This window comes from Pinus tabuliformis, chromosome 6, assembly GCF_031772625.1.
Source record: "Pinus tabuliformis cultivar Carrire ecotype Pingquan chromosome 6, CPIR1, whole genome shotgun sequence".
NCBI lineage: Eukaryota > Viridiplantae > Streptophyta > Pinopsida > Pinales > Pinaceae > Pinus > Pinus tabuliformis.
In genome coordinates, this window is record NC_142292.1 from 1553644176 (window position 1) to 1553716264 (window position 72089).

A 72089-nucleotide genomic window follows, 5' to 3' on the forward strand; every position below is an offset into this window, starting at 1 on the left:
TTTGTAACACCTCCACCAGATACCTTCGTTGATCGAATTCCTCATTTATTTCTTGCAACTCCTCTTGAGCACTGAAAACACAAATCATAGATGGTATCAAAGTCCTCCTTTGATATATCCCCTTTTCCAACTATATTCAACAATTCCTAAGAGTCTTCTTGGAAGGCCTGGAGGAGGATAATTTTCAAAATGTCTTTATCCAGATCGGAGTGACCTAGCCTCTGCAATGTGTATCTAAAGCATTCCACATAGTCTTCCATTGTTTCGTCCTCTTTCTGCATAACTTTAAAAAGCTCTTCTTTAATATCCCCTGATTTACAGTAGTCTTGGTATTTCTCCAAGAAAGCAATTCTCATTGCTTACCACATGGTGATAGGCCTTCCTGCAAGACCCATAAACCACTGCAGGGCTATTCCTTTTAGCGTAGCAAGGAAAACTTTTAATTTTTGAGCATCTGTTATGTAATCATACCCTCGACACATAATGTCAAATTCAAAGGAAAACGTGTCAGGGTATTTAGAAGTAAGCCCATGGAAACTGGGTAAAGTTGTTAAAGGGATGGTCTCTGTTGGTGCACCAGTCCCAAATCCCCAATTGGGAAGTCAATAGTAGAGGTTGTAGGTGCCATGAATATCATCCAATACTCACTAGGTATTTCAGTTGGCTCTGCAAGAAGGGCTTTTATCACAGGGGTTCGAGTTTCCTTATTAATGCTTCCTCTATCCTTTGGTGATAGAAATGTCTCTAAAATATCTTCCCCCCTATCACCATGGCTGGACCCCTCAGATCTCCTCTCTGCAATTTATTCTTCCGCACTTGGATGGAGAGTTCCTCTGGATGCTTTACTTGTAACTTCCTATTCTTCGGTTGCAAGCAACAAGATTCCTTTAGCAAGCGTACTCTTGCTTGTCTCTTGGCTGCTGGGAGGGTCTGTTGTATTGAACCGGCAGTGGGTGCTGTGAACAACACTGGTTGATCTACAGATTGTCCCTCTAATTTTGTTCGTGCACTTGGCCTCACGGCTTCATGGGAAGATGCCTGCGACTCAGATTTTGCAATGATTTGTTGGATGTAGGTGTTCCTTCCCAAATCTTGTCTTCCTTTCTTTGGGGCTCTCCCTCTGCCCCTTTTGTTTGGCTCTTTATTCATACAAGTTGGTGTGGTGGCATAAATCATACCACTATGCTCAAGGCCTGGAGTAGGGTGTCAAAAGACCATTCCCTCCTGAGGACGAGAGATTTCTTTCAAGAGAGGGATGTTGACAATAGAAATAAATAAAAGAATACAGGGACCTAGGTTTCAGGATCTGGAGCAGGGCATGAAAAGACTCCTCCCTCCCCAGAATGAAGACCTTAATCAAGAAATAGCACACACGCAAGAGAACCTTAGTACTTCAAGACCTGAAGTAGGGCATAGAAAACCCTTCCCTCCTTAGGGCGAGAGATTAGATTTCTTGAAATCAAAACAAAAATGCTAGAAAAATATAAGCTCAAAGCCTGGAGCAGGGGGTCAAAAGATTCCTCCCTCCCTAGGGAAAGAGGTCAGCCCTACTAAAACGAAAAACAATAAAAGTTCAAAATAAATGAAATACCTATGTTCGGGACCTAGAGCAGAGTGAGAAAGCTCATTCTCTCACCAGGACGCGAGATTGACCCTTTGGTTAACACAGATCATGTCTTGCACCTCGTTAGCCTCCCCAGCAATGGCGCCAAAATGTTGGTGTCTAGATATGAATAATTTATCCACTCCTTTCCTACATTAATGTATCAATTTGGGTGCGTATTCTTTACAAGGCAACACGCAAGGTATCTGTAGGGGCAAGGTTATGATCTGCCCTCAACCAAGGGTTCGTGATTGACAATCAAAACATTGTTGAGACAAAAGTAAAACTCAACTGCATAATGTAAAAAGGTATTCATAGTTATCTAAGAGATCTACAGCAGCAACAAGAAATAAACCCAGTGAACAAAATATACACACAACACAAGGAAACACACAACACCGATCAGAAAAGGAGGCCCAACTCTCTAATCAGGGTTGCGTTTCTCACAGCGAATGATAGATCAACAAAATGGTTATATCTTGTTAATCTGAATAATTTTGTTACAATATCATATCAGGGTCCCCTTGATACAGGAATGGCCCATCTTTTATACAATACAAAGGAGAATAATTCTCCTTTAAACCTAGCAACTCTATGCCCAAAGATATACATCAGTTGTATTGCAGGACTAGAGTCAAGAGAACCAAGAACAGGAATGGTCAAAAATGGGTTGAGAGCAGCTGCAATTAGTTATGTTGTTTTGTCGTGGTTGATCAACTACTGTGAATCGCAGAATTGCTGCGATATGCTCCGCAGTCAACACCTGTGCTCCATAATCTACAATCATCACAAGTTTTAGTGGTTTGTGTAGGTAGAAACCTTCATAACTCTACTTCATTAATTAAATATCCCATGAGACGATAAAGGGGAATTACCTCATAATGTTACATAGTAAATATATGCGAATGAATGGAAAGAGGGTGAAAAGAGGAGTGTAAATGTAGGGGAAAGGTAGGCCAATTTGGTGCCCAACAGGAGTCTCATGTGGGGGTTTTATTGCTCAAGACACTCCACATGAATAGTCTAGCTCACGGGGGTGTTTTCAGCTTCCAAATCTGTCGCCACCATTCTTTTGTAATCTTTGGTTTGCGATCCGAGAGAAGGGAGATATAACCAAGTTTTGGGGTATATTTACCATGCTCAGCTGGTGTCCATACAAGTTCATCTGGGCCATCTTTTATACGCACATGAGCCTCAGTCAAAGCATTTAGGTATCCTTCCCAGATTTGTTGCCACTATATAGGAATACCCACATCTTGAGCAGACCTCCATTTCTGGTTGAAGACAGTACTGTGTTCGCGATCATCAATTTGTGCGATCACTTTGATGTTCCTTTGTTGTAAAATTGAGTCAGATCAGGTGGAATCGGGTAACTATTTCTTGACGCAGAAAAAAACCCGCGATACCCACAATATGCATATAAAATGCATAATCTTATCAATCACATGAATTTCTATGACCGACTATATGATATATTTTAAATTATTTTATTAATGCTATCTACTTTTATATTCTTGAACAAGTCCATAGTTAAGCCACTGTCCTAGCACTACTGGTCTTTTTGGTCATGGTGACTTGTACTCATGATATGTTTTATTATAAATAGTTAAACACCCAAATTCCATTTAGGGTTGCTATGTTTGGTGGCATTTAATCATATTATATATATATATATATATATATATATATATATATATATATATATATACACACACACACACACACACACACACGAGTTATGCTTATGGTTAGTTGTATTATTATGTCCCTCCTTGACATATTAATGGAACATCAATTTTTATTGTCATTGTTTAAACATTGTGATAAGGGCTTATACTAAATGACGATTTTGTTTGCATGGAGTAGACATAGTTTTGTGGGGTTGATATCATTTTTATTATAGAATTGTCTAGATATTTTGCTTGGTACATTGACCTCTCTAGTTTTCAATCCATGTACTCAGAACTTACAACATGTCCCTTGATTGAAGACTCTTAGATATTAGGGTCATCAATCAATGGCCAAGAGCATCCCGAGTAGTTTTGGGTAACTACGTCATCTCCTCTACAATAGCTGACCCTCATTCTGCCTCTCGTCACTAAAGGTTTGGTGCTCTGTGTCTCTAGGGTTTCAATCATCAATTCTGACTCTTAACACCACTTGAATTCAATCTTGGACAACTTGTTCTACTCGATTTATTTTGTGTGAGGACTGGAATCCACAATGCAGGCTTCCTTATAGCAATTTGTGTATTTGTCCTGAAATAAAATTTATTAGTAAATTCACACATTTCCTTTCATGTTTGCACTCGGTCAATTTCTTTTGCCTTTCTAACATTCTCATTTAAGGATGGATTGTGCTTCTTTTAAATTTCACTCCTCTTTATCAATAATGGTAATTTGCAGGGTTAATCTTTGGCGGAATACTTCTTCTCCTTCAGAAACTTCGAAGGAATGAACCAAATTTTTATTTTGTGTTTTGGCCTTGCTAAGGGTTTACATGTTCTAGAGATAATGCTCTATTTATTTATTTCGCATGACACTGTGTTTTCTGTTAACCACAACTAAGGAAACCGTATGTTTCCTTTGTCATAATTCCAGTGAGAAATTAAGGATTCAAACAATGACATTTTATAGGAAAATTTATTGATGGCGATTCAAATTTTGTTTTTCTTTTTCCTTTCTTCACCTCTTATTATTAACCTTAAAACCCTTACTCAGGTACATTATTTTCCCAATTTAGGTGCATATGGTTGGTATCCGTTCACCCTACAAACTAGCCATGGGAGAATGACATTTGATTGTTTATCTAAAAGTTCTCTCACTGCTAGTGTTTGTCGCTTCAAGGTTTTTCTCCTCAACCTTAAGGATATATTCGTACCTAAATAAGAATGATGAATTCAATTTGGTCGTGCCACACTCTTAATAACGATACATTATTTAGAAAAGAGCGGCTAAGACTTGACTCTATTTTTCTTTTTGTATAGATAAAGGTCTCTAAAAAAATGACATATTTATTTATTGCTAGGTTTACCATTATATATATATTATTGGAAGAGGTATCTTGGTTAAGAATTATTGGGGATTACTATTGTGTTTTATGAATACTAGATTATTTTGTGTTTATCAAAAATGTAACCTTATACTTATTATTTCTTTTGACAACCTTGTTGTTTTTAAAATACCATGAATTTTGTTGGCATAAATGTATATTTAGATACACTTATTTTCTGGAAATTTCTCTTACTACGTTGGTCTTCTAAAACCAAAATACTAATTAACAACCTACTAGAGCGGAGTATAAACAACAAGATACTATCCAATACGTTTTTGGTAGATTACACATAAAATATTTCTTTGCCATGATTTAGCTGCATATGATTGATTGAGAGTTTTGTTTTCAACACATTAAGGCATTTCATTTTCTCTTGAACTTCAATGCATATATGTGAATATACAGTTCTGTCACCTAGCTTACATTAAGTAGTGTCAAGTAGCAATACTATCCTATAAAAATTTTATGCACGTTGTATATTACTCTTCTTTCTTTGAGGATAGAGGGCATTGGGAGGAACTTATCCCATGTTCTACGCTAAGCCTCCAGTATCCAATGTAGTATATTTTCTTAAGGTTCCGAGACTAACATCAACACAGCATATTCCCCATGGTGTCTATAAAATGGAGTCTATTATGACCATGAAACAATGTGTAACACCCCACCCCACATTTAGCCAATTTTATGTGCTTACCACTGTGAATATGAGTTGAGATTTACTACGCATGACAAAAATTCCAACATGCATTTATAGAAATGGGGTCTAACTTGTCACACCTAGGGACACATGACCATACTTTTATAAGATTATTTTCCATGGTGACCATTTCCCTTGAGTTTGAGCCAATCCTATGCGTAGCTCACTGTTGAGTTGCATTGTTACACCGGACAATCCATCTTGTGGATGAGAGCAATCTCCATAGATCTTAAATGGAAACTAGAAACAATCATGACAAATGAACTGAGTCTTTCCCTAAGTTGAGCTTAATCAAATTACAAGGAGTCGAACTGATAGATAAACCTCTTACCGGTTTCACGAAATGCCTCATGAAGATCCCTGGTTGTGACTTGATGCAACTCTTCAATGCTTAGTAGAACTTGCAAACATAAACCATAAAAAGGATCAAAATCACATGTGATATAGTAATTTAAAACACTTAGCTTAATGATCAAGGAAATTAGGGATTGAACTTGCCTTGATGAACATAATAACCAATTGCAAACTATTCATCATTCATAAAAGACAAAAATAAATGGGAGAAAGTTGGAGATGCATCTTGTGAGGTTTATAGTTTGAATAGTCATCACCTGGAAGCCTTCAGTTTGGAAATATTTAGCCAACTAGGTTTCTAGAATGTACCTTTTATTTTTACTTTCTAGAATTTACCTATATGGGTTTATAGTTAAAGACACAATTTAGATCTGTGTTATTCTTAGAGTAAATTTCAGTCTATGCACCAAAAACACTAGGGAAATTGGCACATGTGGAACTTAACAAGGTGTGCTAGCTATTTGAACCAAATTTATCATGCACTTTAACATATTTTGAGTTGTTGGACTTCTGAGGGAGATTGTTTCAACATGTTAATGGATGGTAATAATATCCATAAACGAATCAAGTGTCATGGAGACAAATTGACGTGCAACAGACTGCCCCCTAAAGTGCAAAGTCCGAAAAATAAGTTTAAAAGATTGAAGCCCTTTATCATTCAAAGGATCAGATCACAGGCAATGGTTGGAAACCTGGAAGGAACATTCAAGGGAATATAATGCAAAATATATATCGAAAATCATCTTTGAGATAGGAATTATCATACTTAGAGTAAATTGAATTCAATGAGCAAGCATGGAAAAAATAAGATCATATAGATGGTAGACACAGCATGGACACAGTCATCTATCTACATAATCATGAATATAAAATTTCCTCACAACCTGGATTGATGAAACTAAATCTAGGGTCTTGATATCCAGCTCTCGATCCACAAAATGATTATAAACATGCGAGTGAATGTCTCGAAGTTGAACATGGTAAAAACCACTTGATTATCGATCAATGATGTGAACCATTAACAAGCACAAGAGAAACCACCAATAATGACAATGGTTCTCAAGGTACTCCTAGTACAATCTATGAAGTGTGAATATGTGATCTGAAGTTTAACACTCATAGAATCATTCGATCGAAGGCCATTGATGAGAAGCTATCGTCAAAATAAAAAAACATGCCATTAAGGCATACATGCTTACAGGTACAGAAGGTTTCTAAATCAGCATCCTAGATGATGAGTTGAAGTCTATAGGAAGTGATTCATCATAGGAAAGCCTACGACACGAAACATGATATCAATTTTGAAAATAATTACAAAGATTGACTCAAGAATGACCGATGTGAATGAAGGCAAATATTTTGCAAAAGGATTTGAACCAAGTTTGAACTTCTCTTGAACAAATAATGACACTTTAATGATTTGGTACAACTTGACTCAATGATAATACATGGACAAATGGATTTCACAAGCCAAACATGAATGTGACAGAGTGTCGTGTTCAAGAGTAACATGCTACCTTTTAACTAGCGACATAAAATGGACACCATCCCCAATTTTTGCCCCGCCATTATTGGCAAGTACCTCTTTATTTTTAACAAGCTTTAATGAGGATAACATATGCTTGGATTGTAAGTCCATCGAAGTATTTTTAATGAACCCTAAGAAGGAATGGTTCAGTGTCGTTATGCTTAATGTCTCCTATACTGTTTAATTTTAATGAGTCCAGTAAAGGTACAAATTGATGTCATTTTATTTTAAGATATTTGAAAAATATACGAAAAGAAAACTCATTTAGCTATTTAATTGTAAAATGTTAATGAGCCTGAAGAAAGTAAATCTCGACGTTTTTCATTTTTAGAGAGTCAGCAGAAAAACATAAGTAGAATCCATTAGGTTATTTTTCATTAGTTTAGTCTCTTAGGTCCGAAAAAGGATAAAATAATACAAGAGGGAACTCTATTCACCATGTTCGATCAACGTATACATTTTTCGTAAATAGTCCTTACACGGTCCATAAAAGGGGTAAACTTATACTGAGTGGATGGTTGTTCAGTTACTTTTACGAGTCTAAACAAGCAAGTACTCGACAATCTTTTCGATTTTTAAAAGGTCTGAAAAGGGTTTGAAACAAGGATTCACGATTTTATGATTTTTGTCATTTTTAAAGAGCATAAAAAGTGATAAAAGTTTGCTGAAATGTCAAAAATGATTTATCTTGACTCCATAAATGATCATGCACATTCAAATTCAATAACCAGTTATAACTGCTCAAACAGATGTTTTCCCTCTTAAAAGATTCAAAATATAAAAAATAATACTTTTAAAGCTCCAAAACTTATAAAAGTGGGGAAAGGTAATTTATTTTCACCATTTTCATTTTCACTAGTTCAGAGCAAAGAGAGGGATTTCTACCGTAAAACTTCTAGGACCGATCCCAAGCTAACAAGTGGACGAAATAATGCGTTGTTTCCTCCAGGTAGAAGATCTTTCCCTAACATAGCTTTTCATCCCTTTATTTTTTCACTTTAATCTTGCATTTGGCTTTTTGGGACAATTTCTTGTCAAAAAATGTGCCCTTGGCCCTAAGCGGATTTTTCTCAATCAGGCCCACGCATGTCGATAAAAGTTTCCATATTGAAATCCTCGGTCTGCTCGGAATTCTACTAAAAATTTTCGCACAGCTGCACCTTGTCCATAAAAGGGCAGCCTCATAGGTTCCATGAGCTATTTTAAAAACAAAATTTGGGCCCCAAAAACATGCAATGAATTTCAATAAATACTCTAATTGCTTTAAAATGGTCATTTCAGGTCATTTTGCTTGCTCAAAAATCGAATGCAGAGAGAGAGAGAGAGAGAGAGAGAGAGAGCACGAAGCTAATGAAGTGGCTGCTTTGGTGGATCTCGCCACTTTGTAGGCTCTCAGGAATTGCGGCCTCCTGAAATATTGGCTAATCCTTGGGATGAAAGCCCAGGTAGATCTGGTGACATGGTTGGTGACGACCTAGAATGTCCAGGAACAATGCTTTATGATTGCTGATTATTGCCTCACCATTGATGTCGATGACATATATTTTGTGACTAGGTTATCTCATTAGGGAGTCAATACTTCACTTTTTGGATCGAGAGTAATGGGAGACAATACTAATGTATACAAGTGCGACGCATTTGTAGGGGTGCACTGCCAAAAGATGGATGGATTGGAATTTTGTTCCATCAAACTTTTAACCTTGAGGACTATTGCTTTCACTGTTAGAAAACTGTGTGGCAGTGCTGCCCTCCATCTAGCCACCTGGACACAGATGTAGATGGTTGTGGAATGGTTGGATTCCATGGTATACAACTAGTGCAAGGCAGTAGTGGTAAATATGAAGGGGAAAATAACTAGGTTCGAGAATGGTAAACTGAAAATTTTTAGTTATGGTTCCATTCCAGTTGCTTTTTCCCTAGAAAGGGTTTGTATTCTTCGGCCACAACAGATTCGGGTAGACGAGGGGGGTTGGAGGGATCCATGTTTTATGAGGTGGGTTTCACTGAGGGCACACCACGGTGGTGACGGTCCCGCAGTGAGGTATATGACAAAGTGTTTTGATTGGCTAAGTGAGTAGATTTCTCCGATTGAGGACTTCCCATATGCTGGGATAGATTACAGAGGTGACCCTAATATCCCACATCTACCTGGGACTCAATGGGGTGATCTAGGTAAGATTTTCTCATTTCTGGCATATTTTCAAAGTTTTTTAATTTTTAAGTGTTTTTTGTCTTTAGAGACTAATTGTTCAAAATGTATGTGTAGATGTGGGTCGAACCTAAGTAGCCTGGATGAGACGGTACGATAGACGAGAAGAGCATCCTATATTTGCTACGAGGGCAAACCTAGATGTGGATGACATCCTAAAAGAGTTGGAGCACAACCTTGAGAGGTTGATTGCAAGCATCCCAGAGACTGGGGTTGATGACATTCCACGTGCCTATTAGAGGCATGTATTTGGGGTTCCTAGGATGCTTAGACAATTTCTACATCAAGTTGCTTGTGCTATCGTGTGTTATCATGAGCATCACCATGCCTAGTTGTTCTAGTTTACATGACCATTTTTTACCTTTTGGCTTTAGTACTATTAGGAAAATAAAAGGCCACAAGGGCTTATGTCCTCAGATTACATATTTTGTAGACACACCCAAACTCAATTTTAATGAAAAATATGCTACTTCTATCTATGTTTATCTTGATCAATGAATGAATGAATATTGATTTTAATTTACAAATGTTGCAAATGTCTATTTAACACATGATTATTCAATGCATCTATTAATGTGTTTAGATATCTCAAAATGTGTTAATATTCAATATAATAAAAACATATTTCAAAGAGTCGAACTCGTAAAAACATCCTTGACATGGTTGGACTCCTAACCAAATAGACACCATTTAAATATAATACTATGAGTTGTGAATCTAACCTAACGATCAAATGTCGGATACCAAATGTAATGGCATTAGAAAATAGCTCAATGACTATGCTATATTTTGTTATATTATTCATTGTTTGACTGAGACATATCCTATGAATAGAAACTAGCTTGTTAATGGGTGAATAGATAACCCAGGCCACAGAAGATAACTTTTGAGTACTACGACTAGCGCCATCAGCAAAGCCAATATAAGTCAGAGAAAATTTCGACATCTGCAGATCAAGTGTAAAAATGAGATAAGCAGAAGAAGAAGTAAAAAAACACTAATCTACCACGCATACGTGAAAATGGTAAATAATGTACAAATCTTGACCAAAAAAAATATGCAAAATATTTCTTTAGGTAAAGACCATTTCTGGGATTTCCCAAAGGGACACTATCGTAATCAATCAATTCATAGGAACCTTTATCTAATACATGTTTTATGATCTAAGGGCCATTCCACATGGGCTCGAATTTTCCTGCAGCTAGCTTTTCATGAGCTTGATAATATACCAAGACTAGGTCACCTTTAGAATATGTATGAGGATTAATGTTCTGATCGTATTTGGCTTTGACATGTTTCTTGTGAGCTTTGCTAGCCAATATGGCATTATGGTGATTTTCATCTAGATCAGCTAAGTGTACAAAGTGTTCTTCTTTTTCAGAGGTAGCATGTAATAATTCAATAACTAATTTGAGAGATGGAATTTCACATTCAATAGGTAATATGACTTCCAAACAATAAACAAGTTGAAATAGGGTAAAATCAGTCGATGTTTTTATAGTAGTGCAGTAAGCCCATAGTGCTGAAAAGAGCATAGAGTGCGAGTTTCCTTTATGGATGCCAAATATCCATTTAATCATATTCCTTAGAACTTTATTGACAGCTTCGACCTAACCATTATCTTGTGGATAGTATAGAGTAGAGCTATGATGGCAGAGGCCAAGTTGTACGAAAAATTCGACCATCATAAAGTTGCAAAAATGACTACCATGGTCTGTGACAATAACTTGTGGGACACCAAACTGAGCAATCACATGGTTGAAAATGAAAGTAGTTGTAGTTTCACCATCGTCTCTATATGTGGGCATCACCTTGGCCCATTTTGTAAAGTAATCGACTGCAAGAATGATATATCAATGCCTCTCGACCGAGTCAAGGTTACAAGTGATGAAGTCAATACCCCATTTAGCAAAAGGATCAACAACTACAATTTAGTTAAGGGAAGCGAGAGGTGCTCGCATTTTTCGATCATAAATTTGGAAATTATGGCATTTTCAGACTGTAGTGATGCAGTATTTAAACATTGACAACCAAAAATAGGTAGCACGTAATATCTTTTGGGTAGTAGCATACCCAGACATGTGACCACCACATGCTCTAGAGTGGCAGTCACTTAAGGTTTTTTCAACTTCTTCAAGAGCTAAAAAAAGGTTGGAATATAGAATCAGCACCATGATGATAAAGAGTGTCACTAATAATGTTTTGTTGTTGGGACTAATATTGAATTCACCGACGATCACTTTTGGATAAGTCAGACCTAAAAGTTTATGTTTGCAGATATATAATGATGTCTCCATACCATGTATCAGACACACTAATAAGAAAGAGATGTTCATCAACAAAATAATCTTCTGCTACAGTTTCTATACCAGTGTGGGGGAAGTCACACAATAAATCAGTGAAAACCAAGGATTTCTTTGATTCATATTTTTCAAATTCTAGGTCAAACTCTTGTAAATGAGTATCCACTTCGAGTATTTTCCCCTAGTAGTTTCTTCGTGAGAATATTCATCATAGGGTTGCAATAGGAAATGCCAATCATTTTTCAAAGAAGTATATAGTGACGAAAACGTTGAACATCTTGCACAGCTGCCAAGTCTAGCTTCTCCACATGTGTGTATCTAATATCACTTTCAATGAGACTTCTACTGAGTAAGTAAATCACATGTTCGATGTCAGAATCATCTTCCTGGACTAACACCATGCCAATGATGGATTCAAATGTAGCTAAGTAAAAAAAGTAGCTACGATGAAAATAGGGTGGATGTAGTAAAGGAACATTAGTCAATGCATGCTTTAATGCATCAAAATATTTATCATCAAGCCCACCCCCAAAAAATGGAATACCCTTTTTCAAAGGTCGAGTAAAACCCTGTCTTAGTTTAGCATAATTGTGGAAGAATCTACGCAAAAATTTTTCTTTCGCTTGCAAACTTTGGAGTTGAGTCAAGCTAGAAGGAGCAATAAAATTCAAAATTTCCTCTACCTTGAGAGGATTGACATGAATGCCTTCGTTTGAGATAATGAATCCTAGAAGGCAACCAAATTGCACAAAAAAAACACATTTGTGCAGATTCAAGCCAATATTGTAATGCCTACACCTAATGAAAATTGCTTTTAAGTGCATTGGGTGATCCTGCCATTTCATGGAATGAGCTAGGAGGTCGTCTAAATAAGGTTTAATAATATGCTTGATATCATGGTATCCGTAAGACATTGCTTGTTGAAAAATTGTGCCAACTTTTTTTAGGCCAAATGGGAGGTTGCGATAAGAAAAAGTCCCCCATGGGCATATAAATATGGTTTTATATTGACTGGATGGGAGTATGTTTATCTAATTATACTTAGAAAATCCATCCATAAAGAAAAAAATTCATTTCCGGCATAGTCGTCGACAATTTGGTCGATGTACGAAGATGGATAATTATCCTTAGAAAAATATTTATTGATATATTGGTAATCAACACACACTCAAATGATTCCTTTATTTTTATTAACAGTCACAATATTTGATACCCAATCGGTTAAAGGGAAAGGGTAAATGAATCCTTCTTTCAGTAATTTCTCAACCTTAGTTTTGATAGCAACATCTTTTCACGGACGTATACGACGTAATCATTGTCTAGCTCGCTTAGCATCCAAATAGGTTTTATTTCATGTACACCAATGCTAGGGTCGATTCCTGGAATCTCTTTGTAGGACCAGGAAAAATGTCACAAAATTCCTGAAATAGAGCTTTGTAAGTTGAAATATCTTCTAATGAACAACAAGATCCTATGTGAATATTTTCAATTATTCTAGGTTTTACTAAGATATTGATATGTACTGTTGTTGATATGTTCCCTAAATTCTATTAAGATCTAGAAGAAAGGGTAGATATTGGATTTTTAGGATCGCTAAGGGTCTCAGATGAAAATAATAATGAAAATTTATTCTCAATTTTATCAAAAGATGGTAATAGATTTGAATGATGATGAGTATCATCTCATGGCATTTCATCCAAGGTCATAACCTCCATAATCCCTTCATTAGTTAAAAAAATATTTGTTAAAAGGATCAAGCATAGAGATTGGTTCCAAGCGTGACAAATCAAAATATTCATCAATGATCATATTCCTTGATCATCATCACACGTCGATGGGTTCGAAAAAGATTGAATGGAATCATAGGCTATTTTGAAAGGACTACGAGGCATTTCATCACCATATAAGATCATTTCTGATTCTGACAGTAACTTCCATAGATCTCCCATCTCGAAAGTACTTGATGTAATCATATTGATCTTTGCCTCATTCTGAAGAAGAACGGGTGGAGGAAATGTGAAAGTTCCCATCCAAAATGAGTCTTTGAGGAGGCCAACACCAACTTCTTCATATGGAGTGGTCGATTTTCCAACAAATTGGATACTACCGATAGAATTAGGATCAAAGGTATAGTAGGATAATTTATCTACTTTCACAATTATTCCTTTGTGAAGAAACATAATCATCCTAAAATATGACGAGACTACTGCCTCCATGGCATAAGTATAGCTCTAGCCAAGCAAAAGGTTGTAATCAAGGTGAGTACCAACAAACTCAATGTCTATTGCAACTGTTTTTCCTTCTAACGCGATTGGAAAATCATTTAAAAGTCGATACAGACGAAAACCTCTACCATCGAAGGCTTTCAAAGTTGTGGATGATTAATTGATTGTTGGAGAACCTAAAGCTTTCCAACAGGAAATGGGCATAATGCATGTCGATGCTCCTTCATTAATCAGTGTTCGAAAACTCATTGAGTTTTGAAGTGAACTGGTATCTGAAAATCTACTTGGTGTCGGAGACGTGGGACATGATTCTCGAGATAAAAAAAAAATGAAATGGAAGTCTTGAGGATCTACAACTGCTATCGTTGATAATAATAATTTCCTTTCCGTTGGACAAGTTTGCAACACTTCAAGGGTAGACATGGCTGAAGGTGACATAGCCAGATCTTTGACGATGATATAATCTTGGGTAACGCTCATATGAGGATTAAAGGCCGACTTATGAAGCATACCCTTAGGACGCGAATGAATTACCATATCAGGATTTGGTTTTTCAATGTGTAAACATTTATAAGGAGTAGTAGACGCGAAAGTTTTACCAGATGAACTGGAGTCATCTCCACTTTCAACAGGACTCTTTGATGTGTAATCTTTGGATCTCATTGCTAACATAACTCTGGAAGAAAACCCTTTTTTGTTCCCAAGCCTTTAGTAAAAAAATTGTAATTTTAATGTATAATCAGGCTCACAATTTTTTTTTTCCATATAGGTATATAATAGCTATTGTATTTGCTACAATTTGAGCACAAGTTTGCATATAAATACCAAATTCTCATATGATTCAAATAAATAAAACTTAAACTAAATTTGAGGTTTATTTTAAATTATTATTACAAATTTGAATCATATATTTAAAAATATATGAGTTGAAAATATATAATTAAAAAAAAAACATGTAATAACTACTTTTAAGAAAAATCTCAACCTTTTGTCACTACTAGAAAGTTATAGAATATGCTTGGAGTTTAAATCCCAACCATTTACCTAATAACTAGTGCATTCATCTAAACTAAATAATTAGTAGATATCCATAGGTATTCAAAAACTTATCTAGTTCCAAAATTTAATATAAAATAAAAACTTATAATTTTATTTAAATTTATATTATTACATCAATATATATATATATATATATTTCTTTCATTTCATTCTTACTCCATTTAGTATTTCAAAATTTATTAAATTTAATAGAATCTTAAATTTTAGGAATATTTCAGGATTTGATTTAAAAAATAAAGTCAACTATTAAAATATACTTCAATTCTATTATAAAATATCACACTTTTTAGGAGACTCCAATTTAGGATTATGAAATAGATGTATTTTATTTTGTAGGGGAAAGCATTTTTTTTAATATCATCCCTATCTGGAAGGACTAGATTTTAGTACTATGAAACTGATATATTCCATTTTGTTTGTTAGATTTTTTTTAAGTGAAAAAAATGACCTCAAATAAAAAATGATTAGAGTCATTGTTTCCCGAACATTTCAAATATATATATATATATATATATTTTCCATATGGACAATTTTATATTTCAAAATGTGTGAGACAATTTTATATTTCAAAATTAATTTACTTAAAATATTTTGAATTTCTCACCACTCAAGGTAGTAGTTATTCATATTTTATCAATCTGCATGGTACACCCCGTTGTTTATCCTCGCGGCACATGGTTGTGGGGTCCTCATATGGTTTCCTGCGTGACGTCAGCGATGATGGTGGTTTCCGTTTACCAATGACAGAAAGAAACAAAATTTTGATTAAGGTCGCCCTTCATTTTTCACGCCATTCTCTTCTTTAATCTCATCTTCACTTAAGAAACAGAATTAAGTACCAGAATTTTGATTAAGGTCGCCCTCCATTCTTTCACGCCATTTTCTTCTTTAATCTCATCTTTACCTCGGTGACGCCAACAATGATGTGGTTTCGTAACTCTCCTTGTCATTCACACAAACGAAGAAAAGCAACTATTTGATGTTAATAGTATCTCGTTTCGTGCTTCTGTTTGTTGTTCAAAGAAACAAAACAATTATTTGATTTTAGTATAATGAAATTGCTATATTTCATTTAGTATAGATAACTGTTTTTTTAATATCATTTTTATTATTAATTTTAAATTTTAAAAATATTTTAAAATTTGACGTTAAAAATAAAAATATTTATTAAGGGAATTGTTTTTAGTGTAATTTTTTTATTTTTCCAGAACCTTGGGAAAAATTTGATGTTAAATCTTGATATGTGTTATTGTGGTTTTTTAACTGTGTATTTGTGTATTTGTATTCAGCACCCTCAGAAACCACTAGGAGGCTTTGATTGTGCAGGGATTACCCATCAAGCTTGTGATTTCAATAAATTGCATTTTAGAGAAAATTGACCTAAAAACTTGATTGTGCCGGGATTACCCATCAAGCTTGTGATTTCAATAAATCGCTTTTTAGAGAAAGTTGACGTAACAATGACATTAGATTCTATTTTGGTAATAAAAAATAGTTTTATTTTATACATAACTCTTTTCTTTTACATAACTCTTTTCTTTTACATCATTGATATTATTTCAATATTATTAAATGTATTAGGATTTTAAATTTTAGGAATATTTCAAAATTTGAGTTTAAAATAAATATGTTTATTAAAATCTATGTCAATTATGTTATGAAAATGCTGAATTTTGTTTTATATGACAATCATTTTCTTTAATATCATCTTATCTAACTAGAGAAGGTTTTAGTAATATAAGTTGGATGTATTTCATTTTGTTTAGGACACTACACTAGATTCCATTTTTGTGTAAAAAAATTCCCTCATTTTTTACTAATGGATAGTATTTGGCAAAAAATTATTACATGTTTTTTTAGTGAATATTAGTCCACATTGTATATGTATGATTATTGAAAATAGAATAGTTGCTTCTAATGGAGTCACATAAATGAAAATAATAATACAATATATTTATCCATGTGGTCAAATTTTGGGAGTGACCAATTGAAACTTATGAGAAATATACCACTTCATACCCTATTTTTTCCTAGAATAAAAAACATACATAGGAGAACAAAATGTATAATCCCTTGGCTACCACCACAATTGATATATCTTAGATATATCTTAGACCTTAAACACATATTGAAATTTAAGTAACTCTTATTTCAATATGATCAAATAAATTAAAGGACAAATAGACAAGAGGTTACCAGTAGACTCCTCTAAGATGGAAACTAACCCAAAATTTAATAGCAAAACTTCCTTGGTTAACATATCCCTTCTACATATCTACTCGACACATATTGTTCCACAGGAGAAGAGCCCTTGTACTTTCTCAATTCGACAATTGTATTTCCTAAGTCCCTTGTCAATTCTTTTGAAAGTAGTATCATTATGCAAAAATGGAGCTTTACTCAAACAAGGACTATAGATTGGATATCACTATCAGTGTTAAAAAGTGGGCTCGATCAATCCCAATATAACCTTTGGGCCCTCATGAGGTAAGGCCCAATTGGAAAGATCACATACATCACATCCTTCTTCTTGAAAACGAAGGTAAAATAACATTTTCTGAAAAATCTAAAGTGAGAGAGCCCTTGATCATGGGTTTCCTATTTTATTCAACACACACTCTCATAGAATGTAGGGAGTGAGAGCTCCCAATGAATTGGCCCATCAAGCTGGTTCAAGGAGTTGGAGGTCTAGTGGTCTTAATTGTGGTACCGAAACCTCAACCTTTGGAATTTCATATAACTTCTTTAGAGAGTGTATTGCAACCCATTTGTGAGAAATCAATTAAACTTAGTGATATCTAGATCATGGGGTGTTAAGGAAGGTGGAGACCTAGGGTAGCTAGCCATCTAACTAGAGATGAAACATTGTATGCACTTATCAATTTTTAACTTGGAGTAGGAAATAATTTCTTAAACAATACTTCAATGTGGGTTATAAATAAAATATTTAGATATAAACATTCAGTAAATTATACTATATTAATTAGAGCAATATAAAATACATACAAATCGATACTTCTCAATATAAGGGAGACATATATTTAAAAATATATTAATGAAAAAATATTTAAATGTGAAAAATGTGGAGCATAAATAAAATATTTCAATATCGATTAAGCGAGATAAATTAAATTGATGGTATAAATAAAGTAAATGGATGGTATACACCAATAGGGTTCAATACATGATAAGCATCAAATGACTTATCCCATCATGCACCTCAAATTGTTCAAATATTTTTTGGAAAAGTAAAAAGGATAAAATAAAATAATAAATATAGTGAATATAATTTTTTTAAGTTATTATTGTTATTAATCATAAAAAAAATTAACATATATATATATATATATATATATATATATATATATATATATATATATATATATATATATATATATATATATCTATATATATATATATATATATAGATATATATATATGTAGATATATATATATATATATATATATATATATATATATATATATATATATATATATATATATATATATATAACTTAGCGACCGAAAACTTTTGCTTTCAAAAATGTCTGCTTTGGAATTTCTCGCATCTCAGATTCAAGGACAACCCCACATAAATCTACAAACCCTAATGGTATTATAGTTAAAAAAATTTCATGTTTAATTACTTTGATGATAAGAATTAATTTAATACATGATTTATATACACATATATAGAAAGAACTAGCATAAATCCATTAGAATCCTAGATCTATAAAATAAAAATAAGGTTTTTCCCTCTCAGAGAGGTATGTAACTCAAGATATTTGATCTTGTTGACACTATCATTGAATTAGGGATAAGATGAATACACAAAAAAATGTTATAGAAAGTCACTTTGCATAATCAAATGATTTTAAAATACATGGAATGAGGTGGATAATACCTTAGGCTCCAAAAAACCTATTATTCTTTTTAAATTAACAAAATATCTCATACTAAATATGATATGAGATATGTATGTAAGCATAAAACTTAAACCAAGTGACTTTGTAACAAGTGAAAGAGGTGGCCAACTAAATTTATAATAAGTGAAAAACATGGAGAATAATATGTGCCATCTAAAGAAATTCATCATAATTTTTAAATTCAAAAGCATGTGATACTATGGGTTGTCACTCCATGGGACAACCTCTAGGTTGATGGGAGACCAGTGCCTACGGAATCTTAATTAATGTTCTCATATTTACCTTAAAGACTTACAATGCCATAGTTTGTCACAATTAATTCAAATGGGATTGATTCAAAACCATCCATAAAGATATAATGTATGAAGCAGCTTACACGTAAGAATACATAGGAAATAATCCTCAACTAGTGGTGGCCAAATCAGATTAAGAATTTGCAACAAATTAGTTGTTAAAACAGATGCAATGGTAGGAGATAGTAGAGGAGAAATCTATCATACAAAAGCTTAAATGTTAAGAATTATGTATATCTAGATTTAGAGAGAAGCGAGAGTAAGGAAATTCTTATGGAATGTTGAGATACATGGAGCGCTTTTTAAAGACTTTGTTTCCACATCAATACAAACATTATCCATCAATAGCTTGATCTAAATGAATATGCATTTAATGAGAAATATATCTAGTTTCTACGTGACATGAAATCTAAAAAGAATATTTAACATATGTGAGAATATAGAGGGAGATGAACATAATTCAATCCAAGAAGTTGTAACCAATAAAAATTTTGTTGTAATCTTCTGAGAAAAGAGTGTACATCATGATTCATACATCCTTCATGAAACCAGGAAAAGGTACTGTTAGGACTCCATATTGTCTACTTTTGACCTTGTATTTTGTCATTATATTACCCTCTTTAGCCTATAAGTTGAAAGCCTTGATAACATTTTGACCTAATTATTCCAAAGGTATGAAGTAACTATCTTCATTGCTATATGTTTAATTATTCAACACATATTCATGATATCTTTATAATTAATCTTTGGAAGTTGACTAAGTCGCTGACAATTGATGAAATTGTTTAAAGTATGCAGAATTATAATTCACAGTTGCTAGAACACCAGAAACAACAACTGACTAAAGTGGGTAAAACCTCATTTTGCAATGGCTGAAACATCTGGAACGACAATTGCCTAGTAGGTGCAGTAACCGTCTGAAGTTGCCAGAGCTATATGTTGCAGATGCTGACATAGCATGATCAGCCATTGTCCAAAATTGGCAAAACATAGTCGCAGATATTGGAACACCAGGAGCAGCACGAGAACTTCACGGGAATAGTTGAGATTTACCAAATCAGCAACAATGGTGGAACAACCAAGGACAGTACGGGGATCTCAAAGAGACGATCGAGGTCTACCAGCTTTGCAACAGCAGAATGATCTGATTAACAAAGATGATAAAATTACACACTGTTATAACAACATGCTGTAATAGGAATTGATTTCCTATTTTTGTACAAAAGGGTCAACTAAATGGGTAATGACAATCTATTGTAATAGATGTCTCCTCTATAAAGATGAGACATCTACATTATGGGGGAACAAGTGGTAACAGGGGGTATTGTAGTACAGAACAAGTCTGAATCCTTATTGTAAGTTGACATTTTGGCAGATAAATAAAGCACTGTACTGATCATTTTTACTTAGCATCTGTGTCCTAGGGAATCTTGCGAGCGGGACAGGGCCCACCTTCTTCACAAGATTGACACATTTCTTTTCTGTTGAGTGTGTGTGTGACTTCTGTGTAGCGTTGCTTCTGATATTTCCCTTTGCTGATACTCTGTTTTCTTAATCAATTGGCACTGTAAAAGACTGTGTCACTGGTGATTAGGAATTGCAGTGTGCATTGGCAAATTGGTCACAGGGGCAGGTGTTGAACATCCTTACCTTGAGGATAGGGTCCTGATCGTCTGTTACAAGATAGCCATCATTTCTTTTTGTAGATTTGTTACCTTTAGTTAATTGTTTTCATTTCATTTCTGCAATAGATCATAACTGATGTAACAGAGAGTAAGGTTTTGATAGAAAGTAGATTTGTTTATACTAAAACCTTTTAATACTTTTAGAATTAATTGCATACAGTACGAGGTCACCTTTGAAACAAAAGGAATTTCCCGGGTTGACAATTTAATGTGGTACTCGACTGTTTAATTAATAAACCATTCGAGCAGCCAACATTTTGGTGTCGTTGCCGGGAAAGGCGACTGAAAATTTTAAAAGTATTAACATGTTTTTCTTTCTTTTAGAGAGGTAGGATGCATGAGAGGACGCAAGAAGGTTAATCATTCAGGCGGCAAAGGCAAAGGAGGAGGAAGAAAAACTTTTATTGATGATATTATTTCAAAAGCTGAGATATCCCAGAGGCTAAGCTCTCGGAGGCCACAGATCCAACACTCTTCTCAGACAGATTTTCAGACAGAGGGAGTAGTGGGGCCAGAGAGGGTTCTAGAACCATCAGAATACACTGAGGAACTGGTGGAAGAAGACGAACGACCAATAGAAGAACCAATAGATGAAGTTAAGGTGGAGGAACTAGTGCAGGACATCGAAATCCCAACAGAAAACTCCGAAGACCGGGAAAGCGCATCAGGGAAACAACCAATGGAGGATAACAATGAAGGACTTTTCGGTGGAGGACGCAAAATAAAGGGAAGGGGAGAAAACTCTCTCTCCACCCTGGAATTCCCCATTGGAGATCTCCCCAGAGGAGCAACTCCTATGAAGAATATCCCTCTTTCAGCATTACCCAACTTCCATGGGTTATCCACAGAGGATCCTGATGAATTTATTTTTGAATTTGATATACTATGTAGAAGCTATGACTATATTAATTCTGCTCAGAAATTAAAATTGTTTCCAGCTACATTAAAAGTGAATGCATTAAGATGGTTCATGAGCCTGGGAGCTCATGTGATTACAACATGGGATTAGATGAAGGATAAATTTTTGGCTAAATAGCAAGATTATTGTCGAACAAGGGAAAGAAAGGAGGAATTATTCAAGATGACTCAGAAAGAGGATGAAAGTCTAGAAGACTTCATGGAAAGATTACAATATAACTTACTGATCATCCTGAGATGAGTAAGGATATTCTCAAGTCAATACTGCTAAGAGGGGTACGAGATGACTGTTTAGATACGTTAAACATGCTTGGAAAAGGAGACATATCTAAGGAATCCTATGATGAGATTATCGATCTCTGTAAAAGATGTTCAAGAGGAGCAGCAAGCAGACCAAGGAGCAAAGACAGTACGTACTCAAGAGTCCAGAAATCAGCAAGTGGAGGAGCAACACGGGCCGAAATAGGTAACTTACTTGAAGAATTTAAAAATGAAATGTTAAGCTCTTTTGCTTCACAAATTGATACCTTGAAGGTTAAAAAGAAGCAGGCAGAAGCAGAAGCCGCTCTGGCTATTTTCTGCTCTAGATGCAGGGAAAAACACCCACTAAGGGAATGTCCCCTGGACAAGGTACCAATTTGCACTATCTGTGAAAAGGACCATGAGACCCTACAATGCCCTTCTCTGCCAGGAATAAAAGCAGTACTGCAGCCAACTGAAGAGGAAGCTGAAGCAGTGTACCTCCTCACACAAAGAAGACAATGGCAACCACGAGGACAAGATATGCCAACATGGCATTTAATCATTGGAATAATCATCCTCCTTTTCAAGCAAATTACCCAACCTTCAATCAAATGCAGTACCCACCCTTTAATCAAATGAATTTCCCACCCATGCAGCAACCAAATCCTCCTTTTGTTGATCCTACAATGTGGAATCACTGGGCTTTACAGCAACCCTATCAATGGAATCCAAATTGGACAGCTCCACAGATCCCATTTCCAAACCAATTACCTCAGTATCAGCAATCTCTCTACTTACCATCAAATTCCCCACCTAATAATCAGACAATAAGACCTCAGCTGCCTGTACAACCTAACCCCAACCTAAATAATAATAAAGCTCTGCAAGTAATTGATGTTCGAAACCAACTAGTTTCCCCTCTGTAATGCAATGACATTCATTTATGCTCAGGAAGAATACTTGAACCCATTATGGATGACATCACTTCTTATTCTGATAAAGAAGAAATCGGAAAAGAAAAATCATCTAATGCTGAAACAGTTGGATCATCCTCTAATAATAATGTTGAAACAGTTGAAACATCCTCTAAAAAGACTGCTGAAGCAACAAAGCCACCATTCCCTGAACATTTGGCTCTTACCAAAACACTTGAGCCACCTGCTTTTAATTTGTTAGGAGAATTACAGAATTTATATGTTAAAATTCCACTTTTACAAGCATTAAGAGATGTACCGATTTATGCTAGAACTGTTAGAGATATTTGTATTAAGAAACCTGGAAGAAAAGCTAAGGACCCCCTCACAGTTCATGTGATGGGTGATCTAGCTGCTCTAATGTCAGAAAAAAACCCCCTTGTAAAATATGGTGACCCTGGTCACCCTACAGTTACAGTCCAGGTTGGTAAAACCTTTGTTTCTAGAGTTCTGGTAGATCTCGGTGCTGTAATAAACATCATGACACTTGAAACAACACAATTATTGCAGTTAAAATTTTTTATTAGGGAAACCCCAACCATTCTAGAGCTGGCTGACCGCTCCACAATCAAACCTGAAGGAGTCATTGAAGACCTGATAATTTCAGTTGAATCTTGGAACTACCCAGCTGATTTTGTTGTGTTACAGACCAAAAATAAGTTGGGGGGTCATCCATTGATTTTAGGAAGGCCTTGGCTGGCTACAGTAGATGCCTTCATTAGCTGTAGGTCAGGATCAATGACAATTTCTAATGGATCTGAAACAAAGCAGCTTACTCTGTACCCTCATGCCACTCCTATGATTAACAATGATAATTCAGTATGGTTAGATTACGAGGATGATGAAACTCAACCCATTTTGACTGTCGGACAAGCCATAACTTTTAAACATTCAACCGAAGATGAATTAATTAGTAGTTTTATTTCTGAACCTTCTTCGGTTAACTCTGAATCACATGATCACTTGACTGCAATCTTGGAATCTGAATCACAGTAGAATCTTAAAACTGAAAACTTATCTCAGACATCAACTGACACCCCCTCCAAAAGCCTAGCAGTCAAAATCGAGCCTGGAAAAACATTAAATATAAACCCTAACTTAACAGATGCTAAAACACAACAGTTAATGAAGTTACTCCACGAAAATAAACAAGCATTTGCGTGGGATTATACAAATATGAAGGGAATTTCTTCTGAATTATGTACTCACCGAATTTATATTAAAGAAGGATCTCACCCAGTCTGCCAACCCTAACGACGAATGAATCCCAATTTAAGGGAAATTGTGAAAGAGGAACTTCAAAAACTGTTGAATGTAGGATTCATATATCCTATATATGATAGCGAATGGGTTTCACCATTAGTGATAGTACCTAAGAAAAATGGAAAATGGAGAGTGTGTGTGGACTATAGAGCTCTGAATAAGGCTACTCAGAAAGATCATTTTCCCTTACCATTTATTGATAAGGTGCTAGATAATTTGGCAGGTAAGAGATTCTTTTCCTTTTTGGATGGGTTTAGTGGTTATAATCAGATCAAGATTGCACCCCAAGATCAAGACAAGACCACTTTTACTAGCCCATGGAGAACTTTCACCTATAAAGTTCTTCCATTTGGACTATGTAATGCCCCAGCAACATTTCAAAGGGCGGTGATAGGAATTTTTTCTGATATGCTTAATGATTCCTTAGAAATATTTATGGATGACTTTACTCCTTATGGTGTGACTTTTGAAGATTCCTTACAAAATCTTGAAAAAGTACTTAAACGGTGTATAGAAGCACATCTTGCCTTAAGTACTGAAAAATTTCATATGATGATGAATCTAGGTATTGTTTTGGGACATTTCATTTCATTCCTAGGAATTCAAGTTGATCCAGCTAAGGTACAAGTAATTCAGACTTTGCCTATCCCAAAAACACAAACTGATGTAAGAAGCTTTTTAGGACATGCTGGATATTATAGAAGATTTATCAAAGACTTTTCTAAAATAGCTTCTCCCTTGTTTGTGTTACTTATGAAAAATGCTGAATTTAAGTGGACTAATGATTGTCAAAAAGCATTTAATGAACTTAAACATCAATTGTCTACAGCTCCCATTTTAAGAGGACCTGATTGGGCACTCCCCTTTCATATATCCTCTGATGCTTCAGACAGTGCAATAGGAGGTGTCTTGGGTCAAGAAGAAAACAATCTTCCCTATGCTATCTATTTTGATTAGTAAAAATATGACCCCTGCTGAACTTAATTATGCAGTCACCAAGAAAGAATTCTTAGCAGTTATTTATGCTACTAACAAGTTTCGACACTACATTACTGGTTACACTACTTTTGTGCATACTGATCACTCGGCCATTAAATATTTAATGAACAAATCAGTTACACATGCTTGAGTTACCAGATGGTTATTATTATTACAAGAATTTGATATCACAATTATAGATCGGTTAGGTAAAGAAAATGTAGTTGCTGATTTTATTTCTCGATTAAAGACTGATGAAAATATTCCAGTAGATGATTCTTTTCCTGATGAATATTTATTTGCAGTATCTTCTCACTCACCTTGGTATGCAGACATTGCCAATTATTTAGTTGCAGGAAAACTACCATCACACCTATCGCACAGAGAGAAAAGAAAGATCGTTCAGCAAAGTGCTAGGTACAGCTGGATAAGTGGGTGTCTCTTTCACACAGGACTTGATCAGGAAATTCGAAGATGCATTAGAGAAGATGAAGTTTATGATATACTGAAGGCTTGCCACGATGGCCCTTGTGGAGGGCATTTTGCAGACAAAAGGACAGCACACAAAGTTCTAAGAATGGGTTACTATTGGCCCTCAGTTTTTAAGGAAGCAAAGAAATATGTTAGGGCTTGTGATAGCTGTCAGAGAATGGGCCAGCCTATTCACAGGGATGAAATGCCTCTTAACCCGTAGGTAATACTTGAACCTTTTGAAAGATGGGCGCTAGATTTTATAGGTCCCATCAATCCTCCATCCAATCAAAGAGTCTATATACTAGTTTGCACATATTATATGACTAAGTGGGTAGAAGCTAAGGCACTTATCAAAGCCAATAAAGAATCTGTGTTAACTTTTTTATTTGAATAAATCTTTGTTAGGTTTGGTTTTCCTAGAGAACTAGTCACAGATGGAGGACCTCCTTTTAATTCTCATGGCTTGAAAGATATGCTCCAGAAATATCACATTAAGCATAAGATGACTACACCCTATCACCCCCAAGCAAATGGGCAAGTGGAAAGTACAAACAAAGTCATAGAAGCCATTTTAACAAAAACAATCAAGGAGAATAGAAGGGATTGGTTTCAAAGGTTGCCTGAAGCATTATGGGCTTACAAAACTACTTGGAGAAACACTATCGGTTTTTCACCCTATGAATTGGTCTATGGTAAAAATGTTGTTTTTCCTGTGGAATTTGAGATCAAAACCTTAAGGACTGCTTTAGCTGTTAACCTTGATTTGGCAGATGCACAATCAACCAGGTTGCAGCAGCTTCAGGAATTGGATGAAAAAAGATTGGATGCCATCCATCAAACAAGCATGATACAACAGCAAAGAACTAGGTGGCATGACAAAATTATTAAGCACAAGCAGTTCCAAAAAGGTAATTGGGCCTTACTGTATGACTCCCGTTTTGAAAATTTTCAAGGGAAATTAAGAACAAGATGGCTAGGACCTTATGAGCTAGATGTTGTTTTTCCAAATGGAACAATCAGAATCTTAGCGATTGATGATAGCAGAACACCATTATTAGTGAACGGGTATCGACTCTGTTTGTATCAACGACCTATTTCTAAAGAGTATTTCAAAGCCAGTTGCATGACAGATATACAATATACCTTTTTGGGCGAATCTGCTATCCCTCAATGCACTTAATTTCCTGTTTATGTATTTATTTTTAGATTAGATTTTTTTTAAACTAATAATCCCTGTCAAGTGTTGCCATGTTACAATTAATTATTTTGCAGATTTTAGTTTTGGAGGATGGCTGAGAAAAAAAATTCCAAAAGAATCACTTTGCAACCTGGGAACATCTTTCAGACCATAAATCGTTTCTTTCACCATTTCCTGTTGCTGCAACACCACTTCCCGTTGCTGCAACACCATTTCCTGCTGCTGCAACACCACTTCCCATTGCTGCAACACCATTTCCTGTTGCTGCAACACCACTTCCCGTTGCTGCAACACCACTTCCCGTTGCTGCAACACCACTTCCTGTTCCTACAACACCATCTCCTGTTGCTGCAACACCACTTCCTGTTGCTGCAACACCACTTTCCGTTGCAACACCATTTTCCCGTTGCTGTAACACCATTTCCCATTGCTGAAACACCACATTCCAATGCTTAACACCAATCTTTTACTAAAGAGTACCAACTTCCTCATTTGTGTTCTTGAAAAATGAACCATTATTCTAATGAAACATATCATTCTTCATCAAAGGAACCAGCCATGCACCCCGATAATTACATTTCTCCATTACTACTTCCTGCCAATAATAAAGACCGCCCGTATTTTCATAATTTTAGACCCTTTTAATTATTATTGATCCAAGCAAAAGACAAGATAAGACTTTATGGCGCAACAACTAAAGGTAAATATAAAGGTACGCATGTTTAAGTGTGGATATTAAATTATAGTTAATGTGGAGACGTTGATACGACTACCGAAATCATTGTATTACCAATCAGATCATTCAGCCGTAGATTTGGGGGGATTCGAAAATATTGTTATGATGACATAACACGTCAATCACCACCACCCCTAATTCTCCCGGTAGTATCTAAGTCACCTCGACTGTACCTTACCATGTCATAACCTCATTTGCAACGGTTTACTCTGTCTCAACCTCGGTTACTCGGCTCTGCACTGTGTATTTTGTCTGAACCAACAACTATGGGGGGAAATCTAATTACGCATGAACCCAGTTCAACAGCATTGTTGGAACTCTACCCAGAAGCTTACCAAATCTTTCTTCAAGCAGGACGGGTAGAGTATTTCAGAAGACTGCCGGATTTTAACTCACAACAAGTTCTGGAGTTCGCATGCAACTTAAGAGAAGGATTTTCCATCGTCTAGGGAGTGCAAATTCCAATGACAGAAGAAGCCATAGCCCAAGTTTCTGGGTTACCAACCAATGGTATGCGTTGGTTTAGTAGAAAACATCTTATTCTGAATGCGCAGCAAGACTTTCTCCTACCAGGTGAACATGTCGAAGCCAAAGGCAGAGGGCTCACACTTCGGTCACTGCCCCCACCGTGGCCAAAGGTTGCGGAGTTCGTTATCAGGTAATTTACCAACACGACTTCATTTTGTTAAATCATTTGAGGCATGGTTAGTTAATAAATATGCCTTATTATCTATTGGGTTATCTAAAAAATATGTCACGTTATACTGTAAATGCAAAGCATCAGCTCCTTTCCCTGAAACACCATCGCTTAGCCCAAGTTCTGATAAATAGAGGCTTTTCTCTAAACCACCCACCCCCCCTCATTAATCCTCCTCAGCAAGTAGAGGAAATTCCTCAGCAAACAGAAGAAATTCCTCAGCAAGCAGAGGAAATTCCCCAGCAGGTATCCCAGGAAATTCCCCAGCAATCAGAGCAAATATCCCAAGAAATTTCCCAACAAGCGGCTGAAAATCAACAATCAGCAGCAGAAACACCCCTGCAGAGGACCCCATCCCCCAATGAAGCTCAACCATCCACCCCTGTACTCCATATTTCCACCGATGATTCCGATGATAATACCCCCATCATCTTTCGCAAAAGGAAAAAGCAGCAGGAAATTGTAACCCCACCAAAAAGAAGAAGAACCAGGGCTTCACTTAAAGAAGCTGCTATTGCTGATAGTTCTCCCATTTTAAAGGAAAGTAGTGGTAAGAGAAAAATCACTGATTTTCTTGTCTCCTTACCAAGACGACGAACAGGATTGTCTGTAGCAACTGAAACCATTATCCCTAGTTGCCCACCCATCATCCTAAAATCCTGCATCCTAACTAGCCCTGAGCATTCATCTCCCTCACCCTTTGCTGCTGAAATGCAGAGCATTGACAGTTTTGTGACATTATTTTCTTTAAAGGAGGCAGCTGTTACACAAGAACCAGCTACCGAAAAATCCAAAATAGACACCCAAGATGATATTGGGCAAGTGGTTGTTACACAAGAACCAGCCACTGACCCAACAGGTGATACACAAGAACCACCTGTTGGGGAACAAGAAGACAATGACCTGCATGTTGCTGATACACAAGAACCAGCCACTAACCCAACAGGTGATACACAAGAACCACCTGTTGGGGATGCCAATGATCAAATTGATAATGAACAACAACCCCTGCCTCCACTGGAATCTGCAGCTACACAAGCCCCGGTCGCCTTAGGCTCCCTGCAGGAAGAAATTGAGTTTTTAAAGTCTCAAATTAAGGATTATCAGCAGGAGATAATAATGGTTAAGGAATCTTATCAAAATGAATTCAATCTGCACACCTTAGCACGGGTATCATCTGCAGCCGAAAAGAGTCAATACAATGAATATATGTGCAGTGAGCGTGGTGAGCTCTACACTCAAGCGGGATACAAGATAGTCAAAGTTCCAATGACTGGAGCCAGCTCACAGACTCCCCCTGTTGTAATCAAAACAGAAAAACCTGCTGTTACACAAGAACCAGCAGGCTCTCTAAGAATGGCAAAAGAAGAAACAGAACAACCTTCTGCTACACAAGAACCAACAGGTTCTTCAAGAATTGTAGAGGACGATATAAAACCACCCCGGCCTACCCGAACTATCACAGAACATAAATCCTTTACTAATGCCTTTACACAGACTGAACCTCCCTGTGTCACCAATGCTCACACTGAGACCTCTAGTTTTCAAGAACTAAAGGATACATGGAGAATAGAATATGAGCTTTCACAAGGGAAAGCATTCCAACAGTAAAAGTCAATCTGGTTCAGCTATGCATACAAAAATTGGGATCCACTTGAATAGTTTCGAGCTCAACGCAAAGAAAATAGGAAATTAAAAGAAAGGTTGTCCAATATCTTTGACTTGGTCCAGAGGGTACTGGCTACAAGAAAACCTGCTTTTAACTATGTAGCATTTCTGAGAGAAGGCTTAGCATTCTTACAAATAAAGGCAATCAGAGATGGAAGACCTTATCAAGTTGCTAGACCTGATCAATTTATTGAAACATTCACAGAAGCACCAAATAATGATCAAAACTTGCTCTGTGAACTCTATCTTCACAACGAGGCTATGCCTGAAGATAGAGTGATGAATATACTCCCTATCGTCGGTGATATCCAAATAAGAGCTTTCATCTCTTTCCTTGCCAACCAACTTACCTGGAAAAATGCTTTTATGTCAGCAACACATAATGAGCAGAACTGCCTCCTCTGGATTCAAAGTGAACCACGGAATGCAGCCATCTTTATTGCACAACATCAATAGAATCTGACTAAACCAGGGATGCTTGATCATATGAGGCAACTACAAGCAGCAGTCTTGCAGGACTGCCAACATTATGTGAAAACAAAGGGAGCTCTGGCCATCAAAGAAAACAATTTATTTTGGGAGCATTGTCCAAAAGAGAGATAGGAATATCATCCTTACAATCCCCTCAATCTTCCAGTAGCAATGTCACGCATACCTCATTATGTCAGATGTATGGAACAGTGTGCTGAAAAGTGGATTGGGTAATGTTTTCATTTCCCGCTCTTGTGGATACCTGGTTAGCAATATAAGGCTCAATATAAATTGACCAAAAAGGAGGAGGTGGCAGTATGGTAGCAAATACAGAATGTCTATGGGTTCAGAAATAGGATGGACAACACCTTCTTTAGCTACTGTATCAGCAACTTACACTCTTCATCCCAGTATTCCGACTCCGATTCAAAATAAACGTTGCATGAGGACATGCAACCATTTCAGTTGGGGGGGATGTTAGGACTCCATATTGTCTACTTTTGACCTTGTATTTTGTCATTATATTACCCTCTTTAGCCTATAAGTTGAAAGCCTTGATAACATTTTGACCTAATTATTCCAAAGGTATGAAGTAACTCGTCTCATTGCTATATGTTTAATTATTCAACACATATTCATGATATCTTTATAATTAATCTTTGGAAGTTGACTAAGTCGCTGACAATTGATGAAACTGTTTAAAGTCTGCAGAATTATAATTCACAGTTGTTGGAACACCAGAAACAGCAACTGTGTAGTTGCTGCCATACCAGAAACAGCAACTGACTAAAGTGGGTAAAACCTCATTTTGCAATGGCTGAAACATCTAGAACAACAATTGCCTAGCAGGAGCAGTAACCGTCTGAAGTTGCCAGAGCTATACATTGCAGATGCTGACATAGCATGATCAGCCACTGTCCAAAACTGGCAAAACATAGTCGCAGATATTGGAACACCAGGAGTAGCACGAGAACTTCACGGGAACAGTTGAGATTTACCAAATTAGCAACAGTGGTGGAACAGCCAAGGACCGTACGAGGATCTCAAAGAGACGATCGAGGTCTACCAGATTTGCAACAGTAGAATGATCCGATTAACAAAGATGATAAAATTACACATTGTTGTAATAGCATGCTGTAACAGGAATTGATTTCCTATTTTTGTACAAAAGGGTCAACTAAACGGGTAATGACAATCTATTGTAATAGATGTCTCCTCTATAAAGAGGAGACATCTACATTAGGGGGGAACAAGTGGTAACAGGGGTATTGTAGTACAGAATAAGTCTGAATCCTTATTGTAACTTGACATTTTGGCAGATGAATAAATCACTGTACTGAGCATTTTTACTTAGCATCTGTGTCCTGGGGAATCTTGTGAGAGGGACAGGGCCCACCTTCTTCACAAGATTCACCCATTTCTTTTCTGTTGAGTGTGTGTGTGACTTCTTTGTATCATTGCTTCTGATATTTCCCTTTGCTGATACTCTGTTTTCTTAATCAATTGGCGCTGTAAAAGAGTGTGTCACCGGTGATTAGGAATTGCAGTGTGCATTGGAAAATTGGTCACAGGGGCAGGTGCTGAACATCCTTACCCTAAGGATAGGGTCCTGATCCTCTTTTACAAGATAGTCATCATTTCTCTTTTCAGATTTGTTATCTTTAGTTAATTGCTTTCATTTCATTTCTGCAATAGATCATAACTGTTGTAACATAGAGTAAGTGTTTGATAGAAAGTAGATTTGTTTATACTACAATGTTTTAATACTTTTAGAATTAAGTGCATGCAGTACAAGGTCACCTTTGAAACAAGAGGACTTTCCTGGGTTGACAATTTAATGTGGTACTCGACTGTTTAATTAATAAACCATTCGAGCAGCCAACAGGTACCTTAGGAGAAGTCTTTCCGAAAATTTTGAACCTTCTTTAAGTGTTTCTCCCCTTTGTTTATAAGAAGAGGAAGAGATTGAAAACAATTACAAAAATATCTTAGCCAAGTTCCAACTATCTAATCAACCAGTTGTCTCGGCATGCAAAGGCTCTGTCACCCAAATCATTGCAATAGAATGATTCCTTTCTTTAAAATACAACAATAACAGAATAAAAAAACATGGGAAAAACTGAATGATGATTATAGGAAAATATCTCCATGGAATTTCTGGTAATGGACTCTAATCAGGCCACGTCTGTTCCATGATCTTCTCCTTCGGCTACTTAGTTGGTTCACCTATCACTTTCCGCTCTAACTGCTTAAATTCCAATTTTTATGGAGGGACGAGCGATCACCTGTGATGGCCTTAGTGATGCACTATAACATAGATGTTGACCCATCGATCTCTTTAAACCTCTGCATTACACTATTAGAGCTTTTACTCATTGGTACTTTTACTCATAAAATCCTTAAAAAGACAGAGTTCTGATGTTCCTTGTCCCCTATTGTTTAGCCCCTCGAAAAGTGTATCCCATAAGATTGGACATCGTGACCTGTCACTTAGCCTTATGGCGCTAGGGAATTTAGACTCCTGTCAGGGGCAATCCTTCCTTTGTTAACTCCTTAGCTCCCAAAGTCTTTTAAATTCCTCTTTAACCACATGCTAGCCAAATATCGGAGCCCCTCTCATCAGCAACTTCCAATCGGGGAAATATCATGGGAGTTGCGACATCCTCATTCTCTGATTACCAATCTCCGATATGATATAATCACTTCCACGTGGAACCTCATGAGTGGTGACACATGTCACCCATATTTTCCCTATAGGGCCCTTCAAAATGCCAATACTTCTTGCCATGTTTCCTTCCATACTCCCACATCATGTTGAGATCAGATGCCACTATAGCTTATCAGAACCAATCATATGTCTCCATGTGTCATTATAAGAGCCAATCATCTACCGCCACACATCATTATCACAGCCAATCCTATGCCACGACATTTCCTACTAGAGGAGAGAGAAAAGGGCCTGGCCACCTCAGTCTTGAAATGAAATGCTTTGTAAACCTTTAGTGATGTTCCCTGCTGATTTTAAACGCACTCGGAATTTTACGCTTGTCGCAACTCGTAATAGTTTTCACTTCCAAAAGTTTCAATATGTGACTCGTGATGTTACGATATGCTTGATGCTCTGATGTGTGATCACTGATATTCCTGACTACAATGTCTCTGACCTTCGATATCTAATTGGAAATATCTTCAGACCTCTGACATTGTGATCGTTGATATTATGATATGCCTTCACAAGGCTTCAATCCCTTAAACTTCAAAAGACCATAAATTTAGATCCAGGAGCCTATTTTTGGACTTCCACATGTCGTTGGAAAGCTTGTTCAAATCACTTTCTAATGGAGAGGGTCCAATTTGGGTTTTGAGTATTTATGTGAATTGGAAGATAACTACAAAATCCTCTTCTCCTTTACATTCTTTTGACATCTTCTGGCATCATTTAAACAGTTTTACGGTAAGTGATAACATTGGCTCCAATTAAGAATAGTACCTCGCTAGCAAAGTGATGAGAACCTACAGAATAGTAGCCTTCTATCCATTGGGCATGGAGCCATTTTATTCAAGTATATAAAAACACAAACAAAAACATAAATAACTAAAAGTATTATTGATATTTTATAATGGCTCAACGATATGTTAAATTGTTGAGAACTGGACCTCTTGATGCTAGAAGTAAAGTTTGATGGGTTTCCCATTTACAAGCAGTTCAAACATTTCACCCTCCAATTTTTCTAGTAAGAAAGTATTGTTTCCCTCTTTCCTTACTAATCTTGAAGGTTCCAAACCATAATGGATCAAAGTTACCATGTTTCCCTTTTTGATCTCTTCTCACATCCCACCTAAAAACATGATTTCTTGGCTCGAGAGGTCTATCTTTAGCCTTTTTGATCTCTTCTTCTTCCACATCTTGTAATATCTTGGCAACTCATATAGCGAGATGTATAGGAAATATAGCTCCTTTCGCTTACACCAATTCAAAAGGATATTTCCCAAGGATCTTTTAGGAATGACCCTCTTAGCCGATAGGGAAAATTTTATTTGGGAGTCCCAATTTCTCTGGCTTTCTACAATTGTTTTCTTTAAAATCCTTGCTATCATTTTGTTAGAATACTCAAATAGTATATTTCCGTAGGTAGAGTGGCCAATTGTAATGTTGAATTTCTTACAAATGTTGATAAATTTTGAATACTTAAAAACATGAGTGTTATTAGTCACAATTTTCACAGGACACCCAAACTTGGCAAGGATATTTTCCTCCAAAACTTTTATGACTACAATTTCATTTTCATTTCAGGCTGGGATTGCTTCCACCCATTTTTTCAAATAGCTTGTGTTTGTGATTATCCACTTGTTTTGGATACTGGAAAGGGTGTGTATCTCTCTGATAAATTCCACTACCCATTTCATGAAAGGCTCTTCTATAAAAATAGGGATTAATGTGAGTGGGGATAATTTCTACTTCTTGGTGAACATCTGACACTATTGGGAGGCCCAAACATAAGAGTGAACTTTTCCAAATATTTTAGGCCCATAGAATCTCGATTTCAATATATTATGCATGGAGGTCTTCCAGTTATAGTGTCCTCCACAAACGCCATTATGGAAATCACCAATTACCCTTTGAGTTTTAGTTTCTACCAAACACATAAGTAGAATTCCAACCAGGACTTTTCAGCACAGTTTCCATTTGATATAATAAACCTTTGGGGTTGTAATCTTAATGCTCTATACATGGATTTATCCATTTTCACTGGGCACCTCATGAATAGCAGATAGTTTATGACATCCTTATATGAGGAAGATGTTTCATATTTGATATGAATTTTTTGGATCGATGTCTTAATCATCGATTGTTGTGTGTCCTCTGTGTCTTCTTCTACTAATATGATAATCCCCAAGGCCTAGAAATTATAATATGATAATATCTTGTCCAATCTCTGTCCTTTTATGAGTTTCGTGAGCTTCATATCCATGTCATGCTCTTGGATTTTGGCAATCTAGTTACTTATTTTTCCATCACTATCCCCTTGCATCAGGATGTCTTTAATAGTCTTTGTTGGAACATAAGCTACAATGTTAGAGAGTAAAACATAAACTCTGAAATCCTTCAAAGGTTTGACCAAGGCATAAGCCAACTTTTCCAAGATATTATATTTTAATTCAGCCACCCACTACACCTAGCTAAAGAAGGCTATAGGCCGCTCATGACCTTCATTATTCTTCTGCAATAACACAATGGCTATAGTATGAGGGGAGGAAAAATAAAAGATGTAAAATGGTATTGAACAATCCGGGTTGACTAACACAAGAGCCTCTGTAAAATCTCTCTTGATCCTAGAGAAGGACTCCTGGGAATATGGGTTCCACTTTACTCTATTATCCTTCTTTAACATCTCTATGATACCTTTCACTATCTCTACATAATTTCGTATAAATATCCTCAAGAACATAATCCTTCCCAAGAACAATTGGATGTCATTTTTATTTCTATGTAGGGAAATGTGGTTGAGGGCTTCCACACGACGAGGATCGATTTGCACCCCTTTCTCTACTACTATATGCCCCAATATCTTACCTATGCTCAGAGTGAACTGACATTTCTTTGGATTTAGAGACAACCCATACTTCTTGAATTTCTCAAAAGATTTATGTTAAATATGCTCCTCATATGTTTTAGAAAAAACTGTGATATCATTAAGGTGGACCACTGTTATAGACATTTTTGTGCCTTGCAGCATTGAGCATGAAATGTCCATAATCTAAGGGATCCAAAGTCCCTAAACATGTTGTTCCTACCCCTAGAGGAACAAGGCTAACAAACCACAACAATTCACAGAAGTTCTCCACCAAAAACTGCTCAAAACAAGTCGATTCAGGACCATTTCAGTGGCTACACTAGCTGTTTGCGCTGAATGTCAAAGCCAACACTGGCTACCTGCGTTGAATCTCAACTGGAACACTGGCTACCTGCGCTGAACGAGAGTGGACATGTGGCAGGCTCATTTCTCAAGGTGTCAAAACCCAGGAAGCTTCCAAAATGACACTTGCCTCAGGGAATTCGACTGGTGATGAGTAAGAGGTTCCAAATCTCCAAGTGGAAGCAAGAACCTCCAAGTGGACTCAAGAACTGACAGAGGGAGAGGACACTAGTCAGATCTCAAGCTGACTCATCCTCTCTCCAAACATCTATATATGGATCTCTCCTCCATGAGATCTAGAGGCGGGAATTTTGTTATTGCAAAGAATTGCTGTTGGTTTGAGATTGGAATCATTGGGTGCTTAATGCTTTGAAGGGGGTGAAGATAGGAATTCCATTTGCTGGGAAGGAGATGCTGGATTGGAGCCGTCTGGGTTGTATCTCTTCCTGAACCTTGTTATTCATCAATAAAGCTATCTTGGTTTCTCCTATATGCTGGTGTATTCTTGATGTATGATTGCATTAGTGTATTTAGTTTATTTCTAATCCTGAACTAGTTATGAATATGAATCCATGTCTTGTGTAGTGTTCTTTTCTTGTGATCTTGCAGAAACCAATTGAAGCTGGGCGAGCGAGAAGGCAAGTAGCTGGGAACTGTCCAAGAGAAGAGAAGCTGGATCGAGGGACAAACGTAAGACACTGGTTAGTCCATTTATCTCTCTCTTCATTCTTAATTCATAAAGGAAGAATACTAGAATAGCTATCTCTGTTTGTTGCTAAGGCACTGTCACACCTTAGGTGGATAGGATCGTCCTGCATAGGCATTTTTCCCCACAAGAAATTGGCGACTCCGCTGGGGAAATTTGTTTAGTCATTTTATTTGTGTTTCTATCATTTTTTTGTTTCATAGACTTGACAGTAACAATCGAACTGCATCTGCTTTTCCCGGATGCAAAGTAGATAGTTGCTGCTTTGATCCAATTACTGGACTTGTCTATGATCTGAACAATGGATTCACAAATGATTTGATGATCCTTTGTGATAGATCTTAGTACCCTCAAAGCATCCCTTTGATTACACCTTGCTTGTTGCTTTTATTTGGCCTGAAACAGTTGATTAAATAGCAATCTGTGACCCAGAACCTGAGGGAAACGAGAGTTTCTCCTTCAGCGCAGACCCAGTGAAGGGATTCTGCATTTCAATGCAGGTCCCGTGAAGGCTACCTGCGCTGAATGTGAAAACCCCTGTGCTAAGCTTGCGCTGAACCATTTTGTCCTTGTGCAGCTGGGGTTCTCTGCTCTGTTTTTCCTTGTTTTGATCTCTGATTTTTGCAGCCTGTAACCAGCATAGGTACCAGTCTGATAACTCCTTTTCTTTGCTTAGATTCCGCCTCCTTTTGTACAAAAAGACTGTGAGTGTTTTTATGTGTTTGTGGCATCATTTACAGTTTTCCTTTGCATGAGTAAAATAATCATCCTGTAGCCCTTGATTCAGATCTGTTGATTGTGATCTTAGAAGAGAGTTCATTGGCTGTTTGCAGATTGATTATATATTTACTCTTGCTTATTGGTTTGAATTTGTCTCTTTTAAGTGTCAAAACAAGTCTTCATTTCGAAAATCGTTAAGTGTTGTAATCTCTTCTACCCTCTCTGATTTCGAAAAAGTAAACTTGTTTGTATTGATCATTTAAAAGCAAATTCAAAGTTGTACAAAAAGCTTTCATTGTAGGCATCAATACTAAGAAAGCGGAAAACAAACACCTGCATTGTGCATTTGCATTTTTGATAGTTTGCATGTTGGATTTAGGAAAAGTGCATTAGAGTGTGCTGATTGCTCTTTGAGAAAAGATGGTGTCTTTCTTTTCCCTTAGTAGCTAGGATTTTCAAAGTTGAAAAGATATAAAGCTTGCTTATCATCTTTAGACTACATTTAGGAATTTGTATCATACATCTCGCGGTGAACCTTGAAAGGCAAACTTTAAAAAGATCAACCTAAAATAAATTGAATGAACTTAACAATGCTTTGTAACATAACGCACAACATAGAGGTCTAGGCTAGAGACGTGTTCCGGCGTCGTAAAGCCTGGTGACTGTCGATCTCGTGGATGGTGGGTGATTCCTCCTGAGGGACGACAGCACCAGTACGGATTGTGCTCCCACGTACCGTCGCGTATATATTGGGAGACCCCCATAGGCATAAAACCTTTATCCTTAGGAAGCCGTGTCGGCCGCCCTACTGATCGTAATGCATTGAACACAACATTCAGGAAGATCGACCACCCGTATCCTAAAAAGTATTCTGCGGTTTTGCGAAAAGTTTGGCACACCCTCTGCATAGAACTCCAGAGCAGTTCCTTTTGGCCTTTTTCAGACTCTATAACGGAAAAAGTCCATCCGAGCATCTGTCACTTCAGGCTCGTTAAAACATCGAAGGAGACTAGAGTCATCTTTAGCTTTTTCTCGACTCTTTAAAATTGAAAAAGCAAGTTCTGTCTAAAGCATCGTTAAAATTTATTTTAAACGGAACAATCACCCTTCATTCCTGCGTTGATCTTTAGGTTGAAAAAATGGAGCACACCAACCAAGGAATTCCCCTGGGTGGAAATCCTAGTCCCTTCTCCTCTTGGAGAGATGTTGGTGCGCCCCATATGGCCACATTGTCGCTTCCAGGACTGACAATTGGCCTGCCGGTCTGGCTCTTTTCAACCAATGTCGTTCAGAACACCACCATTCCTGAACAGTCGAGTCAATAGTTAGACCAGACCAGAGTTGCCAACCAGCCTTCTACTTCATCTAACTCTTCCTCTCCTCCTTCCTCTTCGCTTGACGGAACTGGTAAAACAAAAAACCAAGTTCCTAAGGAGAAGAAGGAAAAGAAGAAGAAAGAGAAGAAGAAGAAGGAGCCAAAAGCGACTGGGGGCAAACAAGTGTCGTCTGACAAAAATCCACACACAACACTGACAAGGCCTAAATCGCCATGTGTCATATGCAAGGGAGACCACTTCCACAGAGATTGTCCCTGCATCCCTCGGATACTAAGGAACTGGTCTCCCCGTTTGCACAATTCGATAGCATCAACCTTTGATAGCCATGTTGACTGCTCACCGTCAACTAGTGAAAGTGAAGCCACAGGACAGAGAGGGAAAACTAGATTTCCCTGTAAACTGTGTGAAGACGATCATGCCATACACCGTTGTCCCTTCTTAGACGATGCCAAAAGAGTTTTGGAAGATCGCCCGATTTTACGAGCGCAACTTCCTCCTAGATATCAAAAACTCCTGCCAAGTCCTTCACTAGTTGAGAACCCGGCTGGCCCGCTCAGGTGGTCAGCCGAAGCACCTATCATTGAAGATGAACCGTCTGGATCCATGCCTGACGAAAGTCAAAAGGTTGATACAGCAGTTGACCTGGTTTTGCCTTCAGAGGCTCTATCTTCGAATGATACCATCACAGAGGAGAATAAAGACGACACCGTCCAAATTCTCTTCATTAGCACCGACTCTGGTGAACAAGGGGGCAATGCACCCATTCCTTTATCACAGGAAGGAAGTTCGTCAGAGCGATATCCGGCCGTCTATTTGGTCCCACCACCAAGCAACCTGGTTGTGTCCTTTGACTGGAACCAACTAGGCAGACCCCGGTTGCCAGCAAGCATACCATTCAGAATTATCATTCAAATATACAGAATGGTGATGGCTGGCACTATCATTCATGAGGGGGCATCTGTGAGTATCCTTTCCTCTATTGCTTGGAAAGTGATTGGTTTGCCAACGCTTTTGCCTGAAATGAGAAATCTATCAGGTTTTGATAAAGGAACCAGTCGACCTTTAGGGATCCTCCCCAATGTGCCCATAACATTGATAGGGAAGACCGTTCAAATGAACGTGATGGTCGTTCAAGGACCCTTGGATTATAACCTACTCCTTGGACAAGACTATATATATTGCATGGGAGCTATAGTCTCCTCACTCTTTAGAGTAATGTGTTTTCTGCATGAAGGAAGAATGGTCAAGCTCGTGGACCAACTTTCGTTTCCCGGATCACGCATTGCAAATAGTCATGTACCATCCCTAAATGGTCTATTCATGCAAGAAGTGTCTCAACCCACGGTCCGTCCTCCTGATGAGCGCGAGTAATCCGGGAGGATATGACTGGAACCCAGGGGGCATGCGTCCTGGTCTACTTCGGCGGGAAAACTTTGGGTATAGGGTAGGTTTCCGCGGGATAATATGACTAGTCCGTACCCCGTCCGTAGAGGAAGAGGGGTTGTTCTAGAATAAGATTCTTTTGTCAAAGTTATGTGAGTTGGAGGGCATCGTCACTCACCTTTATCTATTTCGGTAGACATTGCTGAGGAAGTGTTTTGTTTGAAAGATTAACAAGACAATCTTTGGGTAACCTGAAAGAGGTAAGCCTCTCTCGTTAAAACAAATGTTTTGACGGAAGAGAAGTAGAGGTAACCTTGAAACTCTGTTTTATGCCTGGGGGCATGCAAACCTTTTGGAGTGCAAGCAAAGAGTGGTTATTTATCTGTTTTTTGGGTTAGCTGTTTCCTAACTTCCATAAAGAAAGGATGCGGGGCAAAGCTTTGTGAGATGAAGCTCCATAAAAAATAGAATCTCAATGAGACACTCTTATCTTATGACTGGGTAATCGAGCAGTTTTAGCACAAATTTCATGCTCGTTAAAAAATAAATGCAAGATCCGAGCAGTTTTAGCACATAGTTCATGCTCGTTAAAAAATAAACATAAGATCGAGCAAATGTTTCCACCTGCATTTAAGCTCGTTAAAAAATGAACTATCCCGGTAAATAACCACTGTGAATGTAATATCATCAGCCATTAAAGCCTTGGTCGTGTTTGCACCGTCACCTCCACTTTTCATTGGCCGATCGTTCACCTCCATATGATTGTTTACCCATTTTGAGGAACAGCTGCGAAGAGTGATTTCACCTAGCCATCCTTGTGACACTGTCGTGATTGGAAAATTCCAACCTGTACCTGGAATCAGCTGCTAACCCTGTTTATCACTCGTTCCTCAAAAGACGAGTCTTCTTTAAGCTCTTTTCATCTGACTCGTAAAATATGAAAAGATTGCCGAGTTTTGGCCTTCCAGCTCGATAAAGTGACCAGAAGAGCTATCCCTCCTCTAGATTTTAATCTTTTTGGACCTGAGGGATTATTGCACAAAAAGATCGAGCGCTTGTTTTATTTGGCTCGTTAAAACTATCGAAAACTCATCCCTTCTGTATTGTTTTATACTTTTTCGGACTTAAGGGATTAGATGACGAAAAAGGAATTTTGGAGTTAACTTTATGTACCTTTTCAGACTCTCTAAAAATGAAAAGGACCGAGTTATCCTTGTCGTTAGACTCGTTAAAATCATTAAATAGCGACAAACTTGTCTTTAGACGAGAACGAGTTTCACTATCGCTAGGCTCGTTAAAACATAGCAATGGGCTTGCCCGAAGGGCAGGTTATAGAACAAGCATATGTTATCCTCCTCAAGCTTGACAAAAATAAAGAGGTAATGGTCAGCAATGACTGGGGAAAAATTGGGAGAAACTAAAGAAAACTTTGATGGTAGCAAGTCGCTCTTGAACATGACACTTTTCCTCTGTACCACAGTCGGGTTGGGTTGTTTCATTCACCGGTCACATCCATGGTCTCGCCATACCATCCATATTTGGGGTAATGCTACCGATCCATCGCATCAGTGTCGCCACATGTTCAAGAGAAGTCATTCAGAAAAAGTCAACCGTGTCCCATCCACTGCCATACATTATCCTTCATCCTTTCATGACCGCCACCCTGAATCATATGTCACAGATCGTTTTCACCTCCATTAAAATCATTAGCTCCGTTCCGTGTCACTGATGTGGGATTCATTAAGGCCCTCCTTTGACGGATCGCTTCTTGTCGACATCAGCTCATTATCCAAAAAGTTGATCTAGGAACAACCCCCTTCAGTACTTTGAAGCTTGCATGCCTCAATGGCAAGTTTCTCACTTCCAGTGATAGGTATACATCAATGACCTTCGACCGAAAGATTTTGCGTGGTGTTCGACGCCAAGTCCTTTATTCACACCACGTGAATTGTACTGCAGTACCTTGAGGGTCATTATCATTATTGGTGATTCCTCTTGCGCTTGTTAACGGTTTACATCATTGACCGGTAATCAAGCGATGTCTTTCCATGTTCGACTTCAGAACAATTCTCACATGGATCGACTTGTACTTAGAGTGAAGATCGAACGCGTTTGAAGACCCCGGATCTAGTTTCATCCATTCGGGCTGCGATATATATTCAGGAAAGATAAAGACATTGACATGTACATCATTGCAGTAGATAATCATCCGACTCAAAGGATGATAATTTCATCAAAGTTATCAGTCTACCATCAGACGATTGTATGTTCTATGTACAGAAAAATGAATTTATAAAGCTGAGCATGGGAATGCCCGCCTCAGCTAGATCATGAAAGCAGTATGAAAAATAATGTATTGTATTGTATTGTATTACAGGTCTCCTCCCAGCATTGGACGAACTTCGGATCCCCCTGATAAAGCATTTCACCTGATAAACAGCCTCATACTTTAGGGGGCAACTGTTATAGACATTTTTGTGCCTTGCAGCATTGAGCATGAAATGTCCATAATCTAAGGGATCCAAAGTCCCTAAACATGTTGTTCCTACCCCTAGAGGAACAAGGCTAATAAACCACAGCATTTCACAGAAGTTCTCCACCAAAAACTGCTCAAAACAAGTCGATTCAGGATCATTTCAGTGGCTACACTAGCTGTTTGCGCTGAATGTCAAAGCCAACACTGGCTACCTGCGTTGAATGTCAACTGGAACACTGGCTACCTACGCTGAATGAGAGTGGACATGTGGCAGGCTCATTTCTCAAGGTGTCAAAACCCAGGAAGCTTCCAAAATGACAGTTGCCTCAGGGAATTCGACTGGTGATGAGTAAGAGGTTCCAAATCTCCAAGTGGAAGCAAGAACCTCCAAGTGGACTCAAGAACTGACAGAGGGAGAGGACACTAGTCAGATCTCAAGCTGACTCATCCTCTCTCCAAACATCTATATATGGATCTCTCCTCCATGAGATCTAGAGGCGGGAATTTTGTTATTGCAAAGAATTGCTGTTGGTTTGAGATTGGAATCATTGGGTGCTTAATGCTTTGAAGGGGGTGAAGATAGGAATTCCATTTGCTGGGAAGGAGATGCTGGATTGGAGCCCTCTGGGTTGTATCTCTTCCTGAACCCGGTTATTCATCAATAAAGCTATCTTGGTTTCTCCTATATGCTGGTGTATTCTTGATGTATGATTGCATTAGTGTATTTAGTTTATTTCTAATCCTGAACTAGTTATGAATATGAATCCATGTCTTGTGTAGTGTTCTTTTCTTGTGATCTTGCAGAAACCTCTTGAAGCTGGGCGAGCGAGAAGGCAAGTAGCTGGGAACTCTCCAAGAGAAGAGAAGCTGGATCGAGGGACAAAAGGAAGACACCGGTTAGTCCATTTATCTCTCTCTTCATTCTTAATTCATAAAGGAAGAATACTAGAATAGGTGTCTCTGTTTGTTGCTAAGGCACTGTCACACCTTAGGTGGATAGGATCGTCCTGCGTAGGCATTTTTCCCCACAACAACCACTACGAATTTGTCATGTTCTCCCATGAATGCTATATCCATTTCCCTCTTAAAGGTTTCTCCTACATTTATAATCATGTATGGAATTCTTGCATACATGAAGGTCCCCCAGGGTGTAGTGAAAGTGGTTTTATTTTGATCATCGGGATGCATTGCTACCTGATAATAACCTGAAAGGATGTCCATCATGGACATCCGAGCTAAGCCAACTACCTTCTGTAATATATAATCCATTTTTCGCAATGGTTAATTGTCTTTAATGAAGCTCTATTGATGTTTCTAAAATCCACACACAGTCTTCTCTCTCCATTGTTTTCCTGATAGGAACTAGGTTTGCTACCCACTCTAAGTACCTCGAGGGTACAATTATCTTGGCCTGGAGTAACTTCCTCACTTCCTTCTGAATAGATGGTAGTAAAAGGCGATCAATTCATTTGAGTCTCTTCTTACAAGGCTTCATTCCATTCTTTAAGGGAATTTTATGTTGGAAAACATTTGTATCAAAAGTTTTTAAATCATCATATGAGGAAGAAAATACATATTTATATGTTTTAAATATATGTAAGTACCTTTCTTATATTGATGGGGATCCCTTTTGACAACTTGATCATTCGGGGTTAATTCTCTGAGCCGATGTTGCAATCCTCAACTTGTTCATTCACTCCTTGTTCAGTAGTCTTTGAGGCTATGTCGTTAGATTTGAATAATATCTACAAAGGACCTAGGCCATGGGGAATGGAATTTCCCTTTAGCTGTGGAACTCTATGCTCTGTGATAGTTTCCTCCCACGTGGTTGGTTGTTTCTTTATCACTTCTTCTTCTTCTTGGTCAATCATAGAATTCGCAAATTCCCCAATAATTTCCATAAAACACTTGATTTTTTCATCTTCTCTGAACACCTTCCAGTGTTTCACAATATCAGGCACTAAGATTTTGTACCTAAATTCAACCTCATATCCGAGAAGTGGATTTTTTGATGACTTAAAATTATTGACATCTATGCCCAAGGAATTAGCCATTTGATTTCCTTCCCTCAATAATAATTGGACATTAAAATCTACGAAGAAGTTGTCAATTAAATCCAAACCCTCATTTTTGTAAGCCCTTAGCCTGGGGTTCTTAGTTTGACATTAGTTATTGATTTGATTTACCACCAATTTCAAGTCTCCCAACATATTGAGGCATTCAATGTTCAAGTTCCTTGCTATAGGCATAGTAGTAATGCCTCATACTTTGTTACATTATTCATTGCCTCAAATTCCAATTTGAATGAGAGGGTAATCAAGATACTCTCTGGAGATATCAGAAACACTCCCACTCCATTTACTTCCTTAGAATTTTCACCATCAAAATAGCACTTCAAGACTTTGATACAATCTTAGAGCTGCTGATTTGTTTTGGTTGTTGGTCATACCTATGTTTCTTTTAAAAGAAAATGAAATCATCTTATTCTAGCATGAAGCAAAAGATATCTGTTCATTTCCCATACACAAGAGAATTATTTGGGAAATCAACTTTTGTGATTATTTCAAAGAGCCTTGATTCACTATATAATCATCTCTCTTCTCCACCAAAGATAAGGATGGTAGCATAAGTAAGATCCATCTTAATGGAACCTCCAATACTTGATCCCTAAGATCTAGATAAAGCCATACTAAACTTGCAAGGATATCAACTACTAAAATGTCCATTACTACACTTTTTACTGGGATCTGGGCCAAATCCACCACTAAGTCCTTTATCATTCCCAATCAATTTACCAAATTACAGTCAAAACAATAGAGATCTATGTATGGTCTAGTTATATGCATACCTATTTGCTCCATTACCCAAAGTGACATCAAATTATGAGAAGCACCCAAGTCCAACCTGCAGTTATAGAGCAGGAGGTCGTGTACTACTAGAGTAATGTAAAAATGTGTTGTGGAGGGATATTGTTCTTCGACATGGGGTCCAAATATAACCATTGACTTTTATTCTTGGAGGTTTAAACTATCAGGTCGTTGGACTGAAGCAAGTGGAAACATGAACTAAGAAACATGGGTTGTAACGTACCTCCTGAGCCTACCTTGACAAAAGTGTCCCATGGGTTCCATTAATTTTTAAATTTACTTCATTTAAAATTAACATTTATTGGTTATCACAAGTCTACTTAACCCATCATTGCATGCACGATGATCATCTCGGCTACTATACTCAAAATATTAATTACTAAGCAACATTAAGTTAATGAACATACACTTTAGGCACCATATTCCATACTCTTTAGATCATCTCTTACAACTTGGATAAAATAAGGAATCATGACATACAATTATCAAATCCCTTGACAACCCCACACAAGAATTAATGGAGCATTGATATGAAATTATCATGACTAGTATGGCTATGAATCGTGATCATAGTCCAATAGATGCAGTCAAAGTGCTACTAACATCTTATTCAACATGCATATCTAATTAGATTAGCCTTATAAAATTCTTATGACATGCATGACATATATCTTAAACCATTGAATATATAGTTAGATGCATTATTCCCTAGTTGTTATACGTGCACTAATATCTCATGCAAATAAATATTTCAAACATTAATATATATGACAAACTCATGAAGATGACTTCGTAAAAGAATTAAGGAAATCATTACCTACCTACTCTGTTGGAATTATTGTCTCAATCCTACACATATCTCATCCACAAAAGTTCACCGCCAAGTTACCACTTATGCTAAAAGAGTGACAACATATCCCTTATTGAATCTACCGACAATTTACATTTCTCTATTAAATTTAACTTGAACTATATTAATGTCATATGTATTCATATCAAAATATCTCATAAAAGAAAATTACACAAGTAATCTACTCATGCATAATGTGCACATGAAATCCATTCAGTCGTTGTCATGGTGAGGAAACTTAATAAAATAGACTAACTGAAATTATAATACAGAGGAGAAGAAACCAACATGCATAACATTCCATGCATATGAAACCAACTAGAACATCACTCGGAGAGCGGAGCACCACCACCCAACCATGAATCATGTCTTATTCCCCCAAAGTCGAGGTCCTTTCAATGGATCAACTACCTCCAATTGATCTATGAAATGGGTATTTAATACCCTATTTCATGAGGTAGTTTCCGTTAGCGATGTCCCGCTTTTATGGATTTTTTTTGGAAAGCTCACATTTATCTCCCGCAAGGCTTTTCCTCATAAAATCTTGCCTTTATCTCCCTCAAAGATTTTATGTTTCTCTTGATGGATATTTATCTCTGATCCATTCGATGGATATTTATCTCCAATCCATCCAAGATTATCTAGAATCACGTCTAGAAGCTTTGACATGAAATATTTATCTTATCCCATTCCTCAATGAGTTTTGGCAAGAATCTCATCTCTTGGTGTCTCACTTTTCCAAGTGATTAATTTATTAATTATTTAATAATATAATTTCTTTTCATATTGCACATCATACCTAGCTTTTCTTAGCTTAGGTTTACAATATTCTAACACAAAAGGGAGGGGTGCTACATACTCCCCCACTTAAATTTTACATCGTCCTCGGTGTATTACTACATCCTCGTTCACAGGTAGTTGTACATAAATCCACAACTTCTATGGCCTTGCCATAGAATGAAAATATATGGATATATGTCGGTTATAAGGAGTTCTCCCAACGCATCCTCTTGCATAGCTACCTGTAACATTGGTTCCAAATAATTTGTAAGAAATTTTAGATGTAGAATTTCAACTAGGTTTACCATAATAAATATCATAATTTGATACACAATACTACTAAATTAGTTATGGCTTATATTTCTCATTATTCATTTTATTTGAAGAATGCATGTTCTCTCCATGCATTCTTCCAAGCCTTTTTGTTCTTGCTAAACACTTACTTCCTGCAGTTTCTTTGCATAAAACAAGTCAACTAACATATTTTCCAAATCAATATGCATAAACATCATAATAGATTAGTTCACATATAACCATCATAACCATATATAGTCATCATAATCATATGTATGACAAACTAGAAATAAACCATTGCTACTTATCCTTCTTCTGTGCAACCTCTAGGTCGGTTGCCCTTCCAGGCACTCCCCCAGTGTCTTCATGGATACATTCACACATGGTTTATTACACACACAACTACACATATCATGTTATAATCATGCCATACATATATTCATACTGGTACCATATGTACTTCTTGTACATAGTACAATCTGTACCACTGCATATCCTACCAATGTCCATAGCATCACCTGCATGACATACACTTATCCACATGTTTTAAACCATGTTAGAATTATGCCCAAACATTCCTTCATCTATTTCTGGTAAATAGAACAAATTGTGTTTAGTTTCTTGCTAAGGACTTTCATGGACTTGTTCCATTTCTATAATAGTCATCATGCACACTATAACTCAATCATACCCATAACTTTTAGTTTTGGGATTAAATTTGTCACCTGTACCAGGTTTTAACAACAATGAAATACATCATAAAGTAGACTATGATACTCAATCTATCATAGATATTTGAAGTCTCATGCCCATTAGAACAAATTTGGTTAGTTCTTAATAATTATTCCATACTTAAATAATCATGTCATATGATTTCCTTCTTCCAACACCTTGTTGGTTATGATAAGTTTCATGTAGGTCTAAACATTATGGTTAAACAATATGCACTTGCATACAACTCCCATGTAGGAGTTATAAGTGAAAATTTATACTATTCTCCACTTCATATCCTTAATACCAAGGGATTGGTTATTCTCTTTTATCTTACTTGATGCATGTGTTATGCTAACATTAGATTTTTAGATCATAATGACCGATAATTATACAAAATATTTGTTCTTTACCCGGTTTATGCTTACTAACTCAAAGGCATTTTTTGAAGAAGCATCAAGACTTGCTTCTAGATTTCCTTTATGTATGGACACTAGATGTACTTTTGGTGTCAATTAATTATCCTTTATATCATACCATATATGATGTTTATAATTGGTTGTATCATATTTTTACACCCACTTGACAATCTCATTTCTGGTTTAGGTTAGATTATTATTTTCAACGAGAATCCCATAGATTCCAACCTATGAATGTTAAATTAATTATTCATAATTTTTTGATACAATATTGTTTCCTTCATTAATGTGTATTTAGATCGTTTTCTTATTAAAATGATTCATTTATTGACAACCCATATCCAACGCTAATTTCGTCATCACTTGCATGTGCATTGATCAATACAGCCACATTTAACTTAAAGAAAACTTTGAAGTATAAAATATTTTCTTTCACATCTCCCATACCTTCTTAGGATCTTTTAAGCATAACTTAATTTCCTTAAGTTATGTTGTTCCTTAGACAACATAGACCCATAATTTGATTTCAGATATAGTTAGGATAAAATTACTTATCATTATATTACATCCATGAGTTTGTATTTTATTTAGGCTTTTCCCTTATATGGAAACCATATAGTCTTAAAATTTTAAATATGTTAGGTTGGTCAAGTCATCAAATCTATCAACCACTTATTACTTACAAAACTAATTGATTTTGATTTAGTTTCAATATAGTTTTCGAGGGAGTCTCTCTTCCCCATGCTTTAACTATCCATCAACTTTTATGTTTATCATTGGTGTAATGATTAGTTTCAGTTTTTCTCATATATTCATTTAATGAATGCTAAGACATCATAGTTTAGTATTGAATTTCTTATCCAAAACCAATTACACCCCATGTTCTCCCACATACATGGAAACTTCTTCCTTGATTTTATCATAGTTTAGTTGTGAGAATTTGTGATTCCTTCACATATTAAGGCGCATCCATGCAACTCATTGCATCCCATAATGAGTCCTACATGTATATCACACATATAAGTGTATCACTCAAGTAACCCTATTCTTCTCCTATATGCATTACTTTTTATTTCTCTTTAACATTTTATTAATTTGATGACCATCGTTCCCCATGATTAATAATTATTTATCTACCATTTTGTTCATATTTTCAAGCATCCATTTTCAATCATGTCATTGTGTCCATATAAGAGTGCTTATCCATATTTCAAATTTTGTAACTTTTACCATCTATAATAACTTTTTAATATTAATAATCATGCTATTTTTCCAATTTAGCATTTCCTTGTGCAACATACTAGAGAAATTCTTGGTAATCCTATACCAGATATGCTCCCCCCAGAGCATCATCTCATCATCAATATAAAATCAGAACCAATTTGCACGTTGGTCTATATGATGGCAGCAGTAGGTTAAAGAATAATTATGTTTACCATGACCCCATCACATGTCATCATCACTATGAATATCAGGGCAACAATATCATTCAACAAATCATGAACAAATTCTAGTAGCCATATGCCATAACATATCATCAATTTTTTTTTCATGCAATATTTGAATATTGTAACTATGCTTATTTAAACAAAATCTATCATCCTCAGTTTAATCCACTTGTTCATTATGGTATATAGTGTTTCTTTGTTTCCAAAGTATACAATAATAGACTATTTTTGAAACTTCCACACACATAATCAATAGATTGTTTTCTCCACACTACATCATTCAATAATAAACTAACCTCGGTTTAATTTTCCAAGCTAATCAAAATGTTAACTTGTAGTTGTCTTGTGGTATTATTCAATATCAATTTCTGATTTGGAGGGTAACCATGGAACTTCCTTAATAGAATTTAAACTCAAAAATTGTAATACAATTCCCCAAAAGTTTAAATCAAAACAACTTAATCTTTTAAATGTGGCTTATCCTACATTTTTTGAATAGTCTATCATTAATTTCATGTACACATCTCTTCGTCTTTGTCACAACATAAGCCCATAACACATCAATTTCATTTTCGCAACAATTTATCACTGCAAAGATAATCAAGATGACAAACAGGTTAAACCAAGAAAAAACTTATTTTACTCTATGAAACCTTCATTTCCATAATTTTAAACATGAAAATCTATATTGAGCCTAAAGTTGTGAGTATTACCATGCATGAGTTACCAGTGTCCATTTAATATAATATGGCTGGAAATAACTGTTCCCTGTCTGTTATTGTATGTTCAAGGCCAGACTAAATAACTAGCTTATTAGGATGTTGATAGACACCCCCTACTGGTGTACTCCACCCAACAAATTAATCGGCATGATTGTAGTGCAAGAGTGCTACTCATACTCCTCAAAGACTGGTGAAAATTGACAAAACTTTGCAATGTGAATCATTCTTTAAGCTTTTGGCACTCACTTCTAGCAACTCTAAGTCATAGGTAGATAATTGGACTGGAGACCAAGTCAACTCAAACATAACTTATCATTACATCAACATTTATGTTTTCTAATAATATATTTTAGGTCTTGTAAAAAAATTTCGTTGCTAGAAACACATATTTTTAACTTTTGTACTAGAAAAATAGATCAAACAAGTGTGATTTTGTAATATAGCTACACTTATCTAGAAACAGATTGCTGATGAAATAACATGATTACCGAGGAATGTTGAATTGAATTATATTGTTGGTGCATTCATGTGTTGAATTTAATAGAAACGACCACAATATGTTGTAAACAAATCGTTCTTCCCAACTGTTAGAAGCTTCCAAACTAATGTTGATATTCATCGTGAAGAATTTATTGATTTATTTCAACAAGCCATCATTGAGAAACAATTACATAAAATGTATTGTGTGTCATCACCATATTAGGAAAACAACGTCGCAAAATAATTACAGTGATCTTTTATTCTTTCACAACATAAAATTTAAATAATGGAAAATTAAATGAAATTTTAAATCATGGAAAGTAGTTTGGGGAATGATTTTATTTCCCTTTAATCCTCGCATTATCATCGTGTCTATGTCCGGGTGTAGATTTAACAAAACCACATGGTGGAGTAAGTTTATTTAAAACAAAGTCATAGCCATAACCAAGTAATAGACATGATCCATTAATTAAAATTTCCACCATTTTAATTATGTTTTTAATATGGATTCCTCCTGGACAGAGAGAAAAAATACGTTGTCCTTGATAAACTCAGGGATATAATTTCTATATCAGATTGTTCTATCACCATTGTAAATAACTCAGCCGAAGCCAAGAGCCCTGGGTAGGGTAAAAAAAAACTCAGGATAAAACAACCATAAGCAACCTCTAGCAAGGAAAATTTGTATAAAATGTTATGGTCTCAGTAACTTTGACGCGTCCCTTGACAAGAGAAGGAACAATGGCTATTGCAGTGATGATAACCATAAAAAAAACAGTGTTACATCCCTTGCCATATTCAATTGGGTACCATACCCATTCTTCCTTTCCCTTTGAATATGAACGCAGGCTATGAAGAATAAAAGGAACTAAATAAAGGCCCAAGGAATAAGCTGCATATTCGATCTCGCAGGGTCTAAGTTTTATAGCCATTATGTGGCTCTTATCTAAGCCTTTTTCCTAATTCATTTGTCAACGCAACCAAAAATCCTGCGACTTTACCCTACTTTTCTTGATAAAAACCAGAATCTCCATGTGGGAAAAGGCTCATCCATGATGGTTAGAGGTTGATTATCCATAAATCTTATCTCTTACTATTTCAGATAATTCATATCTCGAACACGTTTAATTTTCTCACTAACTCCTTTTACCAGCGTTTTCATGGATAACATTTCTATATCTCTAAGGAGGAAGTCAGCGTTTGGGATCATACCTTTTTGGATTATTGGATGAGGTCAAGCTCTCACGGATGTTTCCAAAACCATGGATAAGTCGAACGTATGTGACTCCATCTGGGTAATGGAATGAACCCCATCTGATAGCCCTGTCTTCTAATTTTTTCACAGGGGCTAGCAGATTACCATCATCAGTGGAATGCATGTGTGTGATATCTTTCAATGGCAAATGGAGAGGCAGCTTCACGTTGACTCCATCTAGAAAGTGATATTTTTTCTTTTATAATCTAATGCCATAACTGTGGTTAAACTTAACCACATCCAAGAAAAACTCCAATGCATTCGAAAAAATATGACAACACATGAGGAACAAACATCACACCCATGCCTCTAGTGCCAGGCCATAGGGAATAAGAAATTGTATGGTGAATTACATGTTCCTGTAAATATATACATGATTAAATTACCTTATTTTCTAGGTTTTTCTCCAAAACGCAGTCAGAGCTAACTTCTAGCCATCTGCATAATGTGCACAAAAGCCTCATCCTTGTGCCTCATTTTTCAGTCCCGATAGAAGCTCTTCCCATGATTCCTCTCCACATAGTTCTCATCACCATCTTCAAACAAAACTAGCGCATCAAATTAACACCATGTCGCTCATTAGTCATACTATTCGATATCCCTCTTGTTCTAAGAGCCGAACAAGCATACCATATTAGCTAGTTCTCGACCAAGCCCTAACCATACAATCCGTCCATTCACAGCTTAATGGTATAGGGTTTCAGTTGGCGAATTTTGAGTATGTGGTCCTTGAACCCGCTGATTTCAATAAAACCCTACCTTCATGAAAAGTCCAGGATTTGTTAGGAATTTATCGTTACAATAAATCTAGTTTTCTAAAACTATGAATGCATATTGAAATCGCCCTTTTCTATTCAATCAATGGATGTCTTCATTTTATATATATATATAGATAGATATATCTAAGTTATTCCTTTCGCCTTACAGTAAATGTTTTAAGACTTTGGGTTAACATTTAAGGATCTAATTACCGATTTCAATCGTTTATAGTTTTCAAGTTATTTTTTATAACCAACCCTTTTTAGAATTAGTTATCTCAGAGATAACAAGTAATTTAGGAGATATTATTATTGTTAATCCTAGCTCAGAATTTCCCTTAGTTGTGAAAATCAATTTAACGTCTACGAGACATGGTTGCTAGTACGAAGGTGGATTGGTCCATAGCTTGAAGTGTTTGAACTTGGACCTCTGATACCATTTTTAACATACCTCTCGAGCCTACCCCGAAAAGGTAGCCCCTAGGCTGCATTAATTTTTAAATTTCCTTCATTTACAATTTAGTTAAAGTAACCCCTAGGCGGCATTAATTTTTAAATTTCATTATCTACAGTTAAGTTTTAGTGGTTATGATAAGTCTAGTTAACCCATCATTGCATGCATGGTGATCATGCAAGTCTAGTATGTAAGTTAATGAACCTACACCATAGGCACCATATTACATACTCTTTAGAATAGTTCCTACAACTTGGAGAAAAGGGGAATCAGGACATACAATTATAAAAAATCTTGACAACCCTACACAAGCATTAGTGGAGCATTGATCTGAAATTATTATGACTAGCATGGCTATGAATCATGATCATAGTCCAACAGATGCAATCAAAGTGCTACTAACCCCTTTATTCAACATGCATATCTAATTAGATTAGCCTTATAGAATTCTTATGACATGCATAGTATATATCTTAAACCATTGAATATATAGTTAGATGCATTATTCCCTAGTTGTTCTGCATGCACCAATATATCATGCCAATAAATATTTCAAACATTAATATATATGACAAACTCATGAAGATGACTTTATAGAAGAATTAAGGAAATCATTACCGACCTACTTTGTTGGGATTATTGTCTCAATCCTACACATATCTCATCCACAGAAGTTCACCAATGAGTTACCACTTATGTTAAAAGAGTGACAACATATCTAGTATTGCATCTACCCACATTATACATTCATCTACTAAATTGTACTTGGACTATTGTTGGGTTGTGTTATATTCTTTCCACGACTAACCTATGTAGTGAACCGAGGGGTTAGAGGGGGGGCAGAGCCCCCCCCTTCGTTGCGTCGATTACGCAGTAGGGGGGTCACAGGGGGGGCAGCAGCCCTCCCTGTTCGGGGGGTTTGAGGGGGGCGGGTAGCCCCCCTCTACGGGGTTCGGGGAAACGCCCCGAGAAATTTTTTTTTGGACCCTATATTAGGTTGGGATAACCTACCTATGGTTTTTCAGTCCATGGTTTTGGACGCGATGGTTTTCGGTCCATGGTTTTTGATGCTTCGGCATGTATAAATATGTATTGTAACATTGAAAGGAATATAATGAAAAATCAAGCTGGTAGTCCCGGTTTTGGGATCCAGGGGATAATCTCTATGTATATGTGTTTTATGTGTTATGCTCTTACATTTTTTATTTTCTGTGTTTCTGAATTCGTATGCAGGTAATTTTTGTACAGGGTTAAAACATACATTTGGTATCAGAGCTGTTTTGGCTTCAAGGGGACGCCTTTGTTGCTAAGGGGTTTTGCTCGGGCCTGTGGTAGACCATGTTCAGTGGGAGATCTATGAGATCGATTCTGGTGGTGAAAGAAGATGGTGAGCAGTGGAAAGGTAGAGATCGAGAAGTTCAATGGTCAGAGTTTTGAGTTGTGGAAACTCAAGATGGAGGATGTGTTGGTGGATAAAGATCAGTGGATCGCGGTAGATCCAGGTACTAAACCAATGGGAGTGACCAATGAAGAATGGAAGAAGTTGGATCGGAAGGAAAAGAGCACAATACGATTGTGTGTCTCAGATTCAGTATTGTTGAATGTATTAGGGGAAGCTACGGTGAAGGCTTTGTGGGACAAGTTAGGAACTTTGTACCAATCTAAGTCTCTGGTGAATAAACTGTTCCTGTGGAAAAAGATGTATAACCTGAGGATGAAAGATGGAGACTCGGTGACAGAGCATATGAACGCATTTAATACTGTGGTAAGTTAGTTAGCGTCTGTTGATATTAAAATTTCAGATGAAGATAAGTGCATCAGTTTGTTGTGTTCTCTACCAAATTCGTGGGATAGTCTAGTTATTGCAATAGGTAGCAATGCAACTGCTTTCCATTTTGATGAAATAGTCTCAGCCTTGCTGACGGAGGAGATGAGACGGAAAAATATGGAGAGCCAGAATGGTGATGCCTTGTCTGTACGAGGACGGTCCCAGAATAGAAACAAAAATAAGTCATCGAGTGGGAGATCTAAATCTAGAGGGAGATCTAAATCTCCAGGAAAACCTGTAAAGGTGGTGTGCTGGAAACGCGGAAAGGAAGGGCACTTCAAAAGGGACTGTAAATCTAAAGCTCCTGATAAAGGAAAGGGATCTGAAGATGCTCCTTCTGCAGAGGCGAAAACCACCTCAGATGAAGGTGGGGATGTGTACTTGGCTTCTTCAAGTACACATGTAGATCATGAGGCATGGTTGATTGGCTCAGGTGCATCCTTTCACTTCACTCCCCATAGAGAGTGGTTCTGCGAGTATGAGAAATACAATGGTGGTGATGTCTTCTTAGGAGATGATAGGAAGGATAGAATCATTAGTCACGGAAAATTAAAGTTGAAGTTGCAAGGTGGAAGGGTTAGAACACTTCCGGGTGTTCTGCATATTCCTGCATTGGCCAGAAATCTGATTTTTGTAAGCAAGTTGGATGATGCAGGTGTAAAAACAGTGTTCAAGAAGGATACCTGCAAGATGGTTCAGGGAGCACTGGTATTGATGTAGGGAGTTCGGACTGGAACTCTATACAAGCTGCAAGGTAGCACTGTTGTTGATGGGTGCAACAGTTCTGTGGTTCCTGAAAGTGGAGCTAAAAATCTAGTGGTCTCTGGAGAGAAGACCATGCTGTGGCATCAAAGCCTTGGACATCTTGGAGAGAAGGGCCTTCGAATACTTCATAGTAAAGGTATGGTAGAAGGTATGAGTAATAGCTCTCTGGATTTTGATTTCTGTGAAAATTGTGTATATGAGAAGCAAAATCGAGTGAGTTTCCCCTCTGGTGCTAAGAGGGCGAAATAGATATTAGATCTTGTGCACAATGATGTGTTTGGACCTGTGAAAGTTCCATCACTAGGTAAGTCTGTGTACTATGTATAATTTATAGATGACTTCTCAAGGAATACATGGATATATTTCCTTAAGAAGAAATCTAAAGTCTTTGACAGGTTTAAAGAATTTAAGGCTCTGGTGGAAAATCAGACAGAGAAGAAGATAAAGGTGCTGAGGAAAAATAATGGTGGAGAGTTTTGCAGCAAGGAATTTGAAGAATTCTGTAAGAAGTGTGGTATAGCACGGCATAAGACTACTCCATATACACCTCAGCAAAATGGAGTCGCGGAAAGAATGAACAAGACGTTGATGGAAAGGGCAAGAAGCATGCTCAGTGGTGCCGGGTTAGGACAGGAATTCTAGGAAGAGGCGGTGGATATTGCATGTTACTTGGTCAACAGGTCACCTTCATCAGCGTTGGAAGATAAGACTCCACAAGAAGTATGGACTGGTAAGAAACCCTCTCTTTCACATCTGAGGGTATTTGGATGTGATGCATATGTACATGTTCCAAAGGAGAAACAAACCAAGTTGGATAGTAAATGTGAAAAGTGCATCTTTATTGGGTATAAGGATGGTTTAAAAGGTTATAAGCTTTGGAACCCAGTCACACGGAAGGTTGTGTACAGCCGAGATGTGGTGTTCAGAGAGGTAAAAGATGTTATTAAACATGAAGTCCAACCAAAGGAACCTAAGAAGATAGAGTTTGAGCTAAAGGAGGAAGAATCAAACTCTGCAGAAGAGGAGGAATCAAAAGATGAAGAGCCACAAACTCCAGCTGTGAGAAAATCAGTTCGAGAAAGAAGGCAGCTAGAAAGGTATAGTCCTTCTGCTTTCTGTTCAAATTTTTCTTTGTCTATTACTGATGATGATCCCAGAACTGTGAAGGAAGCAGTGGATTCAGAGGATGGAAAACTCTGGAAAGAGGCCATGGTTGATGAAATGGCATCTTTGCACAAAAATGAGGCTTGGGATCTGGTGGAGTTGCCGACTGGAAGGAAACCCATTGGCAGCAAATGGGTGTTCAAAAAGAAGACAAATGCAGAAGGGAAGGTGGAGAAATACAAATCTCGGTTGGTAGCAAAATGATATTCCCAAGTGCCGCGAATTGATTTTGGTGATATTTTTTCTCCTGTTGCCAAGGTAACTTCTATTAGATTACTTTTATCTGTTGCTACTGCTTTTGATTTTGAGGTAGAACAGATGGATGTGAAGACAACATTTCTTCACAGGGATTTGGAAGAGGAAATCTACATGAAGCAACCTGAAGGATTTGTAGTGAAGGGTAAGAAAGAACTGGTATGCAAGTTAAAGAAGTCTCTGTATGGGTTAAAACAGTCACCAAGGATGTGGTATCAGAATTTCATACATTTATACAGGGACTTGGCTTCACCAGAAGCAAAGCAGATCACTGTGTGTATTTTAAATTGATTGGTGACCGTGTTATTTATCTGGTCTTGTATGTGGATGATATGTTGCTGGTTGGAAATGACAAAGAAATTATCCAGGATTTGAAGACCCAATTTTCCTCCAAATTCGACATGAAAGATCTTGGTGCTGCAAACTATATTTTGGGCATGGAAATTAAAAGAGATCGGGCAAAGAGGAAGCTCTGGTTAAACCAGAGGAAGTATGTCGAGACAATATTGCAGAGGTTTAATATGCAGGATAGTAAACCGGTGAAGGTTCCTATTGCTGTAGGTGTGAGGTTATCTGCTGAACAGTGTCCCAAGACACAAGAAGAGGAAGAGGACATGTCCCGTGTTCCATACGCGAGTGCAGTCAGTAGCCTGATGTATGCAATGCTCTGTACTAGACCAGACATTGCACATGCAGTGGGAGTATTGAGCAGGTTTATGTCAAAAACAGGGAAGGAGCACTAGACAACAGTGAAGCGGGTTTTCAGGTATTTGCGTGGCACTAGTGATTATGGTTTTTGCTACCAAGGAAGACCAGGATTGGATAGAGTGTTGGATATTCATGGCTTTGTTGATACAGACTGGGTTGGAGATCTGGATCAGAGAAGATCTACAAGTGGGTATGTGCTTAACCTATTTGGAGGTGCAGTCAGTTGGATGAGTAAGAAACAATCTGTAGTGGCACTATCAACTACATAGGAAAAATAAATGGCAGCCACTCATGCAAGCAAGGAAGCAGTTTAGTTGCAGAGATTGTGTTCAAGTATGGGGTTAGTACAGGGAGCTATAAGAATAGACTGTGAAAGCCAAAGTGCAATTTTCTTGGCAAAGAACCCTGCTTATCATTCAAAGACAAAGCACATTGATATTCAGTATCACTTTGTGAGGGATATGATAGAAGACAAAAAGGTGTTGCTAGTAAAGGTGGACACTTTGAAGAATACTACAGATGCATTGACAAAATCTGTGAGCTCTGAGAAGTTCTCTTGGTGTAGAGAAACAATGGGCATTTCAGGGCTGGAAAAATGACTAAGCTCTCCTATGGCCCCCTGTGGAAAGAAAACAACAAGTGGGAGATTGTTGGGTTGTGTTATATTCTTTCCATGACTAACCTATGTAGTGAACCGGGGGTTAGAGGGGCGGCGGAGCCCCCCCTTCGTTGTGTCGATTGCGCAGCGGGGGGCCGGTAGCCCCCCTTGTTCAGGGGGTTTGAGGGGGGTGGGTAGCCCCCCTCTACGGGGTTCGGGGCAGCGCCCTGAGAAAATTTTTTTTGGACCCTATATTAGGTTGGGCGAACCTACCTATGGTTTTTCGGTCCATGGTTTTGGAAGCGATGGTTTTTGGTCCATGGTATTGGATGCTTCGACATGTATAAATATGTATTGTAACATTGAAAGGAATATAATGAAAAATCAAGCTGGTAGTCCCAGTTTTGGGATCCAGGGGAAAATCTTTGTGTATATGTGTTTTATGTGTTATGCTCTTGCATTGTTTATTTTCTGTGTTTTAGAATTCGTATGCAGGTAATTTCTGTATTGGGCTAAAACCTACAACTATATTAATGGCATATATATTCATATCAAAATATCTCATAAAATCAATTAACACAGGTAATCTACTCATGCATAATGGGCACATGAAATCCATTCAGTCCTTCTCATGGTGAGGAAACTTAAGAAAATAGACTAACTAAAATTATAACATAGAGGAGAAGAAACCGACATACAAAACATTCCACACATATGAAACCAACTAGAACATCACTTGGAGAGTGGAGCACCACCACCCAACCATGAATCACCTCTGATTCCCCCTGAGCCGAGGTTCTTTCCATGGATCAACTACCTCCAATTGATCTATGCAATGGGTATTTAATACCCTCTTTCATGATATAGTTTCCATTAGCGGCATCTGATTTTTATGCTTTTTTTTAATCCATTTTCATAGGTTTTTTCAGAAAAGCTCGCCTTTATCTCCCGTGAGGCTTTTCCTCATAAAATCTTTCCTTTATCTCCCACAAAGCTTTTATGTTTTTCTTGATGGATATTTATCTCCAATCCATCCAAGCTTATCTAGAATCACATCTAGAAGCTTTATCATGAAATATTTATCCTATCCCATTCCTCAATGGGATTTGGCAAGAATCTCATCTCTTGGTGTCTTGCTTTTCCAAGTGATTAATTTATTAATTATTTAATAATGTAATTTCTTTTCATATTACACATCATACCTAGCTTTTCTCAGCTTAGGTTTACAATAATCTAACACACAAGGGAGGGGTGTTACATCTTATAGGTGGGTTGTTTCTCAAGCTATTTTTGAGGATTAAATATCATAAGGTCTTTTTCTACAGTGCTAACATCTACCGAATCTTTCTTTTCCACACAGGGGCCTAAAAGGGGGAGGTGACTTCTCTTCTTTGAGGACATAGGGATTATGTGACGCAGGGTTACCCCTGCTTACTCCCACAGTATGCATGTAAAATGCATAAGCACATTAGTCCCAGGAATTTCAACTCTCTAAGGAGTCAAATCTTCATTTACTAAGGTTTTAGGCCCCCTTTAATAGTCTCATGCGGAATGATTTATAGACTAACAAAGTCTAATCATTAATCCACCTTTTTCTTTATATCGGAACTCAATCACCCCGCTTAAACCTTCTATCGGCGCTTAACTCATTATAAACCCTTTATCCTTTGATAATGGTGGACTTATATATGAAACTTCATATACCCACACTTAATCCTTTATAATTCATTTACAAAGGAAATATACACAAAACATACCTTTTTCGCCTTGGTACGGCCTCTGCATAGATATCGATGCTACACCTTTATCGCAATCGCAATATCGGTCCTCCGCGGTCACACTACACACTCTACCTTCTGCCTCTGATATGTGAACATATTCTGGATCTCAAATTATTATACACCGCCACTATAACTCCATCAAGTCTGTTCCACCGATCCTTCTCGAACTCTAATCTCTCCGATCTTCGATCAACGATTCATCGCTATTGGCATGTCAGCCATCGACATATCGTGTTCCATTGCCACCAACCATTTGACCTTTTGAAATACGATTAGCGATCCCATTGAGACTGTCGATCTGACTTTCGATCTGACGGTTGCAATTAAATCACTATCGCTATCGCTATATTTAAAAGGGATGCTCCAATCTTGTTCCAATGGTTTCTGATCCAACGGTTGAGGTCCAATGGTCGATATCCTTCCCCGTTCCAAAATTCGCTTGATGTTCCTCCGCCATTGATCTACACTTAATATATCAAATGGTCCACGATGACTTTGGATAGACAACAGGCACAAAGAATAACCACCCGAAAAGCATTTTTCTCTCTTCTCCATTGCTATGTGTCACGATATGTGTGGAATCAGGCGGTTACTCCTTTTTACCATTTATGGTTTCTACCTCACCTGAAATACCACTTTCGCTTATAAAAACCACTTTGTCTCTGACTATCTTCTACACTCTTCCACCATGCGAACCGATCCTGCCGTTGATCTATAAGATCCAACAATTACTATGCATCACCTCTACGCTTCTCTGCTCTTCTCTTTTTTTATGGTTTACGCTATTCTTCAGCATTTTCTATGTGGTTCGAGTTTCATCAAAGGTCCCATTCCTCCACTTCCACTACTCAAATCACTCCTAAGCTTGACCTCTGTGAAATCTCACATTGCAGTGTCTCCATGGTTTCACTCTGATCCTTCAACTAGATTCAGTGATCCATTATGATTCCTCTGAATCATTCTTCTCCTCTACGTAGTTTTACAGAACTCTGCTTGCAACTTCAGTTACAGAACCTACGAATTTACACATAAATCAATCATTAAATACTCATTTCACACACTTACATAGTTCCAGGATAAACCTCTATATATACAAGTATAAACAACTTATTACATATCGAGACCCTCTGTCTCATAGGCCTGATCTTTAATATCACAGGCATGCCCCTCTCACTCTACCCGTAGGCTTACATTTATACCAAAAAGGTTTTGTTGAACTAATTCTACTTCAAACCTTAATCTACTGACTGAATCCTAAATGTCCTCTAAGTCCACTTCTAACTCCAGTTAAACCCTAAGAACGCTCTCTAGTTCCTCAAATCATGAAACTACCTTAAGAGTTATAATTGACTTTCAACTCTCTTGTCATTATTAACCACTCATGTTCTCCTTAATTCAAGAGCATTTACAACATCCTCACAACATCTAATTAATTCTTATCCTACTCACTCAAAAGCCTAAATATTACATTAATTCATCACTTAGGAATCCAACTTCCTTAAAACACATGACCCCCTATGTCTACTAAAATACAATGATTTTCTCTTGGGTTGAATGCTCCTGCATCAAACTCCCAAAGTAGAAAATATTCATGATCTCCTAATCATGTGTTTTCATGTGTTGATAAAAACCTCGAGGGTCCCAAACTTTAGTTTGTAGCTACCCAAATGTCTTGCACCTTTGCTGCTGCTATATTTCTGTTGTCTTTTGTTTCATCTTCCTCTCCTTGTCAATCAGGTTCAAGTTCTGATTGATCATCCTTCTTGTCGCTATAATTTTCCTTCATATGGATTGCTTCATCATTAACTACCATAACTCTTCAATCTACATCTCGAGCATATCTTTGGGCTGGTCCATATTCTGCCATTCACTGTTACCTCTTTTCATCTGCTTCAGGTTGTTGTTGTTGTCCACTAACTCTTCAAATTTTTGTTGGTTATTTTCACTTCATAGTTGCTTCTTTACTTTTTCTCTTGCTCCAACTTTTTCTGCCCTAGATATTGTTGTAGACATTGTTGTAGTTACTGCTTTAGGTACCACTGTAGACATTGCTTCCACCCAAACTTCCTGCATATCCTTAAGGATATCTCCCTCTGCAACATCTAATTTCTACATTGCATTCCGACTTTCCAGTATTCTCTCTAGCATTTGAACATCTCTGTTCCATGGCTTAAATTCTTCCACATAATCTTCTTCTTTTATCTTTATTTGGCTGCTCATCTGTGCCAAATTCTCTCCAGCATCTGCAACTAAACCTGCGTTCACAAAACATTTGTTAAAATCGAAAACATAAGGCTTTTGTGCCTTATTTTCCTTTGGTAACAATTCTATTTGTTGTCTGTTTTTTTCTCCTCTGTCAGCACATCAATATGTTGTTTTGAATTCTCAAAAGGATTCATGAGACTATCAATTAGCCTCTCCTCCACATCATCTGTTTCAATGATGCCTCCCTGCTTTTGTTCACAGTAGTGAACTTCTTCTTCCTTAGCCTGCTACTAGTTAACTCTTCTTTGAAATTGTTTTATTCTTACTGCCCCACTTTCATCCTTACTCTCTTCTTCTTTAAGAACCTCCATATCATATTCAAACAATCGATGTCCTTCCCCAATGACATTCATTGGATCATTTCTTTGGGACAAAATTTCTTCAGTCTTCATTGGAATAAGACTGCCATCTTCCTCCTTTATGATATCTCTAACATTCGGATGCCTACTCCCATGGGACTCTTCTATCATCTTCTGGTTCTGAGATCTTGCCATCTCAGTCTTGATCTGAAAATATTTCAGATTCTTCTCCTTCTCTTTGACAAACTCTAAATTTGGTTCATCCTCTTGTAATGTGCCTACAATCATCCACAAATTATTAATTTTAAAATCATAAGACCTGGCGGTCTTACTCGACTCTTCTGTCATCACATTTCCTTAATGCTCTAAACCTTCTACATGATTCAACCCCTCATGCTCAACTTCATCTCATTCCTTCACAAGGAATCATTCTTGTCTTGTAAGATCCCCAAATATTAATTTGTCAATGAGTTCTTTCTATTGTAACAACTCAATACTTTCCTCATTTGAGAGGCCTTCTTCATCATACTATGCTCTAGAGTACCTTTTATCCCCTAAAACACATTTCTCCTCATAATTCAGTTCAAGAGCTCTATTTAGCTTCACTTTAGAGTATTCATCTTCTGCAAGATACTCCTCCATGCTTTCGACAGATTTACAAGACTATTTATCCTCTCCTGCGCATCCTACAAGCACACCAAAAATATTAGGTTCAAAAACACAAGGCTTGATGGCCTTATACATCATCTCTTCATCTTTATTTAGCATCCCCTCATGTTGTTTTTAACTATCTCAATAGTCCATGAGATCTTCAATTGATCTCCATTTTTTAGCTTTAGTGTAGTCTTCACTTTCTCCCATAATTTCTCCCAGTTTTGGTTCACAAATGGACTCTTCCATTTCCAACTCAACTTCCTTGAGTTTTTCCCTCAGCCACTTTAATTGCTTTTGTTTTAGCCTTCTCTTCATCTCATGCCACTCCACTGGCTTCTTCCTTAATACCCAACCTTGTCTCTGGTTTTCTTCTAGCCACATTGTTAACACATCAAGTTCTTCTCTTATCTCAACCAACTCCTTGTCAATATCCTCTCGACTCAGTCTCTTGCCATCTACTTTGGCATTCTTCTTCTCATATCTTTTTTTTTGGCTTTTCTCTGAACCTCTGCTATGACTATCAATAGTCATCTTCTTCTCCTCTTTCTTCATGAGCTCCTCATTCATCTGCAATAGGCCTTTGCAACAGCTAGTCCTCCTTGCTACAATATTACCTCACTAAGCTCTCCTCACTCAGTCTTTTGGTAAGCACGGGTCCTCTGTCTAGAACCTCCTCTTGAGCAACACCTTTGCTCCTTCTAGGCTTCTGTAATCTTTCACTCTCTCTTGAGAACACTTCAACTTTCCTCTCTCTGTCCAACCTCTTGTTGGATTCTTCAGGTTCACTTCCACTTCTCCTTCAGAGTGTTTTCCTTACTATGCCTTCAAGAACACTTTTGGTTCTCCTCTCACATCTTCTCTTGCTGTCCTTTGCTGAGATGCTTTATCTGCAACCATAATCTTCAATTTCAATTTGAAACAAAACACACTATCTTACCTCCAAGATCTATGTATGATCTTATTCTCCCATTCTTCTGCACTTTGAATGGATTGTCTTATGTTTGGTCTGCAAGTCCTCTTTCCTTCAGAACTTGTACTAAGTAATCTTGCTCTCACTTTTCTTCAAGGAATACTCTGTTCCTATCTACTCCAAGCTTCTACTGGAACTACTACAATCTCCTAGGAACTTCAAAAGTTCCCACTACAATCTTCTGTTGTAGTCTCTACCATTCATTCACTTAGCTTATGTACATTACCTTCTTCTGTGTGCAAACTCCTTTTCATAGGAAATCTTTCCCCACTCTAATTAGAGTTCATCTCTGATACCACTAATGACACAGGGTTACCCCTGCTTACTCCCACAGTATGCATGTAAAATGCATAAGCACATTAGTCCCAGGAATTTCAACTCTCTAAGGAGTCAAATCTTCATTTACTAAGGTTTTAGGCCCCCTTTAATAGTCTCATGTGGAATGATTTATAGACTAACAAGGTCTAATCATTAATCCACCTTTTTCTTTATATCGGAACTCAATCACCTCGCTTAAACCTTCTATCGGCACTTAACTCATTATAAACCCTTTATCCTTTGATAATGGTGGACTTATATATGAAACTTCATATACCTGCACTTAATCCTTTATAATTCATTTACAAAGGAAATATATGCAAAACATACCTTTTCTGCCTTGGTACAGCCTCTGCACAGATATCGATGCTACACCTTTATCACAATCATAATATCGGTCCTCTGCGGTCACACTACACACTCTACCTTCTGCCTCCGATATGAGAACATATTCCGGATCTCAAATTATTATACACCACCATTATAACTCCGTTGGTTCCGTTCCACTGATCCTTTTTGATTTCTAATCTCTCCAATCTCCTCTCAGTGATTCATCCCTATCGGCATGTCAGCCATCGACATATCATGTTCCATTGTGAACAACCATTTGGCCTTCTGAAATACGATTAGCAATCCCATTGAGACCATTGATCTGACTTCTGATCTGACGGTTGCGATTAAATCACTATCGCTATCGCTATATTTAAAAGGGCCATTCCAATCTCATTCCAATGGTTTCTGATTAAATCTTGACCATTGATCTGGTGCTTGATCTAACGGTCGATATCCTTCCCCATTCCAAAAGTCACTTGACGGTCCTCTACCGTTGATCTACACTTAGTATATCCAACGATCCACGATGATTTTAGATAGACAACATGCACAGAGAATAACCACCCGAAAAGCAGTTTTCTCTCTCTCCTTTGCTGCTTTGTGTCGCGATATGTGTCGAATCGAGTGATTACTCCTTTTTACCACTTATGGTTTCTACTTCGCCCGAAATACCACTTCCACTTATAAAAACCACTTTCTCGCCGACTATCTTCCATGCTCTTCCACCATGCGAACCGATCCTGTCGTTGATCTATAAGATCCAATGGTTACTGTGCATCACCTCTACACTTCTCTGCTCTTCTCTTTGCTTATGGTTTACGCTATTCTTCAGCGTTTTCTCTGTGGTTCGGGTTTCTTCAAAGGTCCCATTCTTCTGCTTCCGCTGCTCAACTCACTCCTGAGCTTGACCTCTGCAAAATCTCACATCACAGTCTCTCCAGAGTTTCACTTTGATCCTTCAACTAGATTCAATGATCCATTATGATTCCTCCGAATCATTCTTCTCCTCTGCGTAGTTCTACAGAACTCTACCTGCAACTTCAGTTACAGAACCTACGAATTCACACATAAATCAATCATTAAATACTCATTTCACACACTTACACAGTTCCGGGATAAACCTCTGTATATACAAGTATAAACAACTGATTACATATCGAGACCCTCTGTCTCACAGGCCTGATCTTCAATATTAGTGGCCTCCCCCTCTCACTCTGCCCATAGGCTTACATTTATACTAGAAAGGTTTTGTTGAACTAATTCTGGTTCAAACCCTTAATCTACTGAACTGACTCCTAAATGTCCTCTAAGTCCACTTCTAACTCCAGTTAATCCCTAAGAACTCTTTCTAGTTCCTTGAATCATGAAACTCCCTTAAAAGTTATAATTGACTTCTAACTCTCTTGTCATTATTAACCACTGATGTTCTTCTTAATTTGAGAGCATTTACAACATCCTCACAACATCTAATTAATTATTATCCTACTCACTCAAAAGCCTAAATATTACATTAATTCATCACTTAGGAATCCAGCTTCCTTAAAACACATGAACCCCTATGTCTACTAAAATACAATGATTTTCTTTTGGGTTGAATGTTCCTGCATCATTATGGTACTTTGGATTTGAGAACTCCTTCTTTTTTAGAGAAATTGGATCTAAAGGCCCATTCCCTTTGTTAGTTGGCTTAGGAGGTGCTTGGGAGGAAGCACTTTCATTTTCACCTTGTATCCCAGATATCTATCTAGATGACCGAAGATCATATTTCTTATGTAGCTAAGCCTACATGAAATTAGGGAACTTCTTGCAGTAATCATCAATCTCACCATCGTTAAATGTTGCATCAAGATCATCCTCCTCTTCTTCATACATTATGACTTCTTGTTCTTCATCAGAGAAAGAGGAATATAGGTTGCCCTGAACTTCATTAGCATCTTGTATTTTCTCCTTTGGATCATCTTCTATATATAATGGAGGACGAATTTGGTCTTGTTGTTCTTTCCTCTCCCTTTTCAATAGATTTAGGGGAGGCCTTCTTTATTGGGGATTTAAACCTCAATTAGAAACTAGGAATTTTTGTCGTTGAATGCATTTATTTTCTATCTTCATGTTTGTTAGATTATTTCATAGGTTCTTTATCAACTTATCCATCTCCTCTATCTTCTTTTATTGGGATTCTCTTCCATGAATTGCCTCCTCTTTCCACTTTTTCTTCTCTCGAGGATCGGTTTTGGTTCTTGACTTCCCTGTTGATGTAAAATTTTCATCTACCTCGAGAGAATTAGTTTGAATTTGGTCCAAGGTATGGGACTTCCTCTCTCTGAGTGTGAAGCCGAACTCTGATTCAAAGGGCCCAACAAAACATACTATTGCAATGGCCTATGGTGGTTTAATCTTAGTACGTAGATTGTTTTACAATTTATTAAACTTTTTATAAAATCTTAGATATCCTCATCAGATTTCTTCTTGATAGCATTCAACTCAATAAGAATGTATCCATGATCTCTCTTCTCTCCCCATTTCTACATAAAATAACTCTCCATTTCTTCCCAAGTGGTAATGGAAGGATTTGGCATGGATTTGAACCATTTCCTAGATTCCCCATCCAAATATTGGATGAAGAGCCTCACCACTAAATCCTGGTGCATGACATTGAAATTTTTTGCAAAGGCACAAAAAACTTCTATGTGTCTATGTGATGATATGTCTTCTTCTTCATTAAACCTATGAAGGAGCTTGAGATTGTCTAGTGACATAGAATTTAAAGGTTGAGGCAGGTCTAAGGGATCATATTTGTTTAACAGGAAACTTGTGACAACCATATCGAGAAGAGGTAGTGGTGCTTCATTTATTAGGGGGTTTGACTTATGACCAATTACGAGACAATTGACTAATTGTGGAATGAGAAATTGTTCACACTATGGGTAGGGCTTCTCTAGAGGATCTCTTTTACCTACTCAACTTCAAGGAGGGGAGGAAATGACAGAGAAGGGGTGTTGACTAAAAATTCTTCTTCCTTGACCTCTAAGGAGGCTGTACTGAGTAGCTGACTAATTTTTGAATGATATACCAGGACTCTAGGAGGAAAATCAGAGCAATGAATTATGGCATTATTTGAACTTGATGAGGATGTTTTAGGAAACAAAGAGACAGTAGCATCAATATTGGGGTCTTTTTCCTTCGAAATCCTTCTGGATATTAGTCTTTCTAGGTCAGATATAGATGGCATTCTTTGCTGAGATGTATATGAGAGGTTATGGGGCCCCTTAAAAGGGAGGGTGATGAACTTATTATTTAACAGTGGAGTTTCCAAGGTGATAAATCTACAACCCACACATATTTTCTTGCCTTATCAAAGATTGTATGAATGTCGTACTCGGGGGAAAAATTCTCTAATCCATTCCCTGACAACGATGCCAAAAAGTTTTTGTCACTATAAGAGAAAGCCTATGGATTGATGGGAGACCAATGCCTAGGAAATCTTAATTAATGTTGTCATATTTATCTCAAAGACTTACAACATCATAAATTGTCACAAGTAATTCAAGTAGGATTGATTCTGAACCATTCATAGAGATACAATGTAAGAAGCGAATTACATGCGGGAATAGAAGGAAATAATCCTGAATTAGATGTGGCCAAATTAGATTAAGAATTTTCATAAAATTAGTTGTTAAAATAGATGTAATGGTAGAAGAAAGTAGAGGACAAATCTTTCATATAGAGCTTAAAAGTTAATAATTCTATATAACTATATTTAGAGAGAAGTGAGAGTAAGGAAATTCTTATGAAATGTTCAGATACATGGAGCGTTTTTTAATGAGAAATATATCTAGGTACTACGTGACATGCAATCTAAGAATAAGATTTAACATATGTGAAAACACATAGGGAGATGAACATATTGCAATCCAATAAGTTGGAATCATGAGAAATATTGTTAATTTTCTGAGAAAAGAGCGTACATCAATATTAATACATGGCTTCATGAAACTAGGAAAAACTCCCTTAAGAGAAGTCTTTTCAAGAATTTTGAACCTTATTTAAATGTTTCTTCTCTCCTTTTATAAGGAGAGGGAGAGATTCAAAGCAGTTACAAAAAGATCTTATTCGAGTTCCAGCTGTCTGATTAACTAGGTGTCTCGGCATGCAAAGGTTTTGTCACCTAAATAATTCCCACATAATGATTCCTTTCTTTAAAATACAACAATATCAAAATAAAAAAACATGGGAAAAAATTAACGGTGATTATACAAAAATATCTCCATGCCACTTCCTATGATGGCCTATGATCAGGTAAAGCATATGCAATGATGTCCTTCTTCAACTAGTCAGTCGATTTGCATGTCGCTTTCCACCTTAACTACTTGAATTCCACATTATCTAGAGTTGGGAGCGATCACCTATGATGCCCTTAGTGGTGTGCTCTAATATAGCTACTCACTCATCCATCTGTTTAAACCTATGTGCTACACTATCATATCTTTTACTGATCGAGACTTTTATTCTTAAAAAGCTTACAAAAATAGAGTTTCGATGTTCCTTCACCCCTTTTGTTAATCCCCTTGAAAAGTGTATCCTATAATACCAAGCGTTGTGACTTGTCACTCAACCTTATGGCACTAGGTCATTTAGACTCCTGATGGGGACCATCGTTCCCTTGTTAACTCCTTAGCGCCCAAGATTCTTTAAGTTCCTCTTTAACCATGCGCTAGCCAAATATCAGAGCCCCTTTAATCGGCAGTTTCCAATTGGGGAAATAACATGGGAGTGGCAACATGCTCATTCTCCGATCGCCGATCTCTAATATGATATCATCACTTCCACGCGGCACCTCATGAGTGGTGACACATGTCACCCAAATTTTCCCCCATAGGCCCCTTCAAAATTCCAAAATTGTCTACCACGTTTCCTTCTGTACCACCATCTCATGATGACATCAAATGCCACTCTAGCTTATCGGAACCAATCATATGTCATGTCACGTCATTATCGGAGCCAATCCTTTGCCTCCATGCATCATTATCAGAGCCCATACTATGTCGCCATGTGTATTGCTAGAGGAGAGAGAAAAGGGCCTGCCCACCTTTGGTTTTATGATGAAATCCTTTGTAAACCTTTAGCGACATTCGTTGGAGGTTTTAAACGCAATTGACACTTTACCCTTGTCACAACTTTTAAAAGATCACACTTTCAGATGTTCCAAGCGATTGTCAAATTTGCGATATGCTTGATGGTCTCATGTGCGATCGTCGATATTCCTGATTGTGGTGGCTCTAACCTCCTATAAGCGTTTGTTGATATCTCCTGACCTTCGATATTGTGATCTCTAATATTTTGATATGATTTCATAAGGCTTCAATCGTTGAAACTTCAGAAAATCAAAACTTTTGATCCAGGGGTCCAGTTTTCAACTTCCAGATATCTTTGGAAATCTTGTTCAAAGAACTTTCCAATGGAGAAGGTTCGATTTGGTCTTTGAGTCCTTCTACTTCTTGGAAAATACCTACAATCTCCTCTTCTATTTTGCATTCTTTTGACATCCTTTGGCACCATCCGAACAATTTTGAAGTAAGTGATAAAATTGTGGGTGATATAGGATTTGTATGTAAATATAAAAATAATATAAGATGTGAAGAAAAAATAAATAGCTCAAAAGTCATACTTTGAAGTGATCTTACAATGTAGGGGCTTCTTGGAAATAGAAACATTGAAACAAAACAAGGAGGAATAAAAACTAAAAACTAAAGAAAAACACAGAAACAAGAAAACCACAATCAAAACCAGAGAAAGAAGAAAAATAAATAAATAAAACCACACTAAAAACAAAGTTATAATCCACTAGTAAATTTGAATTCTAGATTTATTTATTTATAATTTAAACACATTTTAATTTTTGCCAAAACTATTTTCATGGGATAAAAAAATAAAACAATCACTTCATATAAATGAAATAGATAACTACACAATATTTTGTTTATTTATGAAAAAGAAATTGATAGAAGGGTATAACAAAA